The sequence below is a fragment of the Gymnoscopelus braueri genome, assembly GCF_963280865.1.
Source record: "Gymnoscopelus braueri genome assembly, chromosome: 12".
Lineage (NCBI taxonomy): Eukaryota > Metazoa > Chordata > Actinopteri > Myctophiformes > Myctophidae > Gymnoscopelus > Gymnoscopelus braueri.
In genome coordinates this window covers 11,700,920-11,773,008 of record NC_137614.1, presented here as the reverse complement: position 1 = coordinate 11,773,008, position 72,089 = coordinate 11,700,920, and the positions used below count along the sequence as shown (strand labels likewise).

At 40.9% G+C, this 72,089-nt stretch overlaps 4 protein-coding genes across 4 annotated transcripts; 2 read left to right on the top strand and 2 right to left on the bottom strand.

Annotated features, from left to right (window-relative positions):
• Positions 1-6,221: 6,221 nt before the first annotated feature.
• On the top strand, positions 6,222-7,007 carry LOC308096932 (putative tRNA(His) guanylyltransferase; the record flags this gene model as incomplete). Its single annotated transcript, XM_080444456.1, has 1 exon — positions 6,222-7,007. One exon carries the CDS (start codon positions 6,222-6,224, stop codon positions 7,005-7,007), a length of 786 nt encoding a protein of 261 aa, XP_080300582.1.
• A 6,244-nt stretch (positions 7,008-13,251) lies between these two features.
• On the top strand, positions 13,252-37,639 carry LOC308097532 (rho-related GTP-binding protein RhoA-D). Its single transcript, XM_080445354.1, has 5 exons — positions 13,252-13,392; positions 27,604-27,759; positions 31,765-31,885; positions 34,694-34,824; positions 35,181-37,639. Exons 2-5 carry the CDS (start codon positions 27,604-27,606, stop codon positions 35,352-35,354), a joined length of 582 nt encoding a protein of 193 aa, XP_080301480.1. The 5' UTR covers positions 13,252-13,392; the 3' UTR covers positions 35,355-37,639.
• Positions 37,640-37,959: 320 nt separating this feature from the next.
• LOC308096377 (putative helicase mov-10-B.1) lies at positions 37,960-53,910 on the bottom strand. The gene is made up of 23 exons (XM_080443801.1): positions 53,715-53,910; positions 53,271-53,373; positions 51,681-52,177; positions 51,167-51,263; positions 50,815-50,956; positions 49,815-50,067; positions 48,980-49,108; positions 47,204-47,366; positions 46,409-46,569; positions 45,487-45,663; positions 44,986-45,098; positions 44,213-44,409; positions 43,026-43,123; positions 42,572-42,669; positions 42,373-42,471; positions 41,317-41,422; positions 40,976-41,093; positions 40,378-40,569; positions 40,090-40,161; positions 39,875-40,000; positions 39,663-39,751; positions 39,230-39,342; positions 37,960-38,990 (listed from the first exon to the last, which is right to left on the bottom strand). Exons 1-23 carry the CDS (start codon positions 53,849-53,851, stop codon positions 38,929-38,931), a joined length of 3,342 nt encoding a protein of 1,113 aa, XP_080299927.1. The 5' UTR covers positions 53,852-53,910; the 3' UTR covers positions 37,960-38,928.
• Positions 53,911-56,645: 2,735 nt separating this feature from the next.
• On the bottom strand, positions 56,646-70,600 carry LOC308097691 (putative helicase mov-10-B.1). The gene is made up of 23 exons (XM_080445654.1): positions 70,291-70,600; positions 70,079-70,184; positions 68,948-69,120; positions 68,447-68,558; positions 68,028-68,169; positions 67,603-67,855; positions 67,387-67,500; positions 63,630-63,810; positions 63,343-63,485; positions 62,838-63,017; positions 62,192-62,304; positions 61,799-61,995; positions 61,505-61,602; positions 60,107-60,204; positions 59,921-60,019; positions 59,632-59,734; positions 59,055-59,172; positions 58,418-58,609; positions 58,167-58,238; positions 57,854-57,979; positions 57,680-57,768; positions 57,002-57,114; positions 56,646-56,779 (listed from the first exon to the last, which is right to left on the bottom strand). The coding sequence occupies exons 1-23, from the start codon at positions 70,419-70,421 to the stop codon at positions 56,721-56,723; spliced, it is 3,012 nt and encodes a 1,003-aa protein (XP_080301780.1). The 5' UTR covers positions 70,422-70,600; the 3' UTR covers positions 56,646-56,720.
• Positions 70,601-72,089: the final 1,489 nt, after the last annotated feature.

Genomic DNA, 72,089 nt, shown 5'->3' with positions numbered 1-72,089 from the left:
AGTGACAGAACACAATGCAACCAAAAAAAAAAAAAAAAAAAAAAAACAGAAGTCTCGCTAGACGAGATTTCAATCTCGAGATTTCAATCTCGTCTAGCGAGACTTCTGTTTTATTTTTTTTATTTTTTTTTTTGGGGACAGTGTTCTGTCACTATGAACGTCAGATCTAAAAAAAAAAATAAAAAAAAAAGCTATTAAAATATGTGATCTAACCTAAGGCCTATCCGCGCACCTTTTAAGCTGTGGCGGCTCAGGGGTGGAGTTATGAAATTTTTCTACTGTACCATTCATCCTAAGATATCATAACGTCATAGAAAAGGTAAGAAAACTTTAGTCCAAAATTCCCCTTTAAATGAATAGTTCACCCAACAATGAAAATTATGTAATTATCTACTCGCTCTAATGACCTTTGAAACAAAGGGTAGAAATGACCATATCTAATACAGCTCCTGCAGCATAACGAATGTCTTCTGAAGCCAAATGATGGCACTAGGAGTGGAAATAAATAACTATATTTAAACCATTATTTAGTTCACTGCAGACATTGTTTTCTAAAACGCAAACAGACGTGGGGAGATTTAATCGAGCAGAGTGCGGCTGCAGTTATGAAAAAAAAGCACCTCACCCAAAACAAATTGCAACAAAATGTTTTTCAGCTTTTTCTTGCAGTATTAGGTGTCCTTAATAACATACTAAAAGTTTACAAAGTTTGAGCACTGGAAAGGTGTTATTTTCAAGATGGCGTTCAAGATGGCCAAAACATCTTTAAAATGACCTAACTCCTTCATTATTTATCCTAAACAAGTACTTTTTGTGTCTTACCCTATGTTTTGGGAGCCTAGAAATCCACTGGACGTGTCCAAATTGCAGAGATACAATTAGATAATTGTAAAATCCAATATTTTGTTTGTGACTCTATTAAACCCTCTGAAATGGTCACCCGTTCCAAGTTAACTAAACTAATTATGTAATGTTACTGGAACAAGGCTTCAAGATATCCTCAAAATACAAGTCACAATTTTCAGTCATTCAGAAGGTGGCAGAGAAAGAGAATATCGTCAGTTGATATAGTATTGCATGCAATATTGAAAAGTTTTGGATAGCTCTGTGGATCAAATGTGAATCAAAGTGTCATCTTGTAGACACAAGATTTTGAAAAACATTAAAAAGATTTTTGAATAACTTTTTAACATTACGAAGGCAATCAGTGTGAGTGAGTAAAGAGGGATGGGGTGGCTACGGAGGTTAGTGCAGAGCTGTCAAAACCCATGTCTCTTGTGTGAGGAGGTAAAATGGGGTCTGGTGTATTGTTTAGTGGGCCTAGGGTTCCCCTTAGGTGGGTAGAGGGGAGTATGGGGAGTGGGGGTCTCTGGATTGCTCCCTGGGCACTTGGAGCACAGAAGAGCAAAGTTATAGGAGCCAAGGAGACCCTGAGCTTCTCCTCTCCCCCATGTCCGAGGTGCAAAACCTCCAACAGTTGGCTCAGACATGTCCCATTAAAGCTATAGTGGGGCACTTGGGAGCTCAGGACGAGTGCTCATAGGCAGTTAAAGAGAATGAGGCTTGTCGGCCCCTGTGGTGGTAGTTCTAAGACCTCCACGTTGTACATCGCGATGTGTCGCGGAGGGTTGTCATGTGGAGGAGGAGAAATTATACACCTGATACTACAATAAACCATTGAGAAACCTTTTGTTGCAATTTGTTTTGGGTCAAATCATAACTGCAGCCGCCTAGTGTGCTATGCACTATAATGGTGTAAATGGGTATTTTCCACTCACAGTTTCCACATGTTTGGCTTCAGTATGCTGCATGAGTTGTAGCCTGTGGAGTAATGTTATGGTCATCCTTTGTGGAACTCTGTAGTAGCCTCCTTTGTGGCTAATACAATCTCCCTTATTTATTTCAAGTAATTTCCATTTTTGTGTGAACTATTGTTTTATGACTTCACCTTCACGAATAGCTGTTAAATATGCCAGGCGGGCTGGATTTAACAAAACGTGTCCCCATGTGTTGGTTAATAGTTATGCTTCCTTATTTAGGCATACTGTACATGTTAATGTGTTCTTCTGAGACACTTAAAGGGCAAGACCACTTTGGTAGAGGTTTGGGTTGTGTAGTTACCTTGCCATGATGTAACTCCAAAGGTGGACAAGAAATCAAAAATAATTGCTCCATTGATTAGAAATTGATAATTCAAAATATGCTCCTCATTGACTTGCATTGTACTGTGAAACAGCTCTCAAAGTCACTCTTTTAGCACATAAACGAATACAAACAAAGTTGATTCATACAATATAGAACATCACCAAACCCAGTACTGTTTGTTTTTTTAATAAAAATGTTAACTTCCTGTTGATTTTGCCATTTTTATTAAGAAGAAAACCCGGACTGGATCTGCGGATCCGGATCCGGATCTTCAGATAGTAAAATCAACAGGAAGTTGACATTTTTATAAAAAAAAAAAACAGTACTGGGTTTGGTGATGTTCTATATTGTCTGGATCAGCTTTGTTTACGTTTGTTTACGCTCTAAAAGAATGACTTTGAGAGCTGTTTTACTGTACAATGTAAGTCAATGTGGAGCTTATTTTGAATTATCAATTTCTAATCAATGGAGCAATTATTTTAGATTTATTGTCCAGATTTGGAGTTACATCATGGCAAGGTAACTAGACAACTTAAACCTCTACCAAAGTGGTCTTGCCCTTTAACATCCATACTCTTTCCCCCCCCCCCCCCCCTCTCCTCCTGTCTTTCTCTGCAGAAGCCTCTGGGACGGGGGTCTTCAACAGGGGGTCCTCAGAGTTACTACAGGGGGTCCGTCAAATCTTTGTGTGATAGGAACTTTTTTTTGTTTTTACATTAACCACTTGAACCCTAGCATCCCTATTCTGAGGAGAAAGTTAGCCAAAAATAGATGATCTACAAGCACACAGTGCCTCGCGCTGCGAGGCGTTGTGTGCTTGTAGATCTTCAATTATTGGTTGAATTATCGGTTTGGTGTAGAGAGAAAAAAGAGCAGACCAAGTACAGAGTGAAAGGTCAAGTATTGAAGGTTTAAATAGGTGTTAAATAGCTCTATATTCTGATAGTACTCATTGCTATAGAATGGTTGTTCCGTAACAGGAGTCTCCTTGTCTCTCCAGCTTTTTATTAAACAAAACATGCAAAACATGGTATTACACGATACCACCAGATGTCACTGTGTCCTCACTTACAGTACATGCTTGCTGGGGTGAGGCAAGAGGTGAACTAAGGACAGATAGCCCACCCCCTTCTCTCATGAGTAAACGTCCCCTTGGACACATTAAGAGGTGACTCAGAGGCTCACCATGGCCTCCATCCTGTTCGGCCGTTTTGCAGTGATTGTAGGGGGTGCAACAGTTAATCGAAGTTTATATGTACTTATAATGTAATTGATCGTCAAAAACAAAATAATAACAAGCATGTAGTGAGGCCAAAATCGAGCTGAGGTACATTGAACTGTCTGTCAAATAACTGATTTCAAAATACTACTGTTTGATTTGATTTGAACCCATTTAGACCTGGAACACCTATATGCTGTTATACCCTTCAAGCGGGGAACGCCTCTGTGTGTAGTTGTTGCTGTATATACAGTATATAGCAGCATTGACATTTTAAATTTGAGTGTTTCAGAAGCATTCAGTTTACTTTATTCGATAGTACAGTAGAGCGTGACAGTAAACAGGGAGAGAATCTGGGAGTGACATGCAGCAAAGGCTGCCGGGTGATAGCCGGGCTCGGGAATCGAACCCGGGACTTGCTGTCAGGCAAACTTCCTTTTATAATGGGTTTTTATACTTTAACCCATTAAAACCTGGAACGCATCTGTGTCATTTTTAGATTTGAGCTAAAAGAAGCATTATTCTACACTTTGGCTATTCAAAAATAGCAGATCTACAAGCTCGTAGCGCGGCACTCGATCTGCTATTTTTGAAAAAGCAAGAAAATGTGTGCAAATCTTTGAATATATATATTCTTGTTATTTATTCTTAGAATAATATTTTTTGAGATGGGGGTCCGTGGCCAAATACATATACATTTTGGAGTCCTTGGCATGAAAAAGCTTGAGAACCACTGACATAGCAACATTAGTTTTTTCAAAAAACTGTTAGGATTTAGAAGACATTTTGTAGAATCGGAACCTCAGGCCTTAATGGGTTGTTAATTTCCTTGAAAATTTGGGTTGTAATTGTCTGGTTATAGGCTAATAATAAAACTTGTTAAAGGAAAATATCTATATGACTCACATTTACTAAATCAAATGCTTATTTTGTTAGAACCTTTTTGTTTTGAGGGCGCTCAGGTGGTGCAGGGGTAAAGTTCCTGTCCACACTGTATAGACTAGGGTTTGAGTCCTATACGCTGTTCTCTGGCTTGTCTGAACATCCATATGAACACTATCGACCCAGTTCGTAGTCGGGCAGGGAGTAGGGGAGGACAATCTTTGTTGCTGCACCAACGACTCCTATGGGCTCATTGGGCTGGAGTTGTGCCTGTCAGCGGGGATGTTGAACAGAGAGGAGTAGAGTTTTTATCCACACTCACTTCATCTTCCCAGTGGGGTTCCTCACTGGCAGGTGAGCAAGGATCAACAGCAGTAAAAATAAACACAACCTAATACGCCCAGTCGCCCATTATACAGGCAGGAGTCAGGACCACGGCCACGTCACTATGACTCAGATATAACCATAAACAAACCCGATATGGCCATATATAGCCATGTCACTACTATGACTCAGACATAACCATAAACAAACCCGATGCGCCCATATAGGCATGTCACTACAGTATATGACTCAGACATAACCATTAACAAACCTGATACGCCCATATGTAGGCATGTCACTATGACTCAGAGATAACCATAAACAAACCTATTATGCCCATATATAGGCATGTCACTGACAACCATAAACAAACCCGATATGGCTATATATAGCCATGTCACTATGACTCAGACATAAACAAACCCAATGCGCCCATATATAGGCATTTCACTATGACTCAGACAGAACCATAAACTTAACCCTATGAGCCCATAGGCATGTCACCATGAGTCAGACATAACCATAAACAAACCCGATATGCCCATATATAGGCACATATGGAGATCCGGTTGTCCAGAGCCACAGATCCGACCACTATGCCCATATATGGTCATATGCATATATGGGATCGAATTCAAACTCGGCGCGTGCATCGGCAAGGACTGTTGTGTGGTTGTTTGGAACCGCCGATCCGACCGATATGTCCATAGGCATGCACCTACAAAGGGGGATGCCAATATACAGGATATGGGCATTTACTAATGACATCAGATATCTCCATATATGGGCATAAAAGGGACAGGTAGACAGACAGATACAGAGATCTCCATATATGGGCATAAAAGGGACAGGTAGACAGATACAGAGATCTCCATATGGGCATAAAAGGGACACAGACGGGTACAACTGGTACTCTGACAAAGCCCCTAGCACTATGACTCAGATATCAGTCGGATGGTCATGCCCTTTGCCTATGGGCATGGGACAAGGACTGACAGATACAGAGATCTCCATATATGGGCACATCGGTAGGATCGGTGGTGCAGCGTAGGTGTGAGGGCCAAACCTCGAGTCTATTATATTAAAATTGGCATAAGGGAGGACCGGCAGACCACGTCGTCACGCTCATGTCACTATGACTCAGCCATAACCATAATAAGGAGTTTCCAATGCAGTGGAGAGGATCTGACCATGGAACAAGAAGCCGTCCGAGATCCCCATACAAGGAGCAGGCCTGGCTCGACTTAGATCACCCGAGACTGACGTCGTAGAAAGTGATGAAAATGATTTGCTATTGCCACAAGAGCCTGAGGGCTTTGGTGGTCCTGGTCCAGCCAAGCACTACAGTATATAAAGGGTGGCCGTCACACCTTGAGTTCAGATGCAAGTAGTATTTACTCATCGCCTATCTCCAAGACACGACTTCTCAAGGCTATATTCGCATTCAACCTTCAAGTTCCTTGCCCAGCTCTCACCCGGAGACTCCAGCACCTTCCGTACGAGTCAGGATATTTGGCCTTACAACCCAGATTTCTCTGCATTATATACAGGATCTTCAGATCCACTCTTCTTAATCATCAGGGTTGACATCTTGGTTAAGTGCATAATATATGTATTTGTATGTAAGTATCAGGACCAACCGAACTGAACCATGGCCAAGAGCAAGTTTGAGTATGTCCGACACTTTGAAAGAGACGACGCCTGCCTACCAAACTGCTACATAGTCGTGCGACTGGATGGACACAACTTCCACAGGTTTGCAGAGCAGCACAGCTTCGCAAAGCCCAACGACGACAGGGCGCTGGGCCTCATGGCGCGCAGCGCTCGGTCCGTCATGGAGGAACTGGAGGATGTCGTCGCTGCTTACGGCCAAAGCGATGAGTTCAGCTTCGTTTTCAAGAGGAGCACCGTCTGGTTTAAGAGGAGAGCAAGTAAACTGATGACCCTCGTGGCCTCTCATTTCTCCTCAGCGTACGTCTTCTTCTGGAAGGAGTTCTTCGGCGAGCAGCAGCCCCTCCTCTGCCCCCCGCGCTTCGACGGACGTGTGGTCCTCTACCCGACAAACCGTGCCCTGCGAGACTACCTGAGCTGGAGGCAAGCGGACTGTCACGTCAACAACCTGCACAACACGGTGTTCTGGGCGTTGCTGCAGACGGGAGGACTCACCGCGGCAGAGGGACAGGAGCGCTTGAAGGGAACGTCGACCCAGGACAAAAACGAAATCCTGTTCAAGGAGTTCGACATCAACTACAACAACGAGTCTCCGCTGCATAGGAAAGGCACCACTCTCACCTGGGGACAACGAGGCGAGGTCCCGGGGGAAGAGACGAAGGAGGTGCATGCGGCACGCACCAGGAAGCGGGTGCACACATACCACTGTGACATCATAGGAGAGAAGTTCTGGGAGAAGTACCCGGAGATCCTTGAGGAGGATTAGTTACTGGCAACCTCTGGTTCATCTTGAAGGACACGAAGAACAGGTTGAAATGTGAGAAGGAAAACAAGCAGGTCTGCACACTGTAGCTCCCATTAAAAGTATACTCATTAAGACAAAAGGCAGCGTTTCGGGCGACTGCTCTTAATAGGCTACATGCATAGCACAGGCTTCATCTTGAACACAGACACAGAACACATTGCTGGTCATGTGATCAACATCCTAATGCCATCGGCATGTAATGCAATTAAACACAATATCCTGCAGTATATCGCCTGCCGACCAACAGGACAGGGCAGCGTCAGAGCATATAGTCTGAGGCTTATTGTCTCCGCCGGAGGCGGAGAGTATGTTTTCGCTTCGTCCCGCCGTGTGTTAGCTTGGCCCCTAGCCAAGCTAACATTGGTCAAGCTCCACGTGACACGTGTCAATATGTTGACACCAATGCTTTTGATTGGCTAGAGGGACGCATGACGAAATAAAATCCTATAAATAGGTGTGTCACTTCAAAAAGCCATTTATGTTTTTTGAAGTGAGGTAAGACAGAATCAATCAGTCTTGATTGGAACAGTACCTTCCAGTACAAATCACCCGTCCGTGCGTGTGTGTGTCCCTCTGAGAACACCTAACATTGGTCAGTTTCACGTGACATCACAATATGTAATATAAATATATAAATAGCTTAGACAGGAGAGGCTGAGATCACACAATGCAACTTTAACAACAGGACGCATTAAATACATTGCGCTCACGGCTGGGGAAGCTAAAACTGCTAATCATTGACGAAGTTTCAATGGTGGGTGCAGATCTTCTACATCACATTCACAAACGCCTTCAAGACATCACAGGCATACACAGCTCAGAGTCCCGTTTTGGCAATGTCAGTATCCTCGCAGTCGGTGACCTGTACCAACTACCACCAGTCATGGCAAAACAAGTATTCGATACCCCTTCTGATGCCTATGTCAGACTACATGGTTCATTGTGGAAAGAAAACGTCCAACTATTTGAACTAACAGAAACGATGCGCCAGAAAGATGACCAACCCTTTGCAGAACTGCTTGAGAGTTCGTACAAACACATGCTGTGCAGAAGACATTGCACTGCTACACACCAGAATCGTCTCTAAAACAGATCCCTCATACCCAAGTGACGCATTGCATGTCTTCAGAACAAATGCAGCCACAGATTCACACAATGGCGAAAAGCTAATAAAGTTGCCAACAGAAATATCCAACATCACCGCAATTGATTCACAAAAAGATTGTAAGACAGGACTAGTTAATGTTACACTATCAAGCAACCCATCGCATACAGGAGGCTTACGTTAGGTCGTGTCTGTAGAAGTTGGGGCCAGAGTCATGTTGACAACCAACATCAATGTCTCTGACATTGTTCCTCATCTCAGGGGTACATAAATTACTTTAACATTCACCTTTTAACAAAGAACTTTTTGTTTAACTAAAAGATATATCTTTTGCCCTACTGTATCTCATTAGTTATTGTTTGATATAGTAACATGTTCTATTTTAAGTAAGAATTAGAACATTCCTAGAGAACTATGGTTAAAGATAGGGTAAGTGATTTCATTTTATTAAAATAGCACGGGTCTGCCGGCGGAGACTTGTGCTCCGAGGAGCACATTTTCTAGTTTCATTGTCTTACCGCAATGTGCCTTCATGGCATCAGGGGCAAACAAATCAGGCAGATTTGTGACTTCATGTGCACAAAAGGGGGCATGCCCGTATTGGTCATATACTGATGACATCATTGATCTCCATATATGGGCATAAAAGGGACAAAGACTGACATATAGAGATCTCCATATAGGGCATAGCAGTGGCGGCCATTTTGTGGTGCCACAAATCGAATAAAAAAATATTTATATTAACTATTTTAAGCCTGGAACCAAGCCATCCAGGCTCCTAGTGAATCATGACCATTACCCATTTGGTAGCACTTTTTGATTCTGTAAAAAACAATATTTGAAACCCGCAAAACAAAGGGTATTTATTAAATATAGTATATCATATTATTCATTTGTATTATTTTTTTCACAACTGTTTTATGGTCATGATTCACCATGCAGGAGCCTGGATTGCTTGGTTCCAGGCTTAAAATAATGTATCAATATTTTTGGAAATCTCTATGGGGAAAATGAACGGGTTTTCTATCTGTGGCATCACAAAATGGCCGCCATTGCTATGCCTTATAGGCTATGGGCATATCAGTCGGTTCGGCGGTGCGACCGTACTCTAGTTTCATACATTTTCCCAGAAATTCTAAGAAATTCCAGAATTATTTTTACTTAAGAAGTAATGAAAATAGCTGATCTACAAGCTTGTAGATCGGCTATTTTCATTAGTATAGGTCCTGGGTCTTTGGGTCTCGTCTCAAGCTAAAAGGTTTGGAGACCACTGCTTTAGTGCCAGGCCAATAATTTGTAGAACAATAAAAGTGCATTGAAGCTGATCTTTCACCTTTTAGATTTTCAGTTGATAAAACAGTGCGCAGCGATGGAAGAAGTACTACTTAAAGGGATATTTCACTTTCCAAGAAAATGTGGGTCATTTTATCGTCTACTCAGGCTTTTGGGAGCACCCCGGACAGTTTTTAAGTTAAAAAAGTAATAAAAAAACACGGTCTCCTCACGTATTAGAAGGACAATATCAGTCACCAGAACCAAGGACGGGTGCTTCTGATGAATCTAACATGATTAAAATGGAGTTTGAATCAGTAGGTGGAGATCTCTGATCGTCCGGCTATGCGAGATTACATACCAAATTTACTCACATCAACTGAATCTAATTCTGTCTTATTCAACCCTACTTTTGCGTAACTATTTGTTATTGCACCCGTGTATAAAACTGCAATCCAATTATTTTAATTAATGAAACATTATATTAACTAACTTAGTATGTTAACTAAGGGATAATAAACAGTGAGCCAGGGAAAAACCCAACGTAAAGCAAATCTTGAACCACACTGATGAGTACTGTAAAGTGATACTAAAAGTAGCCTACTGTATATCCACATTAATGCAGTGCAATATTTGTCATTTCAGCAGTTATACCGTATATTTCCAAAGTTTTTATATAACCATGTTTTGACAATGGATGATGAATTACATTGTTGGAATGTTAATCTGGGGGAAAAAAACACTGCACAATTTTGTGTGTGTTAAGGCCCATGGGTCAGGGTGGATTTCCTGTGTTAAATGGCAGTATAGAGTGTCAGGATAGATTTGTGTGGTACACACACCCCCATGTCTGAGTACTGTATGTGAGCTATGGCAGATGGCAAATACAGTAGCACATATATAAATAGCGTGAGAGAGAGAGAGACATACAGAAACAGAGAGCAGGGTCAACAGTAAAAATCCATGAGACATGTGTTCTCTGTGAATTGCTGTACTTGAGAACATATCTCTCCCTAGCATACAGAAATAGCATCCGTACTCTACGGGTCTTTGCTTCCTTTTATCTGAAACTATGTGGGTATTACCATGGAAACGGCAGAGAACTGCCCAAAGTACTGTCAAGGAGCCAGTACACCAAAAAAATCATACTATTCAAATTTGATGTGGCAGCACTGTGGTTATATGCTACTTAAAGCTAAGCCTTGTTGTGACCGACCTTTTCCCCTGAGAAGCATGACTTTAGATATGCTGTCAAGACATTTTCAACAAGACTTTATTCTAGGGGATTGCTAAAAATAATGATTGATATCGAGGGGTGCACATTTTGGTCTGCTATGAGTGCATCCTATAGAGTTGGTTAAATCCTACATGGTACTATTCTGTTAGCCACTTAAAACCTATATTCTTAGTTGACTGGAATCCCCCCCCCCCCTCCCAGGAATCTATACAGCTTTTTTCCCCTCTACACCAATAATCTATCTACAAGCTCATACCGCGTCACGCTGCAATGCGTTGTGAGCTTATAGATCTGCTATTTCTGCTGCATGTTCGCCTGCCCCAGAATAGGAAAGCTCTGAGGTTCATTTGGTTAACCTTAGAGCTGATATGCACTTGCTATTGCTCTGGTGGGTGAACTGATGACCTTGTTGAGAGATTGGAATTTTAAAAAGCACAAATCCTGGCTGTGTGATTTCCTGTGTTACATTATGAGTGTAGGAGTAAAAGTCCCCTTACTTACACAAGGAGGAATAATAATAAGCCTTAAGCACCCAACCTCTGAACTTACATAACTATGAATAACATACAAAACACTGCATTTCATAAGCAGTCTCTGATACTTGGAATAGTGGTCTGCGGTGTGTTTGATTAAAGGTGGTGTAAGTGATATTGTTTGTTAAAATAAGTGTTAAATAGCTATATATATATTTTACTTCAGTAAAAGTATCAATACTGCAATGTAGACACTGTTACAACTGGTATCAAAATGTACTTAAAGTACCAAAAGTGGAAAGTACTAATTATGCAGAATGGCCCATTTCACAAGTTTTCAAATGTATAAATTGGATACATATCTTTTGAAAATAGCAGATCTACAAGCTCACAATGCTGTTTTAAAATGGCTGAAATGTATATAGGGTTGAAGTGGTTAATGTATGTTTTGTAATAATAATCAAAATCTACAAAGTAACTAGTAACTAAAGTTTTCAAATAATTGTAATGTACTTAGTTACTTTACACCACTGTCCAATAGTAATCATTGCTATTATTGAGTGTTCAATAATAGGGGTTACCTGTCTCTCTTATAAACAGAACATACAATCATGGTGTTTGTTCATAACAGGGGTCTCCCGTCTCAGGTCGGGATACCAATTGTATCCAATCTGGAGAGAAAACTCGTACAGGATGCAGGATAAACAAGGGAGATGATAAAATCTCGGTTACCGTTCTCTCTCCTGATTGGATAAAATTGGTATCCCAACCTGAGACAGGAGACCCCTGTTATGAACAAACACTATGATTCATGATATAGATATTATAGAGCTTGAATGTAAATAATAATAGTAATAATAATAATATCACTTGTAACTTAATTGGGTTGATTGCAGCCCACAAATGAGTTTAAAGTTGCTTCTCATAAATGCAGGACATGTCATGGATAACTATGTCCTATATATATTCTCCATCCTGCATTTATAAGTAGCATTCTCATACTGTCCAGTAGGCCAGTGGTTCTCAACCTTTTCAGGCCGTGACCCCCCAAAATAATTATTGTATTTGAACTGGGGACCCCCAACCCTGATAAGCACATGGAATGTAGGAGTTGAGGCATTACATTTTGTTTGACTTGGTTACACAGAAAAATATTGTGAAAATAGCAGATCTACAAGCTCACAACGTCTCGCAACACGAGGCGTTGTGAGCTTGTAGATTGGCTATTTACCTCTTTCTTATATCATTTCACAATTTGGCCAACGTTTGACCCCCCAAAATCATGTGGTGACCCCCTGGGGTCCCGACCCACAGGTTGAGAACCAATGCAATAGCCCTATGCCTGCATGGGAAAACTTTGACCACACACACACACACACACACACACACACACACACACACACACACACACACACACACACACACACACACACACACACACACACACACACACACACACACACACACACACACACACACACACACACACACACACCAGTGAGCCCCCTCCCCTCCTTATATAATGATGTCATTATTTTCTAACCGCCGTAAAGGGGCGGGGACCTCCGTCCTTTGTAACGGTTGAAAAACGTCCCCGCAGCCAATAGCGTGCGGCCGCTCCGACGTTGTATGGGAGGTTCTTTTTTAGGAACGGAACAGAACCAGCGTTGCCAGGTTTTGCGAGAGAAACAAGCAACCAGGTCCGGTCTATGAAAACAAGCACAAAAGTCTACATGGGCTCTTTAAATCGGATATTTGAAAATAGCCAATCTACAACCTCGCGATGCGACGCGTTGAAGGGCTTGTAGATCTTTATTCAATTTAACAATTTGTACATTTTAACAACACAAATCTGGTATGGGGGTCCCTCCCTGGCACAAAAAATCAGATGGGGGTCCGTGGACAAATACATTACAATATACAATTACAATTTGGGGGTCCCTGACATGGAAATATTTGAGAGCCACTGGAGGAGCCATTATGAAACGACCCCAAATAAGCAACTACACTTAAACAAGCCCAAAAAACTACCAATAGTTACAATCAACTTTACAGAAAAACAAGCCCAAAGTCGCTTATAATAAGCGGACATGGCAACACTGAACAGAACGCCGCTGACACACACTAGACTAGAGTCCCCAAGTAAAGCCAATACATCCTGATCACTGATCAGAGCTGCAATAAGGGAAGGGCGACAGATCAGGACTGGAGAAAAGACGGGAGTTCTTTTGGATTTTGTGAAAGCACAGGCTGGGAGAGGTGAGAAAGTTAATTAATCGCTGTTGATGTTGTTTTTCTTTAAATCGTCATTCGTAATGTAAACGCGAACCTTGATCGACTTCAGGAGTTTTGTTTGAGCTCTGAAGGAAAAGTAGGTGGTGTCAGTTTGAAGGCGATTCTTTTCTGAAGACGAAGAAGAAGGCATGTCGCTTTAGCCTGGAATATTATCAACACGCTCGGCGAGTTGAGACTTGCTACTTTGTAACTAACAAGTCTGCTCATTATTAACAATGTTACATTGTGTTCTGGCTAAGTAACACGTCTGCTCGTTATGAACAATGCTTACATTGTGTTCTGGCTACATTGTGTCGAAAAATCGGTGGACACACCTGTTTCCTTCCTCCAACCTCGACGTGTTGGTTCGTTGCACAAATCTTTTCGGCTCATGTTTGATTTTATTTTTTATACTTTTTATTGAGTCAAAACATGTTAAGACAATACCTCATTTGAACAATAGTTAATTTTTTTCTAAATCTTTTCACATGTTTTATGTTCCTATTAACAGACATTTCGACATTTTTTCCCCCGGGGTCATTCATGGTTTAGTGCTTAACGAATCTAATCTACAAACTCAACGGTTGGTGGGTTTTTACAGCAAATAACTTTGATTGTATGGTGTCATGGTTTGGACTTAACACCTAACGGGGACAACGTCGTCACCATCAGCCCTACCTTGTTGTGAAAAGTTTCTCCTCATTCTTGCTTCGAGAGGGAGAGAGAGAGAGAGAGAGAGAGGAAACCTGTTTGGCCAGAGAGAGAGAATCGATCGGTATTCGAAGCATTTTTTCGGGGAAACCAAAGACTTAGGAATGCGAAGAAAAGAATCACGCAAACCAATCACTACTTGATGATAAACACTTTCCCTGTCTTTTTTTAAATTACCCTTTTTTGTAACATAATACCTTTTATTCTTTGCTCGCTTGTTGCTAAACTGCTGCTTTAAACATTATTTTTTCTGTCCCGAGGACATTCCTTTCTCCGAGAAGCAGTGTTGCCATATCTTGTGAGAGAAATAAGCAAGCAGGTCTAGGAAAACAAGCCCAAAAGAAGAAACTTAGGCCACATGAGCACTTAAACCTATTATGCATCGGATATTTTAAAATAGTCGACCACGCGTTGTGAGCTTGTAGATCTGCTATTTAAAAAAAAAAACTCTTAGAATAACATTTGGGATATTTTTTGAAACTTTCTAACACCACAAATGCTCCCTGGCACAAAAAAATCATGAATACTTGACAACCACTGGTTTAAATAATAACTTTAAAAAAAATTGGAAGCAAGCCTAATAAGCAACTACGCTTTAGGAACCAGCCCCAAAAAACGCAACCCGCAACTACCAATATTTACAAGCAACTTTACAGAAAAACAAGCCCAAAGTCGCTTACAATAAGCCGACATGGCAACACTGCCGAGGAGTCACCACACCCTTTTGAATCCGCTGTAGCAACAAGACCATCATGTTCCATAAACTAACTCCTTTCCTTGCCACATGCTGCTCTCGCACAAATAAAAGCCAACTAATTGGAAGAAAACGTTCGGACTTGTGGAATAAAACAAGGGTTACTCCCCATTTCAGTTACTACGTAGTAATACACTGGTTATTAATACAATACATGGTGGTAGCAGCCTCTCTTGTCTACTGGCGAGGAGGAATGCACATTGCACACAAAGATTCTCCCACACCATCCTCTTGGCGTGTGTGTGTGCGCGCGCGCGCGTGCGTGCCCACTACAGTGTGTGTGTGTGTGTGTGTGTGTGTGTGTGGACTGTGTATGATGTCATTGTGGAGGAACAGCTGACTGCTGACCAAGCAATTCACACAGGTAGTGGACTTGGACAGACTGGGCATGGTCATTATCTCGCATGACAACACAGTCCACACACACACACACACACACACACACACACACACACACACACACACACACACACACACACACACACACACACACACACACACACATTTAAGTAGAGTTGTTCCGATACCAGTGTCGGAGAAGCTGCCGATACCGCCTAAAATGCTGGTATCGGTATCAGCGAGAATGCCAATCCGATACAAGCAACTATTAATGGAATTATTATTTATTCCTAGATCAGTGGTTCTCAAACCCTTTTAATTTCAAGGACCCCCATAACTCAGAGTGTACAAACATTTGTTCACTCTCAGAGTTACAGGCCTGTAAGGGTCCATTTGGAACCCCCTGAACGAACCCAGAGGGTACCTGGCTGGACCCCTCTTTGAGAACCACTGTCTTAGAGATTTTTAAATGACACACTGGTATTGGACCGGTATTCGGTACTTGGTATCTATATCGGGACGGAAAAAATGGTATCGGTACATCTCTAGATTTAAGTCTGACAGCAGAAGAAAAGTCTAAATAGTTTCAATTGGCTGTGAGTGTCAAATTAGTCCAATTTAGTCTAATTCTAAAACCGCCCTTTAACCACTTAAACCCTATATGTACTTGACCTGACCGGAATCCCTCAGGGCTCTATACTAGGCCCTCTCCTTTTTTTTTTCTACACTAAAATAACTTAACAAAAATAGCAGATCTACAAGCTCACAATGCGTTAACTTGTGTTTTGAGCTTGTAGATCTACTATTTTCACTTGAATGTTCACCCCAGAAATGTGATGCTAGGGTTCATGCAGTTCATTCTAAACCACTGTTCTCCATTGAAGTCACTTTAGATTAGAACTAAGATGACTGAGTTGCTCAGTAGGTCAGTGTGAAAGGCCCCATACTGTAGATATAGTCATTGTGGACCAGTATGCTCCAGGATAGCCAGAGGGCATTTCACCCTGCTCCTGCTGCCCCCTATGCCTCTTCTAAACCGTCTCGGCCCGTTTTGTCACTGACTGACCTGCTATGGATGCTGTGCTTTTGTTTCTGTGCTGCTGCTGGGACTATACAGTAACGTGTCCTCAGCAGTTGTTTGGAAGGTAAGACCCGGCAGCTGGATAATCTTTGGAGGAATCTTTTCTCTTTTGGCTGTTGCTGGGGATGTGTATTCAGCATTGCCATGGTTTTCAAGACCACCTTCTCTCACCAGTGGTCTACTAGGTGATCAATGTCATGGTCACATGGCAACTAATGAGACTGCAATCTCACGAGTCAAAGCTGTGTGAGAAATGCCTGGCTTGTGTTTGTGTTGTTGTTTTTGATGACAAACATAAATTGTATCGCTAATGGAGTGTAGCACATGCATACTGTAGGCATACTGGCTTTTGAAATGGCTTTTTAAAACACAAGCGTCTTTGTGCTAGAGGGAGGGATGGATGGGTGGTTTTCCTTTTTGAGTATCTTAATGGTGTGTCAGGCTCACTCAAAGACACTGCATCATTCAGAAAGCTTAGCCTTTGTCCAAGCTCCTATTAGTAGGAACTTCCTACTCGTCCCTTGTTTCTGATCGATGGACTGCTCAAATGAGAGTGTTGTCATGAATCCAACCATCTAGCCTGTTTGTTATGTTTGTGTGTGTTTTTAGCTAGGGCTGGGGCATATGTACGAAATCTCTTATTGACCAAATACCTCCATCGACATTTTGGCCATAATATAATCACTTCACTATATTTGAAAAAGTTTGAAAATATAAAATAGGGCACCAGGAAAAGAAAACACTTAGGAGTTACTGCCATATCACGATAGTTCCAGACGATATCTAGTCTTCATAGCACACTATCGACACTTTATCAATATATTGCCCAGATTTTAAGTTGTTATTTGTGCTGGTGTGTGTCAGCAGGAAAGGAGGAGTGTTGCATCCTAAGGATACAGAACATTAGCTCCCTGATGGTGACATCACACTGCAACACACTCAGAGAGAGAGGGAGAGGATGGGATTAGACAGAGACAGACGGAGAACAGTACTAGCCTGGAGGAGAGGAGGCAGAACAGAAGGAGAGAGGGAGGGTGACAATGAAGGGAACACAGAGGAAGGATGATGGAGGTGGGGGTACAATCAGGTCAGCTTTTTCAGCGAACTAGCGAGGGGGGTGATGTGTGTTTTTTTAGCAGTCTTTGTAGAAGACTTGGGAAGAGAAATGCAGTCATAATTTCTTCCCCAAACCCTGATTAGCTAACTCCGCAAGTTCCTCCTATGACTACTTCATCCACTTATTTAGGCCTATTTCTTCATATTCTTCTGAATATTAATCAGACTTTCAGTTATGTGCTTGATTTTTCCCCCCCCTCCACATCTGCTGCAATTCTTCTCTTTCATTCTGTTTCTACCTCTGTCCCTCCGTCTCTTCCTCTCTTACATCCTGCTTCGCTCCATCTCTGTCTGTCTGTTTGAACTGCAGTGAAAGCTTGGGGGTGGATGAATGGATAAATCTCTGTGATATGTTTTCTCTCTCTGCTCTGAGCCAAGCTGAGCTCTGTGATAAATTGGGCCGGGGGAGTCTCAATGGCTCTGTCCTATTTCAAACGTCTGCTCGGGTCCGTGGCTCAGCCTGCTGCACCCATTTCATCTCCCTCCCTACACCCCTAGCATGCGCATCCTACTACCAGCCAGCCCCAGGCTAACTGGAGAGCCTAAGCCAGAAAATCTAAGCCCAACCTGCTAAACATGTTTGAAAAACCAGAGTAATTAAAAACAGTAATAGTAATAGTTTCGTTTTTGGGAGCCCAAATATGTCTGCAGACTGAAAAATGGCTATTATCTAATGTAAAATGTGTGCAGCATGTGCAACATGTGCAACATGTGCATGTCTCAACAGTACCTTTGACCCCAAATAAATGGTCCGGGTGAAAGCTCTAGTTTAAAGAGTAGGGGTTCTCGTGGGCCTGTTTTCTACATGGTTGCGCTAGACCTGTTTCGCGTGCAATGCAAGTCAATGGGGAGAATATATTGGGTCATAAATTTCTATGGAGCAAAAGTGAAGATATCTTGCCTATATCTGGAGTTGCACCTAAACACACAAAAACAGAGATTCTGGTAATGGAAAAAATTGCCCTGATTTGCTACTTTGCAAACAAAGCAGTAAAATGCTAAAAGTGGGATTTTCTATTTTGAGACCTGTCGCCATGAATGACGGTGAATGGAATCGCTACTTTGTTTTTTTGTGCTTATGGAGCATAGAAGCAACAGGTAGAAATGATTTGACAATGTTTGACTTGTATCACGCCCAACACGAGCACAACCCAAAGTTCCAACAGAGTCCAACATTGCTTTGGCAGCCTTTCCTCAGTCTGTCCCTTTTTTATATATAGCCTGAATGATGTTTGCAATAAAATATGAGAAAAAGAAACTTGGAGAGCGAGAGAGCTTGCTGGTTTGCTGCACTGTAATCTATGATCGGGTCAGGTCGACCAGAGTTTAGCACTCACCTCAGGCTGCGTATAATATGCAAATGAGTTGAGATATATTAAACCCTGTGTGGTCTGAAATCAAGCGTTTTATTATAAACTTGTATTCACCCGCATACACACGGCACACTCATTTGCATGCAAATCTTTATGGTGTGTGTGGGCTGATTTAACCCTTTAAGACCTGGAACGCATCTGTGTCACATTTTGATTTGAGCTAAAAAGCATTATTTTACACTTTGGCTTTTCAAAAATAGCAGATATACAAGCTCATAGTGCGGCACCGAGTGCCGCGCTACGAGCTTGTAGATCTAGATGCTATTTTTGAAAAATCGTGAAAATGTGTGCAAATCTTTGAATATGTATTGTTTTTTAAAGCGAACATTTTAACTATTATTTTCTTCTGGGGGTCCCGGGAACAACATATTTTGAGATGGGGGTCGGCGGCCAAATACATATAATTTTGGGGGTCCTTGAGATGAAAAAGTTTGAGCACCACTGATATAGAAACATGTTTTTTCAGAAAACTGTTGGGATTTAGAAGACATTTGTAGAATCGGCTTCAGGTCTTAATGGGATAATCTGACCACAACACACTACTAAACCCTGTATACTACTTACTTTACCAGGTGGGTACCTTCCTTTTTTCCCCCTTTGCCCCAAATCTCCGATCTACAAGCTCGCATCACAACGTGTTGTGAGCTTGAAGATCGGCTGTTTTCGCTTAGGAACGGTAGGGTTCATGTGGTTAACAAGCCTGTGAGTGGAAAATGTGAACGGAAGCGAGAGGACCTGGGAGAGAGAAGTGGAGATAAAGGCTGATTGGGACCAGGGGTGTTGTGTATTTAGGGGATAAGGGTGTTGGAACTTAAGTGGGTGAGACATTCCACACCGCTTACGTCCTTCCATGGTTCCACACACACACACACACACACAGAGTTAATGTTGCATGTGAACTTTCAGTGACCTTTTGTTGGTCATCATCATCATAGTCTTTGCCAGGCAGACAATGAGGGCAAATACTTCTGTTTTCGCCCCTGTTTGTGTTTGTGAGCCTGTGTCTACACAGCTAATCTCAGACACCGCTGGACCTATCGGTGTCAAACTTTGCAATGCACAATCCCAGTAGACACTGACTGACCTCACATCTGCTATTTTCAAAATCTTTGCATGACACCATTGTATGGTGAAGTATAATATCAGGTTTAAGTGGTTTATCAGACTGATTTAGTCAATTACAAAAAGGTGTGTGTGTGTGTGTGTGTGTGTATCAAGAAAATACGTTTTGAGATTATTCAGTTAATTGAAAGTATATTGTGTTAGCATCATGTCCCATCAACATTCCGCTGCTTGTTAGTGACAAATAAGACCGTATTGATTCTTGAATCTTGAATTATTCAATAGAATAATCGCTAATAAACAAATCTATATTTGCAGTCCTCCTCACTTTCACTTACTTACTGTGTACATGCAACAGGATATCTGAGTTGCTAATAATCAATTAGTTTTCCTCTTCGACAAATTTGCTGTTTGTCAGAGAGGTGGGTGGGGGGGGGAGTTAAGTAGATTATTGGTTCTTTCCTCACCACAATCACAACAGTGTATATGTACTGTAATCCTTTCTGCTAACCAGCAGACATGCCTCAAGTGAAGTAATGTAATTTATAACTTCATATGGTTGGTCAGCTGAAAAAACTCTAGTGTCCTTATTCTGGGGTTAACACTTGGATCGGCTATTTCCGCTGAAGATATTTAGTGTAAATCGAAAAGAGGAGGGAGCCTACGGGTATAGAACGCTGCCGCTGGGGGACTACGGTCCACTAAGTATAGGTTTAAGTGATTATTGTCAGCTGAGTAAGCACTGTGTGGTTTCCTGTTGGTTTGACGTTGTTGAAATTTTCCTGGTGTTTGACATTTATTTACATTTAGCACTCTGTCTACTAGACCTAAATAATGCAAGGTAATGAGATATCTCATCTGATGTTCTGAAGTACTGTCAATAAGGGCTTTTGCTCTGTTAGACCTTTTTGTGACTTTCTTACAGTACTCATTTTTGCATGACCTAGGTCCCAGACCAGTGTAAGCGATCGTACAATAAAAGCGTAATATCCTGTGCTTAACATAAATCAAACGGGTCCCCAAACACATGATTTGCATGGAGACATTGTGGTCACTGATGCATTTGAATAGAAGTGGGTTGAGACTTTGAGAAACGGGTAGAGCTCCTTCTTTTCTTCACTAGTCTTCCTGAAACTCAATAAAGCTTTTGTGTGTTAATGTAACCACCATCTCCCTTGTCCAGTGAACAAGAATGGCCCCCTGGCTAATGTGTTACTAGTACTCCAGCACGGGAGACGCCAGACCTGCCTGGGAGAAAAGAGCACTAGTTGCTGAGAGAGGAATGAGAACTTTGCCCTTTTTGCAACCTCAGTCGGGGACTAACATTATGCAAGCCAGGCCCATTTATCCCAAGACACACACACATACGTTTGTATTACTATACTTGTGAGGACATCAACATTTTAGGAAGCTGATTTCATGATTGATTTATGATATTTTGGGGGCATTTTTAACTAATTAGTCCAAACTAACCCCAACCCCCTAAACCTAACCTCTAAAGGTCTAATCCTGAACCTAACCCCAACCTGAATCTTTTTCTAATTGTAATCGTATCTTAAAAAAACTGAAAATGGTCCTCACAACATCTATTTCTCATATTCTACTATACTTGTAGGGACGTTTGGTCCTCACAAGTATAGTAACACACACACACACACACACACACTCTGGCGTAGTCACATGGGAAGGTCAGAGAGTGTGTGGATAAGGGAGAGAGAATCTGATGGCTCACCATTCAGCCTGCAGTCTCCATTGCTTTGTGACTGTGATGTGAGTCATAACCCTTGGGTTTGACACAGCTCAGTTGTCATGCGATGCAGCTGGTTCGTTTACAGCGTTTCTGTCTCATACATTGTTGGAGATGTGAGCAATTTCATACCAAGCCAGCACATGTTTTTCAATCGTCGTCATATCCATTTTGTCTCTTATCTATGGTATATTGTATGTCTGTGACAGTGTCTCTTATCTATGGTATATTGTAGACAGTGCATATATAACCATTCTTTGAGCCATTCTTTGAGGCTGATGCACCCCCATGGCAAAAGAAACTCGAGGCACAGGGATAATTAAGTATTATTGCTTGAAAATGTCACTTAAGTTTTTAGTATACAATTGATTTGAAAGTAACCCAATATTAAAACACGTCTGGCTATGAGGTTAATTGCATTGGGGAGTGGTATGGGGGTTTTCAACTTTTTGATCACTTAATGAGGTTAATGTAACATATACATGTTTCATACGAATTTGCTCAAAATTTTAGCAAAAATCTTGAGACAGGCCTGAGCACAATCCGTGGCATTGTATTACTGGTAGCACTGACCTTGGTTTCATCAAGTGTTGTGCTTTCGGTTACGCTGGTTTCTGCTCAACGTTAACGTTCACGCATCAGTGTTACTATCCTTTAGCAAACACTTGTTGGAATGAGGAGGTGAAATCTTAGACCTGTCCCTGGCCAGAAGTGTCTGACTCTGACTTCAGGAAAAGGACATGGGGGAGGAATGGAGAAAACCTAAGACAGGTCGGATTGGACTCCTCCTTGTGCCAGTAAAGTTTGAATTGACTGCAGGGGCAGAAACCAAAGGAGGAAGCCGTAAAAGACGAGGGAAAAATTTGAAAAGGAGGAAAGGTTCACAATCCATATGCCACCTTTATCCCATTAAGACCGGGAAAGCATCTGTCATTTTAGATTTTAACCATTATTTTATACTTTGGCTATTATTTAAAAATCATGAACATTTGTTTAACATCTTTGAATATATATATTTTTTGTAACTTAAATCTTTACTTCTGGCGGTCCCTGGAACTAAATATTTAGAGATGGGGATCCGTGACGAAATACATATAATTTTGGGGGTCTTTGGTCAGAACCACTGATTATAGCAACATAAGTGTTTCAAAAAACTATTAGGATTTAGAAGACATTTGTAGAATCAGCCTCAGGTCTTAATGGGTTAATGTCCTGTAACGGAACACACACAGGCCAGAATGGGCTCTCATCACTCCTACAAAGTACATCTATTCCTGCAGTTTTATTAGGCAGCACTGTGAGCAGCCATCAGCAACCAACCGCATTACTGTATCGTGTCAGGAGAAATAAAACACAAGCTCCATTTTGTGAAGCTATCTCTAACTGCGAATGGAAAGGGTTGTATTGTAGCTAGCAGTCACGTACGCGCGCGCGTGTGCGTGTGTGTGTGTGTGTGTGTGTGTCCTAAGGCAGTGACAGTATGATGTATGGAGTTAAGCAGCAGCCTGCTATCACAGAGAACAGGTGGCTTTCTCCAGAGACAACCCAACAACACTGGCCTGATTTGTGTGTGGGTTGGTGTGTGTCTGTGTGTGTGTGCGTGTGTGACTGAGCAAGAACTCCAGCTAAAGAAATACGTGGAGGATAAGGAATAACACAGTTGGTAACTGTTATTACAGTGCACCAAGGCAAATGCCTATGGCTAATACAAGCTGTGAGCAGCATTTGGCCCACAGGATAAGATACAATATAAAACATTAATTTAGCTCTTGCACAACGCATATTTCACTTTGTAAACCTCAGTGCTAAACTGGCCTTCTGCATGTGCTGTATTCTGTGTAGTGTAGTATGGAGTGGGTAGGAAAAATTTACAAAACGTACATCCGTTGTATCTGGCAGTGTTCCTTATCCTACAGAGTAGAACCAGACACGCTGTGCAGAATGTACTAACCCTTCCAGGAGGTGTATTTTTCTTTCCTAATGCAGTTGTACCAAAACCACACCCACATGTAATGACCTTTGCTCCAAACCTCCCGGAATCGATTTCCTTTTCTTAACATTTTACTCGGTTAAAATGTCTCTATTGAGCTGTTTTCTGTAAGTTCAAATGAAGTGGGGAAAAAAAGGAAATGCATTATTAAATAGTTATAATAACAATTATTATTAATGGCTCATATTCTTATCAAAGCCTGAGAGAGTTCTTAACATATGCTACTACCTATATTTACCTAACACGGGCTGGACTGCAATGTTAAGAGACATACACAACGCATACAGTATATATTGCTTCAGATTGAATGTTCAATAATGAAGCTGTACGCAAAAAACGTTGTATACTTCTTAATCACTTGAACCCAAGTGTCGCTATCCTGGGCATGACATAATAGGTGGACATTTGGCAAAAATTGATAATAAATGTAGATGGGGCTATGCAGTGAAGAGATTTTGTGTAGAGGGACAAAAAGAGTAGGCCAAGGATGGTTAAGTAAATCGTAGCAGAAGGAAAAGGGTTTGAAAGTTGGGAGTAGTTCCAATACTTTGACAGTCCTCCTACCACTGTTCTGCTACAAAAGTGTTTGAATTGAAACATTATCAGTTCCACATTTTTCTTAGTGTTGTATAGCACTAAAACATTTCATTCTCTTGTGATTGATGTTAGATACCTTAACGAGAAACTGCGTCTTGGCACAATTCAGGGGGAAAAAGCCATTTAGCCTAGTAATACTTATCCAAGACTTCCACATTGGTCCAATTTCATGATCAATCTCCTTCATAAAGAAAACAAATGACACATTAATAAGCACATTGTAATAGCTGCCTTCTTTTTTCATGTTCATCAGTCTGCACAGTAATCATGTGAAAACACAAACAGTATTCACGAAGGAAATTAATGCCTATAATACTAAAAGTAATCTCGACAGGTACTACATTTCATTTATTATATTTATGATTTTTATAATTTGCACTTTTCATACTGTCATTTGAACTGAAAGAAAACCACTTATTAGAGCAGCCAAGCTGCATTGCACGAACACATGACCTCAACAACAAACGTCATACCTAATGGGCGTGGTTTTGGCACAACTGCATTAGCCTATTAAAACCGGGAATGCATCTGTGTGACCACTTTAACCATTATTTTATACTTTGGCTATTCAAAAAAAGCAGATATACAAGATAGCACAGCTATGAGCTTGTAGATTTGCTTTTTTTTTTTTTATTGTGAAAATGTGTGTGTGTGCGCGTGTGTATGTATAAATAAATACGAAGATATTATAGCAACATTATAGTTTGGATTTAGAAGACATTTGTAGAATCCCTAGAAGCAAAGATTTGGGTTACAATTGTTCGCTTTAAAAATATATATATTAAAAATGTTGCACAAATTATCATGATTTAAAAAGAATGCACATCTACAAGCTCATAGATCTACAAGCATTCGGTGGCGCGCTATGAGCTTGTATAGCTGCTATTTTTTAATAGCCAAAGTATGAGATAATTGTTAAAGTGGTTAAAATCAAAAATTCCTGGTCTTAATGGATTAGGAAAGGAAGACACGCTTGCAGGAGATGTCATCCTGTCTGTAAGAAATTCATTTGTTTCAGTTTCAGTGGACAAATTCATTTGTTTCAGAGGACAAGCTTATGCTTAGTGTCAAAGGGCCTCCGTGCCATTTCGGAGCACTTTCCAACTCGCCAAGAAGAAACCATTCACTGCTGCTAAGTGTGTGGAGCCTGTAACAACTACTATATTTATCTGTTCCTAATCAGGGAAGGTTTGGACACTTTGGTCAACAAATGGCAGGGAACTGAAAATTCATTTTAAGTTGAAATTGGTCTCCTTTAAATGACTGACATATTTAATAATTGTATACTTTCAAATGAGAAAAATAACAGCTTGTAGATCATCTATTTCTGCTATTTTTGGAGAATGTTTGTTGGATGGATGAAAATTTTCCTACATGGAAACGATTATGACGATTTATGCAAAAATAATTGCGACTATCTCAAATAATTGCGATTAGACGATTTAGGTAATAATTGTGACAGGCCTAGCTGTGGAGGCTGAGGCTGCTGGCAGCCAGCCGAGCAGTTGTCTCATCACCTACTGCCTCCTCTCCATTATTGTCAGCTTGCGGTAGATGGCTATTGATCTGTGTGTGCGTGCGTGTGTGTGTGTGTGTGTGTGTCACTTGCAAGCCAGGTTGCACTCAGACACACCTTTCAGGGATGCAAGTAAAAAGAATCGGGGAGAGAATTGTGTGCAATACAGGCCTGTCACCAACCAAAGCTGTAGGTGCTATAAATTATTAGGCCAAGGTGATGCAGCAGCAGCATTTTTTATTATTTTTTTTAAGAGGTGCTGCTACGTGCTGGTGTATGAGAGACCATGCGTGGGCTAGCTGTATGTAGAGCATTGCATCCTGTGCCTGTGTGGGGTTGCAGTGTTCCCAGGACTGGCGCGCCGCCTGCTATCCCCCCCAACCCCCCCTCTTTTTCTTTCTTTCTTTTTTTCTTCTTCTTTCCAGGCCAACACTGACTGAACCCTCAGCCTTGCCATGCTCTGTTTTCCACCTAGGCCCACAGGACAGGACACACACACAGCCCATAGGAAAGGGAAGAGGAAGAGGAAGAGGGTGCGGCTCTCCGACAGACTTGGATCACCTCTTCTCTCCTTCCTTTCTCCCCTCTTTTAATACCAGTCTCACTCTGTCTCGGTTTCGCTCTGACTCCCTTATTGCCCCCTCCCCTCCCACCCGTTCATGGATTTGCCATGCTACAACCGTGCTTTTCCGAGAATTGACTCGGAGCGCTTGTGTGGGAGTTTGTTCCTATTTTGCCCATTCTGCATTCTCTTTTTTTTTAGAGATAAGACTCTGAAAAGACTAATTGAGGCCAACAATTGAGTTGCTATGCACTACCATGAGCGGATCAAATAAAGAATGAATGAATGACTAGGGCCGTGGTTCAGGAGGTAGTGCGGCCACTTACGGGAAATGGCAATGGAAGGTTCCCAGTTCGTTCTCCTTGGCTTAATGACAAAGTGAGTAAGGCACTGACCCTCTGACTCCTCCTGGTGATAATGTTGGGTTTCCTCCACTGTCGGTGTGGGACTGTGTGTGAATTGGTGAATGTTACGAAGTGCTTTGGAATGAAGGCGCTATTTGCTGCTGCTGCCCCCACGCTCTGGAACAGCCAATCCCTTCCCATTAGAAGTGCTCAGAATATAGTTTTTTGTTTGTTTTTTTATAACTTTATTTATAGGATTTTCAAGTATAAAGACATACAACCCCACATATAACCCACCCTCCCCGGTTCCCTCACAAAAAACTAAACAAAACAATAATTATAGGGGGGGGGGGGGGGAAGAAAAAAGGGTAATAAATCATTTAACATGAAGTCGGGATTTGAAATTAAATACACATAAAAATAAAATGTTAAAATGAACCTTAGTAAGATTACGGCGGTTTAGTGTATTCAAACCAGATGTTAATCAGACAATAGTACAATTGATTTGTTAAAAATACGTTTAGGTTACCACACATATCCAAGTATCTCTGAAAACATGATGAATTGATCAAGAGTGCCCATCTTTTCTAGAAACCACAGTAAACAGGAACAAAATAAGACATTGAGACATGTCATGATAGGAAAAACTTATTTCAGCTAAAATACAGTATCACTTCCTGTAGTTGTAGAAAGAGAAAGGGTAAATTCAATAAAAGGGGACCAGGCCATTAAAAATTTTGACTATTGGGGTTTTTTAATCTCTCCTAATTTGTTTTTCATGTTTTTATTATTTGCATATCCTATCAGACAGTGTGACTATGTTGTTGCACAGGCCTGTTCTGTTGATGCTTTCTATGTACAGCACTTTGGTCAATTTCGATTGTTGTAAATGGTCAATTTCAATTGTTGTAAATGTGCTATATGAATAAAGTTTTGATTTGATAAACCATTTTTATCATTTGAATAAAAGACACCTCGTTAAAGTGTTCCATTCTGTTTGGCAGATGGCAGCCATCAGGAAGAAGTTGGTGATCGTCGGTGACGGAGCATGTGGAAAGACCTGCCTGCTCATCGTCTTCAGCAAGGACCAGTTCCCTGAGGTCTACGTCCCCACCGTGTTCGAGAACTACATCGCTGACATTGAGGTGGACAGCAAGCAGGTACAGTTTTGAAGGACACACACAGTCAGTGACACACATGTGATCTGCACTCGCGGGATTTTAAACACATGAACCGTAGCGTCCTTATTCTGGGGCAAAGAGATTTGGGGCAGGAATAAAAGTAGCATACCTATTGTAGAGCCCTGGGGCACCCCTGACAACTATGTGTTGTTTGTTTCCCCTACCATTGTATTGTAGAGGGCGCCCCGCCCTCCCAACAGGAGCCCCCACCCACCTGAAAATTAAGTCAATTTTACTATATTATATTATATAGCACCAAATCTCAATAGAATGTCTCTAAAGGCGCTTCATATATTATAGAGCACGTCTAGACTATACTCTTTGATTAAAGCAACAAAGTAGTGTATGTTTATTCATGTTGTTTATATAATTTACTGTATGTGCACCTGTTTCAATTAGGAGTCTCTATTCGGTCGGTCGTACAATTTTTCTGTCCTCTTCTCTACTCTCTGGTTCACAAGAGGGCGGGGCCCAGCCCCCGACACACACAAAGCAGAAGAGACAGGCGACAAAAGTAAATAAAAGTCAAAAAGAGTTGAACGTGTGTGACAGACACCGGGCTAATAAGCGTAGTGCGTGCATTAGCGCACTGTGTGGAGCTAAGACTGGGAAACGCGTCTGTGTCATTTTTAGATTTCTTTGGCTATTCAAAAATAGCAGATATACAAGCTCATAGGGCGGCACCGCTATGAGTTTGTGGACCTGCTCTTTCTTTTTTTATCGTGAAAATGTCGTGAAAATGCAAATCTTTGAATAGCGCTATGAGCTTGTATATCTGCTATTTTTTAATAGCCAAAGTATAAAATAATGGTTATAGCTATAAAATCTAAAATGACACAGATGCGTTCCCGGATCGAGTGGGCTAAAGTGGTATTTCACTTTAAAAACCCTTCAGGGGTCATTTTAATGTGTACTTTCTGGCATTTGTGTGCACCTATTAGACACCTCCATTTTATTAGATACACCCCCCCCCCCCTCAGTTTGAAGCCCATTGAACTTCAAACTTGAACCATGTTAGACTCATTCAAAACACGTCCCTGGTTCTGGTGACTGATATGGTCCTTATAATGCACAAGGGAGGCCGTGTTTTTCAATTACCTTTTTCAACTACTGCAAGCACTATACATTTTAATTAAAACCGTCAGCTTTTTCACAAATATTTGCACAAATATAATGAACCAGAAGCCTGATGAGTATAATGTAAAATGAAATGGAAGGGATGGAGGACCTCAGATGTTAAATGTTTTTCCAAATCATCCAGCCCAGACCAATTTTTTTTTTTTATTGTTAGTTTGTAGATCTATTATTTTTGTGACGGCTAAGCTTGTAGATCTGTTCTTTTAGGCAAGCGACACATTTTAATCAAATCTTTGATTCTGGGGGTTTCCCTGGAACAAAATATTTTTTAGATGGGGTCAGCGGTCAAATATATATATATACTTTTGGTGGTCCTTGATATGAAAAGTTTTGAGCACCACTGATAAGGCAACATACGTTTTTCAGAAAACTGTTAGGATTTAGAAGACATTTTGTAGAATCGGCCTCGGATCTTAATGGGTTAAAGATAGGAGGATGGTTTGGATGCTCCAGTGAGACACATGTACTCGCCTAAAGTATTTTGGCTCGTGTGGAAAGTAATCGCTTCAGTACTCGCGTGTTCTGACCCTGTCAACCTTCAGAGTTGAGGGAACAGGAAGTCTTTTTTAGTTCAAACAATGATAGAAGAGAGGACGAAATGGATGGTGGTGGTTGAGGGAGATGAGTGGGCAGGACAGACAGGAAGTCCTTATGTCTATTGAGGCTGGCAAGGAAGTGTAGACCCAACAGTCAACAACAGGAAATGGAACGTCACAGACTTCCTGCGCAGGCCTGGCTGGCGCTCCCTACCCACCTTTGTACAATACATTATGACTAATGCCCCGTTTCCTGGCCCTATTTCCTGTGCTGTGAAACCTTGGATCAGCTCACTTCCTCAAATCTGAGTTTAGGTTTTTTTTGCAATATGGTGCAAGGCTCTACCACTGCTTTAACCATTTAAACCCTATAGTTGACTGGTGTCCGCCGCAGGGGTGTATAATACGCTACCCCCAACCACCACCTATGTTCCCTCTACTCTGAAAGTGAAAATGCAAGCTCACAACACGACTCAAGTCCAGAATTGGGTTAATGTGGTTAATTTGTATACAGTCTGCTGTGGCACATGCAAGATACGGTTGTATTAACCACCGTGCTGCCACACTTCTGAGCATTCAATTTCACCAATTTCACGAATGTGGAATAGACTTGAATGTGAAGTTATGTAAATATACTTCAGTGCTGGCAGTCGTGGACATTGAGCAGATAAGCAGAGGGTTGCAGATGGGTTTGATGCTTCCTGAAGAGATCCTCTGTGGATGAGCTGAGAAGCACAGTAAGCACAAGTAAATTATGGCTGAATTGGCTGACTCCTAAGAGACACCCAGTGGTGACCAAATGCCAGGACAGAGTTGGGAGAGTGTCACCAGGCTACCAGTGGATTTGCCTTGCCATGCCATGCCGTGGCTACCCTCATGTTCCCAGACAGGAAATGTGGCACAGCTCAATCCGCTGCAACACGTTCCCACAGGAAACGCCCCCCCCCCCCCCCAGGCTTGGCTGTGCTGAGCTGAGTGAAGTTCGGATTTAGGTGATAGTCCAACTAAACAACGAATACGTCACCTTTTTGTATTTTAAACCTAATAAAAAGGTGACACTAGACAGTAGGTATGCACTGCAGGGTTGCTCTCTGGGGAACTTTAATTCACTGACATTATGCAAGTTTAATCAGGAAGTTCTACCTTAAACAGGATCAACCCGTAAGTGAGCAAATACAGCGCAAGTAAACCTCAAACATCATTCACAGGCAATAATGTCAAGCATGTCTATGACTTACTCAACCCCAGTCAGCCAGCCCCACCTACCAGCATCTGTTTTTATGTACCATTGGGGGATTATCCTGACCAAAGTCTTTGCACACCCATGCAGCAGCGAGCCATAAAAGCTGATCTAGTCTGCCAAAACCCAACCGATTGACATTTTTTTGTCTTGACTGAAATGCTTACCACTTTTTGAAGTGGTATGGGTTAGATTACTGCCTTTGTGTGTGTGTGTGTGTGGGGAGGGCAAAACTGTGCCATACAGCAGCCAAGAGACAGCATTCAGTTGGCAGACTTTTACCATCAGCCTGAGCAGCTTACAGGCCACATGATTTAAAAAAAGTGACATATCTAGGCTACTGTACATCAAGACATTCCTGCAGAGCACATTCCCAGACTTTAATGTGTGCTGCAGTCTCTTGCAGTGCAGGTTTTGTTTTGGCAAACTATCTGTTCCATTCAGATCAGGTCAGATGGAGTCCTCTCAGGAGCTGCTGACTGTTTGATTAACAACTGGAGGAGAGCCTGGGGAGCCATGTCCTGCTCAGGGGAATTCGTTTTAACCCATTAAGACCTGAGGCCGATTCTACAAGCGTCTTCTGAATCCTAACAGTTTTCTGAAAAACCTATGTTGCTGTATCAGTGGTTCTCAAACTTTTTCATGTCAAGGATCCCCCAAGTTCTATTTGGCTGCCGACCCCCATCTCAAAAATATTTTGTTCCAGGGACCCCCAGACGCAAAGCTTTGACTTAAAATTGTTCGCTTAAAAGAAATGTGCAAAAATGTTCACAATTCTTCAGATAGCAGATCTACAAGCTCGCAGCGCGGCACGAAGTGACTCACTGTGAGCTTGTATTATCTGCTATTTTTGAATAGCCAACACCCGTCTTAATGGGTTAAATGACCAGGAATTAAATTCAAGTTAATTTCCCCAATATATTATCTAGCCTTTCTCTTTTAATTCTAAATTAGCGAGGCACCCTGTCCTGACTGTCTCCCCCAATTTATCTTAAGACTCAATCATTTTGACTCCGATGACCCTCCCTTCTCTGTTTTAAGTTAAATGTGTTGTCCTTTTTATCTTCTCAGGTGGAGCTGGCACTTTGGGACACAGCAGGTCAGGAGGACTATGACAGACTGAGGCCTCTCTCCTATCCCGACACAGATGTGATCCTCATGTGTTTCTCCATAGACAGCCCTGATAGTTTAGGTAAGGCTGGACATAACTCGGCTGCTAACAATGTCGTGGAATAAAATAAGACTTAAAGGTTATCGTAATAAAATGATTGCAAGAAGATTATAACAGACAGAAAAAGGATATAACAGACAGAAAAAGGATAAGGATTTGTTGTACTAACTGATTAAGTGTGTGGCCCATAGAGGTGCTTTAAAAAAATAGTTACAACCAAGTCACAAGTGACTTGGCCAGCCTGACCACCCCTTGGCAAGGTGGTTTTTTTTTAAAAGCCTTTGAGTCTTTTTTTTTCTACAAGAAGTCTAAAAGGGCCCTCCCAGAGCAAGAAGAAAGTTGATCATTCCACAACTTGACTGGAAAGGTACATGTCAAGACCTGTACAGGTTGTGTGTACATGCAACATTTACTGGAAAGAGTTTGCTTCTCCTGCATGTTTTTCAGCTCTTTTCAACACTGGATAGTTTAATGTAGATGCCAAACTAATCATGGCATGTGCTACCGAAGAAAAACTACAGCAGACTACATCTGCATTATAGTCTTGTCCTTTTGTCTTTGTCTTTTTGGTAGGAGGTCTGCAGGGAAATCTAGATTGAACAGGGTAGAACACTGGCATGAACCCATTATGTATTTTGGATGGGGCGGGGACATTCGGGTTGTTTGTGCTTCATGGAGAAACAACGACAACCACAGTTGTCCAGGGCAGTGTTGAGCACAAGGTGTGGTGACCGCGCTCCATCCACGATGTGGTGGAAGTGGAATGTCATTGTGAAAGAGCCACAGATGAGACGCCTTGCATAGCACTGCATTAAACACTTAAGCCCTATATACTTTGTCATTTGACAAATAGCGAAACTAGCTGATCTACAGCTAGTTTCGCTTGAGTTGTTTCTTTTCTTTTTTATGCTTACAATCACATGCCCAATCGGGACGCCAGGGTGAAAGTTGTTAAAACATGAGGTGCGGGCAAGACTGCACTGGTTAAATTGCCACAGACACTGTAGCTATCCAAAAAATGACAAGTATGTAGCTTGCTAGCATTCACAGGGTGGCAGGTTACAGTACATTGTAATTGTTAAAGAGGGTTGATGAAAGAGGTTAGCACAGAGAAGGAAGGTGAGGATTTATGACATGTCGGCGTCACAGATTTTCAGCCTAAGAGTCAACATCCGGTGAGTAAGAATAGTTTGGTGCAAAACTGCAAATAGGGCATCCCTAGGGAAATAATTACCGCAAGGGACACGTATCTCTACAGATCTCTACAGCAAAATAAATGGAAGTTAAGAAATGGGGTTATAAGATAAAAAAAAATCTGTCTGAATGATTGGAAAACCAGTCGGATTGAAAAAGGAGTGCTCGTTTTCTTCGAGTTCACCGAGTTCGCAACCCGTATGTATGTATTGTATATGGCTCAATACACAGTATGAGTGTTTACATTTGGGTGTGTGCACACATGTACAGTACAGTATAGGGGCCAATTGAATATGCATGTGCCGTGGTACTAGCCTGGGATCCAGCCTGCTTGCTGCGTTTTCTTTTTTCTCACTTAAGTTCACAGTCTGGGAAGCCTCCTATCTCCATGCCCAAACAAGAGAAAACAGCCCGCGGCCTCTGATTGGTCTGTAGGGCGGGGGGGCGGGACCAGTGTTGTCCAATGTAAAACTCTAGTGACTTCCTGACTTGGCTACGTATTTGAGTCAAATAGGACCCTGGCCAGACTGAGTAACGGAGGTGAGAAAAAGACGAACGTAGCGAATCGAGGTTGGATTCCAGGCTACCGTGGTACGATGCATTACTGCAGTGGTTCTCAACCTTTTCAGGCCTTGACCCCCCAAAATAATCATACTTTAACTGGGGACCCCCCACCCTGACAAGCACTTGGAATGGAGTTGTGGCTTTTTGTTTGACTCCGTTCCAGAGATAAATATTGTGAAAATAGCAGATCTACAAGCTCACAACACCTTGCAACACGAGGCGTTGTGAGCTTGTAGATCGTCTATTTTCACAATGTTTGCCTCTTTCTTATATTATTTTATATTATTCTTTCTTATACAATTTGGCCAATGTTTGACCAGTTTTTATAGTTTAGTTTGTTGTTTACCCCCAAATCATGTGGGGACCCCCTGGGGGTCCCGACCCACAGGTTGAGAACCACTGCATTACTGCATAACTTGTGTAGAATGATTAGTTTGCTGTTCTGTGTTATGTCATGCATGAATTGGCACTGTGCAGTGCCGATTCATTTTGTAGTTTGGTGTTCTACATTATTTTTATAAAAGAAGCTGACATTGTTTGTTTGAGTGCGAACGTTTTCTTTTCATGCAGTTGCTTCCAATCTGCATGACGATACAGACAATGTCAGTGAAACTTAGAGGCTCTGACATTTCCTGTAAGCAAACGGGAGCATAATCTATCACGTATTTCTGGCTAGGCTCTCAGTATCCTCCCAAGTCTTTAAATAAGTTGTCCCTGTTGGCTGACATGATGTATAGAGCCCCCTCTGTAAAACCACCGCCATGGGGCTTTCTCCCATACCGTTTTGATTTGGCTGTGCCACAGCTAACATTCCATACTGTACTATCTCAGTATGGCATCTCCTTCCAGGGAAAACAAGAACACTGGTCTTCACCACTGGCCTAGACCGAGAATCAGCCCGGGGTCAATGGCCTCTGAGACTGAGTGTTTATGTCTCCACTGTGACAAGGGGAAGGACTCTCCCAATTCTCCTTGTAGGGCAGAATGGTGGAATGTGAGTGTGTGAGTGAAGTGGATAACAACAGCAGGATTGGACTTCAATGGAACCATGTGTCTCTCTGTTTCTTGTAGAGAACATTCCAGAGAAATGGACGCCTGAAGTGAAGCATTTCTGTCCCAATGTCCCCATCATCCTGGTGGGGAATAAGAAGGACCTGAGGAATGACGAACACACACGCAGAGAGCTGGCCAAGATGAAACAGGTGTGTGTTTATCTTGGTAGTACTACTTTATCAGTAGAACCCAGCAAGACATTTGTCTCCTGTATAACCAGTGCCTTATGAACTATGTATGTATGTATGTATGTATGCAGGCCAGGCTAGGCCAGGGGTTTCAAACTTTTTCATGTCATGGACCTTCAAATAGATTTTCCTTGACCACAGATTCCAATTTAAAATGATTCTGTATTAGGAACCCTGTTATGAAAAGACTATTTTGTCCACATGTCATGTAATGGTATGTACTGTATGTATCGTAAGGTCATGACTTGTTGGTGAAATTAAACTACTCGTTTGGCTGACCCCACTTTGAAAACCACTGATGTGCATTCATTTTGTAGGAGCCGGTGAAGCCAGAGGAAGGCAGAGACATGGCCAACCGCATTAGTGCCTTCGGCTACCTGGAGTGCTCGGCCAAGACGAAGGATGGTGTGCGGGAGGTATTTGAAATGGCCACCAGGGCGGCGCTGCAGGTTCGCAAGCGCAAGAAGAGGGGCGGCTGCCTGCTGCTGTGAAGGGGGAACGGGCCAAACCACCAATCGGCCAAAACTGAGGGAAGACCTCCCCGCAGCGCGACCTTAGGAGAAAAACCTTTAAACCAACCAATGGCTTTCTTGGACTATATTTACATCACAAACACAGATCTGCCACAGGCAAATACGAAAGACTGACACACCTGTTTAAAAGCAAAACAAATCAGCCTTTTTTTGTACTTTTCTGTTTTCTTCTACTACTCACACGTTGTTCCTGCTTTGTTCTTCCATTTGCTGCTGGTTTTTGTTTGTCTGTTTCTTTGTTTCTTTGTTTCTTCACCAGCATACCAGCCTGTTTGTGTGAGGAGCCTGTCTCCCTCAGTTCCCCATCCTGTATGTATGAATGTATGTATGTATGTATGTATGTATGTATGTTTGTATTTATATGTGCATATATATATATACTTTACATATATATCAGTCATCCTGCCACTGCCTCTGTGATTGTTTACAGAGAAGGACCAAGAAGCTCACACACCCTTAAAAAAAAAAGGTCTATCTCCCAGCCTATAGCCACCCTTAAAAGGCACACCGTTTCTCATGAAGTGTTCTTTTAGATTTGGCTTGTTGGGACTCAAAACGAATGTCATAATGGAACCCCACCTGTCCACGTTATCTCCACACTATGCATTATCTTCAGTCCTCATGCTCCGGTCATTTGCCGCATGCATTTGATTTTACGCCCCGAAATGTCCAGTGTGCTGACTCGGCAGAGCTCCCAGTGTCTTTTTTTTTTCCTCCACCGACATCAAAGACTGTACATCTAGGTTCTAATCAAATTAGATTCATTCATTCACTGAAACCTACATGAGCTCAGACAGTATAAGGGCTGTTTACGGAATGCACCTTGCTCTGTCTCTGTCTATGGCGAAAGGATAGGCTGGCACCGCACACAGTGGCCTATTGTCAGAAACAATACTCGCAGTCACACACACACACACACACTGGGCTCAGACAGACATGCCACGAACCAGGCCACACCAGCGCCTCTCCATAACATGCCCACTCTGAATTCTGTACGGCTCGTTCAGACCGATTATGCAGTTATGCGATATTACTTCTGAGTTTTTTCATTCATTGAAAGGGAGTGCATATCATGTGGTTTGCTGGACTTAACCCATTAAGACCTGCGGACGATTCTACAAAATGTCTTCTAAATCCTAAGTGTTTTTTGAAAAAACTTATGTCAGTGGTTCTCAATGTTTTTCATGTCAAGGACCCCTATATGTATTTGGCCGCAGACCCCCATCTCAAAATATTTTGTTCCAGGGACCCAAAGATTTGAGTTACAAATGTTTGCTTTAAAAAATATATTTTCACGATTTCTCAAAAATAGCAGATCTACAAGCTCTACGAGCTTGTAGATCTGCTATTTTTGAATAGCCAAAGTGTAAAATACTGCCTTTTAGCTCAAATCAAAAAATGACATACGATTCCAGGTCTTAATGGGTTAATCGTCACTGCGTTCACCAACATTGCCACTCAGGCAGACAGTTTGAGGCGGCGGCTTATACATTATCCAGCTGTGTGTGTGTGTGTATATATATATATATACTGTACAAGATCTACACAGCTTGATTGACAAACACACACGCTATCAATGTGCCAACTCTAAACCATGGATCACCATGATCAGTAGTAGATACCTTGGCTGTTTGAACTGCCATGTTGGTTTTTACACACCAGCCAACCAGCTGTATTCTAAACATGAGACGTGAAACTTGTAGACAGTGAAATGTAATGGGAGGGGGATAATGCCTACCAAGACCAAGTTTCTTATTGAGAAGTCCTCTAAAACTTTGAGATGGATCCCACTACCAACACTAAAAGCTCCCCTTTTAAGTTTCACAATCAGTTCGCCAATAGTCTTAGCGGCTACTTCCTCACGTCAGGGTTGATGTAAAGAGATGGCGAGCATGTTGGGAGTGCACATCAACCCTGGTTCAGTATCCTCCCTACTAACACTCTACACTTCAGAGCTCATGGCAAGTGTGTGTAGATAGTCTCAATGTTAAGCTCCAAGGATGGCAATCTTGCATCCACTTGTCCAGCTCCATCAGACACCTTGAGATCAGAGGGGCAAAGGCAAATTCCAAGCCAACCCCCCCCCCCCCCATATCTCCTTTTTACAGTAATGTCCCAGAACGTGAAGTCAGGAGAAAAAGTTGATTGTGATGATGCTTTACAAACAGGACAGGGGTGTGGTGTTTAATGTCTGTCTGGATAAGACGAAAATGTTAATAAAATATTTTTGAAATGCTACATAACATGTATTTGCTCGTTTATTTACAGTTTAGGCATTAAGATTAAGCAGACGTTCTAACGGTAAGCAAGGAAAACATGAGGTAATACATCAAATGCATAGAAATAGTCATCTAGGCTCAATAGGTAAACCAAGAAATCAGTCTAAACGGTATTAAAAAAAAATCTGTATTAAGACAAGATGCCAGGTCTACAAATGACCTGGCATCTATCTACATAACATATCTAAATGACATTTTAGCCTTTGCATAAGCCTGCAAGGTCATTTATCCACTGCCCTAGTGAAAATGAGTTTGTGAGAATGCACAGAAAATGAGTCCCAAAGAATGCTGTATCGTTTATTTAAATGCATTTTTACTGTAGTCAGTTGACAAAGCCCAGAGCTGTCATTACCTATGCTAAGGCACAGATGAGAGGAGCTGCCTGAACGGAACAGCGAGTACTGCACTGTGTGCTTTTAACAAACCTATAAAAAGATGAGTACGAACACCATTTCCTGAGTACAAGGACAGAATCCTTCACTCATACGTACATAAAGCATACCGTACAATAGACGGGAAGCGAGCCTTGGTTTCACACAACCTTATGACATAAGTGAACAATAACACTACATACATAGTATACATGGTCGGTTAAAAATAAAATCAAAGTCACGCTCATTGTTTTCCATAAGGCAGTTGAGGACAATTTCTATTAGACAGGGATGGTCTTATATGTCGATTGAAACGTGCAGGAATGTTTAGCGAAAGTATTTCCTATTCAAGGGGTATTCAGGGTCTTAAGAGATGCCTTTAGTTGTGCAGTAGTGTGATTTCCCAGGTCACATTATTTACTGGTATAATAGTTATGATTCGTCATGGTTGGAGGAGGTCAGCCTCTGGCCTGAGGCACATTAATAAATTACATCTTTAAATATAATATTTAGTGTTTATAAATATTTTTCATTTCATCCTAGAATCCTTTTAATTAATTAATAAGTTATGTTGCAATTTCTAAATCTATTAAGTCTATAAATATCAATGCATTCAATGACACACACATGATGTAATAAAAACTATGCAATTGGCCCTTACATCAAAATAATTCCTTATAGAAAAATCTGCCGTTTCATATTCATAAGAAAATACATAGGCCTAGTTTATGCTTCAAGGAACCTTTTACAAGGAGTCTCATTTAAACAAGACATGCATGGAAAATGTCTCGTTTCTAAATATGGATCAATCCAGCCTAGCAACTGTGTAGAAGAGCAGGAGAAGATCTTTTATATTGGAACAGGTCCTAAGTGTAGTCTCTTTCAATGTTCATTCCTCCACTCTGGGTCCTGCTGCAGCTTAACAACACTCTCCTCAGTCGCCACTGGGGGGCACCAGTCACAATAAGAGGACATGGGGAAGGAAGGTAGGCATTAACAATGGATCAAAAATAAACAGATATTAGTGACCAAATTTGACTGGGAGACAGTCATCTAGCATTTTTTCATTTTCATTTTCTCATGTCATATGAAAGCAGGGAATCATTGCAAAATAATTATATATTGGTTAATAAAATTGAGTGACTAGATTAAGTAAAATTGCCGTTGTGTGTCTGTCTCTCACCTTTAGGCTGCATCTGGAGGTAAAGGTCAGCCAATCTGGTCACCACCTCCTCCTCGTCCTCTGTGTGTGGGAAACCAGCATAGCCTCCCTCATCACTGCAATACTGAATAAACCTAGAACAGAGAAAATAGTGTGACAGAACGAAAAAGAACCAAGACAGAAAGAAAGGAAACAGAATTAACGAACCCTAACATCCCTAGACTCTGAGGGCAAACATTTGGCGAAAATAGCAGATCTACAAGCTCACGAGTCACGATGCGTTGTGAGCTTGTAAACCGGCTATCTTTGAGAGATTTAGAAGAGGGAAAAAAAGGAGTGGACCAATTATAGTGCTCTGGGGGACTCAATGAATGGTCTACGAATTACATAGGGTTTAAGTGGTTAATGAACATTTGTCAAATTACACAATTCTATAGTTACAGGCAATACCCACCTGGCCCAGGTAGGATCCGTTTTAAGCACTCTGGGGTTTCCCACCACAATCAGAAGGGCTTTGGCTCGAGTGACCGTCACGTTGAACCTCTGTTAAGTACAAGAAAAAGGCATCGCAGGGGCTCATAAACATAAGACATATAACTCAACCATAAGAGTTGAGATATATATATATATGTATATAATATATATATATTATGTTTTATGCCATACCTTTACATTCTTCACAAAGCCCAGGGTGAACTGTTGATCAAGCTCAACATACTTGGGGCTGCTGCGAACTGTGGACACCAGAATCACCTTTCTCTCCTGGCCTTGGAACTCCTCTACTGAACCAACCTAACACACATACAAGTCAAAAGGAGTAATTTCTGAAACGTCAACAATGTTTTTAATAATACAGCTTCATACAGCGGATGCCTCCATACCTTCAGGTCCTTCATGTTCATTATTTTCAGGGAGTTCTCCACTGACTTGAGGGCCTTGCGAATTTTCTCCACCTTTATAAATATACAACATTGTGTTTTTTTTATTTACTAATAACTTCTCTACCGGCAGTACAATGTAAAGGGATATTCCGTCCTACACATTCAAATCCTTAGGGTTAAACTCCCAAGAGTGTACAAATGGAACCTTCTGGGTACATTTGTACACTCTTTGGTGTCAAATCAACACTGAGGATTGTACTGTGTACTCGGATATAGTGTGCCTCAAACCTGTTTTCTGTAAGGGGCAACTATGCCAATGTCCCTTGGTTCAATTTTAGACAGGCCATTCTTGCCCTGCGTCTCAAAGATTTTCTTCAGGTAGTCCATCAACATCTGCACCTCTGCTACGTTGAAGAACGAGGGACTGTTGGCCTCGCGCTCATCGATACCCGTCACTCCATGGAAGATCATGGGAAAGTCCTGAAACAGAGGGAGGGAAGAAGTAATACATTAAGACAGTGGTTCCCAAACTTTTCAGCTCGGGTCCCTGGGACCCAAACTAGTGAATAATGTTTTCCTCTAATTAATGGATTTATTATTTTATGAAAAATTTAGAATTTAAAAAAATATATGAATTAAAAACAAAATGTAGGTAACAAAAAATAAGGGGGTATTTACCCATAAAATTGGTCCATAAAATTGGTCCATGACCCACTGTTTGGGAAACGGTGCATTAAGAAACATCTCATCGATCTATCAATTTAGGCATTTAGCAGATGCTCTTAATCCAGAGCGATTTACAATAAGCAAGGACAACACAAGGTAATAAATAAAATGTCTGTCTGTCTGTCTGTCTGTGTGTGTAGGGAGGACAGAAAGAAATAACCATCTTGGGCAGGTGTTCCCATCTACAGTAGGAGTTGCGGATCATCTCATTTGCAAAAACCTGGAGCTCTCCATCGTAGAAGAGTTCATTGGGAATGTTCAGAATGGCAGGGTGGGACCTGGAAGACAGTGTACATACAGAGACTAAAGACTGAGAATATACAGAAGAGGACAGAGAAATAGAAGTGGGCATGCGGTGGGCCTAACAGGCTACAAGACCAAAACGGGGCCTACTACGCAAGGTTGGAATCAGCCATGACTTTTAGAGCTGCAGGCCTACCATGATTTGAAAATCTCTTCGTAAGTTAATAAAAAAAATTAAAAGAAGGGAAATGAACATGCCTGTAGTTTCTTAGCAGTTTGGTGACAAATTGTTTGGCGAACTCTCCTCTCTCGTTCTTGAGGTACAGATCCACATGCTTCATCAGACGTTCCAACAGGGACAGGGCTGCAAGGATACCATAACATTAGGTCTGCAAATGGTCCCGAATGTTCTATATCCACCTGTCCACTGTATGCATTCAAATCCATTACGACACGCTACATGACTGCATACATTTATCATTTAGTTTCAAAGGTAATGCAGCTACAGTATCAGGCTGCATTGCTATTATATCAACCAAAGCTTGACCTGAAACTGCACTGTCGGCTAATGATTCCTGCACTCTTACATGGACTTTGTTCATGTCATTACTGCTGCTCATACATGCTGTCAATTACTGAGTGCTACTGCTATGATGTGCATAGCCAAACATTGGCATATTATGCTTGTTGAGGGTAGCTGTACATTCATTGTTGATACTGTGCAATACATAATTACTTTAGATACTCAGTGTTAACAGACTATAGTGCATTTCATATATTAAGATAAATTACATATATTGTGTATTACAGTCATACATATTCATAATTGATAGGCTATGCATAAATTGCTATGCAGCAATATAAATGAATTTATATTGCTGAATAACCATACATATATTCATTCACAGTCAATATTGATAAGACTGTACAAATATAAATTCAGATACCAATTGTGGATAGATCTTAAGCGCTGCACCCTTAATTGTATATCTGCTATTTTTCTAACATTTTTGAAAAATCGTGAAAGTGTGAGAACTACTGATTTAGAAGGCATTTGTAGAATCGACCTAAGGTCTTAATGGGTTTTATCCGGTTCAGTTTTTTACTTGTACGCTTACCTGTGCCTCTCCTGTGTTTCAGCCTGGCTACTACGAATGACTTAGGACGACTTGAATTTCTCTTTGGGGATCAATAAAGGTTTATCTTCTCTTATTTATACCATTGTACCCCGACAACATGAGACGTGTGTGTGTGAGTGTGTGAGCGTGTGTGTGTGTGTGTGTGTGTGTGTGTGTGTGTGTGTGTGTTATTTACTCATGCCATGCTTCATTGCCAGGGGGGATCTGACAATAGGCCCCAGCTGGTTTGGGTCTCCAGCCAGTACCAACTGAGTAGATGTTGTCTGGAGCAGACCTACACGCATGGAAAAACACTCCATCACTGTGAATACACCGACAACATGTGACTGTGTACAACGTGCGTGCGTGTGTGCATGCGTGCGTGTGTTCCTAACCTGCCAGAGGGAGGATGCACTCCGTCTCCATAGCTTGACCTGCCTCATCCACAAATATGTGAGTGAAATGTCCTGGGGGAACGCCTCCCGTCACCAGTCTAGAGAGACAGCATTAGCATTAAAGGACAGTGAATATTACACTTCTCAAATCATTGCCAACTACAAAAAGTGCTCCTCAGAGCACAGGTCTCCGCCAGGTCAGGTAGGTTATTGTGGGCCACCAATGTTCACCAATCTGGATGGAATGTGAAAAATCGGACGGATCCGTCTTGATCACTTGACTATAGAGATAATGTGTACCGATTTACGTGATGTTTGGACAAAATGAGTTTTTAACACAGTGATAGCTCAGTATAGTAGTAACAGAAATGTCTTGTGTTTTCCACAAACTGAATTTGGTGAGATTGATGGTTCTGGTTTCATTGCACTGTAAATAGAATTTAGCATAATTTACCGTCCAGCAGTCAGCAATGTGGTCACCACGATCTTATACTGCATCAGATCATCTGTATTGGGAAACACAAAGCTGTCCCCCTCTAGGTTACAGCATCCCTGTACAAATGTAAAAAGTATATAATTAACCACTTAAACCCTATACACTTCATTGACCGGTGTCCCCCAGGGGTCTATGCTTTTTCCCTTTACACCAAATATAGCTGATCTACAAGCTCACAACGCGTCATGTTGTGAACTTTTTTGTTTTGATGAATGTTTGCCTACCAACCGCCCGTTTCTCCCAAGCACTTGGCCCCCTCCATGCCAATTCTAACAGCTTAGTAAAACACGTAGGTTTCTTCTTTGACACAGCCCTTAATTTTAACAAAGAAATTAGTAGTGATGTAAATGGCAGTTTTTATCAGCTTAGAACTATAGCAAAGCTGAAACACAGACCTAGTCACAGTAACCCACAGTAACGTTATATGCCTTTATTTTTCTTTGTGAATAGACTAAGGTCTATTTTTTGCTCTCGTTTTGGAAAGCACTTTGGGTCAACTGCTGTCGTTTTTAAATGTGCTATATAAATACATTTTACTTGACTTGACTGTTATGACGTGGCCAGAATAGGGATGCTAGGGTTTAGTGTGGTTATTGAACATCTACTGACTATACTGTATTGTCCAATGGTTGAGTTAAAATGTCAAGAACAGGGGCACAGAATATGTTTACAGTTCCTATGTGGAGTGACATTGCCCTCTACTGGCAACACTTATTAATTCTGCTACAATGTCTTAGGAGCTGAACAAAAAATGTAAAATGATTCTTATTTACTTGTTCACAAGATGTAACGATATTCCAATCTGCTAGTTTTGCAAGATCTTGATTTATATTTTTTACTTTTGCAAAACTAGTGAAATGGAACATTCTGCATAATGAGTTATTTTACTTTTGGTACTTTTAAGTATACTTTGATTCCATTAGTTTTGTTCTTTCACTCAAGCAAAAATAAACAAAATTGTGTCACAATAATGTGGTATTGCTACTTTTACCCCACCACTGGTTAATTCCTACTACAGCAGCTGAAGTAGAGAGTCAAGATGCTTGTACTGACCAGGAGTTGTGTAGGTACTGACCAAGAGTTGTGTAGGTACTGACCAAGAGTTGTGTATAGGTACTGACCGGGAGTTGTGTATAGGTACTGACCAGTAGTTGTGTAGGTACGTCTCTGGGGTCCCGGCTGCTGGCGTACATGCGGAACACCTTATGCTTGTCCACATGCTCCACGATCTTCTTACAGAGGAGGTCGGTGGCACTGTTGGACGGAGCACAGGCCAGGATGTGGCAGGAACCCTGTCCCTTCTCTATCTGCTTGATGGCCTCAACGACAGTCACCGTTTTGCCTGACAAACACACAGATATATTCTGTAGATTCATGCACAGATCAACACAGGTTAATTATAGTGAACTCAAACCAAAACAAAAAAGGGACACAATTATTTGTTAACTGAAACAAAAACCAAAGGAAAAATACAGAAACTAAATAAAGACAAAAATGAACAACGCAAAACTAACTACAACTAACTAAAAGAATTGCATGTAAAATCATCTTCGTTTGTTTTCCCTCAATCATAAGTCCTGTCTTCCTACCTTTTTTTCAGATTCTATAAATCAAGGTGTTCCTGATTATACCGGAAATAAAAATAAGACTATGAAATGAAATTTGTCCCTGAGCAAGACTCTTAACCCCTAATTGCTCACAGGCCCTCATTGGAAACAAGCCCGCAAGGACTTTCATGAACGTCCTGTTAAAAGGAATTATCCTTATCCTATATGAAGCTAAAACTAGTCAATTGCTAAAACTAAACTACTTATTCACTTGTAAAAACGAACAAAAATCAAACTGAAATGTAAATGAATTAATATTTCAAAACTATAATAACTTACACACTCACTCACACACACTAAACATGAAGTACCTGTGCCAGGTGGTCCAAACACCAGGTAGGGAGCAGGTTTAGAAGACCCTGCTACAATGTGTTGTACAGCTGCATACTGCTCTGGGTTGTCTTCCAGCTGTCTGTCAAACAGACTACAGAGGCAATGGGAAGTCAATTCCTTTCAACCAGAATGCAAAAGAGAATCTTTTATCAATGTTCTTATGCTAAAGTGTTACATTTTCTTTTTAAGTTATTGTTTTAATTTCCTTCTTTTTACTGAGTTATATCTGTGAGTATATTTAATGTGTTTACATTGCAGTTTATTTTATTCATCCACACACAATCAATCATACATAACTCACACTCTGCACACACACATACATACATCTCATTTTAATTTTAAAGGACCACAATGGGAAAAAGCTTATAGCTTTCTTGCGTTTTATCCTTTTGACTGTGGCGTGCAACCATGTTTGTTTCCCCATACATGTATGAAAATCTGTCAGTAAAGAACATCTAAAATCAAAAGGTGCAGCAGACCTGAGTGTGGACAGTTGTAGTTGCTGGTCAGAGGGAGTGTCTGCAGTAGGAAACAGCACCTCCAGCAGGCTGTGTTGAGACACCAGGTCCACGGCTCTGTGCTGGAGGCGCATGGTCATACGGTTGACCGTAAACTCAACACTGAACATCATGCCGTCCACGAGGGTGGCGAGCAGCCTGGGGGGGGGGAATGACAAGAAGCCAGACATGCATGTGAATTAGGGTTGCAACTATCGATTATTTTCTTGATGATTATTCTATCGATTATTTTTTTCAATTAATTGAATAATAATGAAAAGCACGTTTTTTTATATATGATTTTCTTAATATAATGAATTGGCACAAACCATCTCTAATAGATTTTGTCTGCTTAACCGCTAAAGCTCTACCTTATACTTTTTCAACTTGAATGAAATCGATTAGTTTGATTAACTGTTGCACCCCCAACGTAAATATAAAAAAACAAACCCATACACAAAAATAACAATTGCTCCACCTGGCGTTCTGAATAACTGGGAAATTCAGCCATAACCTGAACATTTTAAATCAAATTGACCGTCAGTTAGAATGCATTGATTAGGAATTGAACTGACATCAAAAAGGTTCACGTTTGACTGTCAGTTAGAAGGCATTTCATATTAGGAATTGAACTGATTCAAAAGGTTCAAGTTTGACCGTCAGTTAGAAGGCATTTCATATTAGGAGTTGAACTGACATCAAAAGGTTCAAGTTTGACCCTCAGTTAGAAGGCATTTCATATTAGGAGTTGAACTGATTCAAAAGGTTCAAGTTTGATCGTCAGTTAGAAGGCATCTCAAATTAGGAGTTGAACTGATTCAAAAGGTTCAAGTTTGACCCTCAGTTAGAAGGCATTTCATATTAGGAGTTGAACTGACATCAAAATGTTCCTCTTGGTTCTTACTTGGCGCTGAAGCCCAGTTTCACCTGTTCCTGCTCCACACGGTGGATGTAGCCTCGGTACTTCAACACTTCCCCAACAGCTCCTCCTGCATAACAGGAAGGCCTCACCAGCAGATGGTCCCCACGCAGCAGAGAGGGCCGGTTCTCAGACACCCCTGGAACCTGAAGGGACACAGTGGTGTAAAGCAGTGGTTCTAAAACGGTTTCAAGTCAAGGACCACCAAAATCATATGCATTTTGGCAGCGCAGTGGACCGCCATCTCAAAAATACTTTGTGCCAGGGACCTCCAGAAGCAAAGATTTGAGTTAAAAATGTTTGCTTTAAAAAATAATATATTCAAAGATTTGGAAACATTTTCACGATTTTTCAAAAATAACAGATCTACAAGCTCATGTGCGCAGTGATGCGCTATGAGCTTGTATATCTGCTATTCTTTAATAGCCAAAGTATAAAATATGGTTAAAAGGATTGTGACGCTATATTAACTACTTTTGCTGGGGACCCCTTGGTATTTTCACTATTTTGAAAGGTTTAGTCATAAGACAGGGCTATTAATAATACATTTAAAATACATTACATGAAATAAGCTGATCTACAAGCTCACAGATGCAACGCATTGTGAGCTTGCATATTGTGGAAGTAGAAGAGCAGTGTGTAGAAGTATAAAATAGGGGAGTCCAAATTCTGAGTTCTACTGTACTTCCTCCACTTCTACACAATGGATAAACTACAGTGCATATGTATGGCTTTAAACTAAATTGCACTCAGTACATAATATTATGCATGAATACACACAGCAAGAGCGATGAGTTTCTTGTCGCGCTCGTCTCTGATCATGGGAGTTGCCACCATGTTGAATTTCTTCATGTCCACTGTCATTTGAAGCTCTTCCAGGTATAGAAGCAACTGTAACCTCTCGGTGTAGTTCTGTCTGCTCAGGGGACTCTCCAGCATGGCCCTAAGGAGGGACAGAAAAGGATTTCTAAACTTTTAACAAGCACAGTGGCTCACATTCCACCAGGGGGCCAAAGCATATTGAACATGAATGAGATGCTCCTTTTTATTAAACAGTACACAGAACGTTGTGACAAAGACCTGCTGTAGCCTGCATACATTTCTTTTTTGTTGTGCTCATACAGACAGATTTGTTTTAGGCATGGTTTAATATCCGATTGGATGGGGGAAAGGTGCAGTGATGTGGCAATCGTTTCAATAAGAAAATGACAATTCCCAAGCAAGCAACAACAAATAGCCCAGAAATGTATGTTGTAAACTAAACAGCTTTAATGAAATGAAATACTTTTTCTTCACATTTCTTTGGTCTGGGTAGGTTAGGTTGATTCAGCTGGGAAATAATGTCATAGCAGAAAAAAACAAGATCCTCGGTTTTAGAGTTGATAGTAACAAGAAACTTATAGGCCTACTGAATATAGAGATTACTTAATTACTTACCCTAAAAAGAACCCTAAAAGACCCTAAAAGAAATTCCAGGTGCATTAGACATGGCAAAGCTGACTGCTAAGGTCCAATGTACCCTCAGTCTCAGGTGCACATTTACATACTGGTAGTGTGTGTCACTATCTAAATATTGAGCAGTGCGTTATTGAAATGCTGTCTAGATCAGTCTACTGTCTGAATGAATGTTCCACATCATACAGGATGCAGTGGTGGAAGACATACTAAGATTCATTTTTTGCCTTGGTAAATGTAGCAATTCCACAATATACAAATACTCTGTTACAAGTATAAGTCCTGTATGTTTTGTAATAATATTCTAAATCTGCATAGTAACAATAACCAAAGCTGTCAAATAATGTTAGTGCTATAGAAGTATGGTATTGAAAAATGGACATAGTCAAGGAAAGTAAAAGTACCTCAAAATAGTACTTAAGGGATATTTCACTTTCAAACATGTTTTGGGTCATTTAACGTCTACTCAGGCTTTTGTGAGCGCTCCAGACAGTTTTTAAGTTGCTTGATTCAGTATTTAGATATTTGAAATTCATTTTATCAGACACGCCCCCTTCCTATACAAACGCATTATACTGTAACTTCAAACTCCATTTTAACCATGATAGATTCATGCTTGGTTCTGGTGACTCGTGCTGCCCTTCTAATACATGAGGGGCCGTGTTTTTTCAATACATTTTTGGGGAAAATGAAAAACATAAAATTAAATTAATTGAAAAAGTAATTGAAAAAACATGGTCCCCTCACGTATTAGGAGGGCAGTATGAGACACCAGAACCAAGGACAGGTGTTTTCGATTAATCCATCATGGGTTTGTATAGGAAGCAGGCGTGTCTGATAAAATGAATATCAAATATGTAAATACTGAATCAAGCAACTTAAAAACTGTCCGAGGTGCTCACAAAAGCCTGAGTAGACGTTCAAATTACCGTATTATAAAAGTGAAATGTCCCTTTAAATACAGTACTCGATATGTTCTTTCCAGCACTGCATTGACGCATGTTCTAGTGTGTAGTGTACAAGCTAAAGCACTGTCCTTGTACAGTATGTACAGTACGCCACTCAGCAAAAAAAAGTTTCCGATTCCGGTTTTAAACTTACCGAGCATCCAGAACTTGTTGCCTGTGAGAGGTGAAGCTGGGGTGTTTGTCCATGAGTGTCAGATCTCTCACATATTGTGGCATCCTGTAGTTAGTCAGAGCAATCACCTGTTCAGGATTCCCTGAAGGACTGGGAAACAGAAGGAAAAGACAGCAGAGAAACAAGAAAACCTTTAAAGGAGAAAAAGGCAGGTTCTGTGCAATCATCAAGACTAGGGCCATTATTTGTCTTTTTAGGACGACATCGGCAACTGTGCAGCCGATGTATCCCGATTTTTTATCACTGTCAACCTGGCATAACTAATTTGGGGATGTTATTATAGGTCATTACTACATCTACAGGGCTCACACATCGTGTCGTGAGCCTGTAGATCTGCAGTTTTTGAAAAAGAAATTATACACTTATTTCTATAAGTGTATAAAGTAAATATAATGTCAGTTTATTATGTTTATCTTTTATCTTTCCAAGTTATTTGTATGTTTTATGTTACATTTTCTCAATAGAAGCTTTAATCAAGATTTTGCACTTTTTGACAAAATAGTCAAAATATTGGTCAAAACATGGGTAATCGGTGGGCTAGGATTCTCCAAACATCGGGATCGGACCCAACAATCTGGCATCGGCCAGGTTCTATTCAAGACAGTGTTCATTTTGTTGACTAAGACTAAAAGACTAAGATTTTGATATTTAGTCGACTAAGACTAGACTAAACAATTTCAGATGACTAAAATAGGACTAAAATTAAATGGTGTGTTATTCAACAGACTAAATCATAATTTGCTGTCAACATTAAGTAACACAGATTCAAGATCAATTATGACAGAAGTCCCTTTACCATTCAGGACGCTGGCCATCCTCAATGGGACAGCGAGGCTCTGCAGTCAGGCCAGCCATGGAGCGTGGCTTATAGGGGGCTGTTGGTGCCAGCTCTCTGGCTAGAGAGGTCAAGTGCTGGGCCTCTATGAAGCGCACAATGTGGAAGGACGTGGAGGAGGGCAGCAGGTCCAGTTTGAACTCAAAGGCCAGGGTGGCTGGATAGAAGCCCACCTGGCTGGAGTGGAAAAGGACCTGGATCTCATAGCTAGCACCTGAGGGCAACACGGAAGAGGAAGGCAGGTGAGTTGTAGAGCTGATGAAAATACACGTCATCTCATCAATAGGGGCACTAATGCAGTTATGCAAGACAAAAGAAAACGCATTCTGATCTGGACACGTTTATCTCAAATTTGGCAAATATAAAAAAACTAAATCCTGTTTCATGATGATGTATATCAGTCTAACAGTCAATGTTCTAAGTGATATATACATACACACACACACACACACACACACATTAATTGACCAAATCTCTGTGTTCCGGGCGTAAATCTGAAAGCATCCCACAGAACGGTCTGATCAAAGATGCTTCATTTAGGAAGATAGCCCAACCGTCGCTTTGCCACAAGAGGCGAAATGGTACACAATGCTCTCCTACAGTAAGTGGGCGGCAGATGTCGCGGACGTCCTATGTTTACTGGTGCTAGATCTCTAGAGTGTGTGTTGCTGGGACAGAGAAAGGTCGATAACAAAGTTGATCTTCTCCTGATTTGTCTCTCTGAAAAAAGCTACTATAGTATCAGAATGTTGGGAAGATTGTGTATCTTGTGACGTTTGGGTCCAATACTTAGTTCAGTGAACATCGGGCTAAAGAATCGGTGTGTGTGTGTGTGTGTGTGTGTGTGTGTGTGTGTGTGTGTGTGTGTGTGTGTGTGTGTGTGTGTGTGTGTGTGTGTGTGTGTGTGTGTGTGTGTGTGTGTGTGTGTGTGTGTGTGTGTGTGTGTGTGTGTGTCTCTTGCCTGGTCCAAGCTCAAGTGGATTGCTTCGGGATACATTCTGTTCATCTTTGAGAATAAAGTAGCTGATGCGATGCAGTGCAGAATAGTAGGTGAAGTACACAGGGCTGGAGCCCGAGTTCTCGATGTAGAGTCTGGCCACATACTGTTAAGAGATGTAGAAGTCATCATTTTTAAATCACCCCAACAATGTATCTGTATTGATAAATCGTTGATTATAACTTCTTGCTGGTAAAAATCTGAATATTCCAAGGGAAGACAAAATGTTAAGTAATGGGGACTAAAAGTCACAACTTTTCAGTGTACTGTATGATACAAGTCACTTCAAATTCTTAGTACTTTTGCCAGACTTTACCTCATGCACGCCCTCAACATGGAAGCGAAGTGTTCCATCCTTTAGCTCATGATCTGATGTGATGCTGACACCGCAACGATCAGAGATGAACTGAGCCCTGCAAGGGTTGAAAGATCAGAGATAGGGGCAGGGCTGAGCAATATATCATACAGTAGATATCTGGGATTTTGGATATTATAATATCGTCATATGGTTCCATTTGTACACTCAAGAGTTACAGACCTGTAAGGGTCCATTTGGAACCCCCTCAGGTAACCCAGAGGGTCCCTGGACATCACTCTGAGAACCACCACTATAAATGCAATACTGTATGTATGATCGAATTTGTGTTTATCAAAAATCATAATTAAGGCCAAAATTATATAGATTTTTCAAAATATAGGAATCATTAAAGGGAACCATTAAGGAATCTGACCGTATAAGAGGGAATCGTTGAGGTACCGGAACCGTTAAAATCCTAAAAGGGTCTCAACCGTATTCACACTGTGCCGTACAGTTTGTATAATGGTCTCACTTGTCAGTGGCGAGTCTGTCCATGAGGAGTCTGGCCAGCTTCCTGCGGGCTAGAACGCCCGTCTCTGCATCACCAGGGGAGGCTGAGGTTTCCAGCGGCTCAGCAGGGGCCACCTGAGCAGGACTGCAGTTCACTGGTGCTGGACTCAGGGTGGACACCTGGGCAGCAGGGCTGCAGTTCACTGGTGCTGGACTCAGGGTGGACACCTGGGCAGCAGGGCTGCAGTTCACTGGTCCTGGACTCAGAGTGGACACCTGGGCAGCAGGGCTGCAGTTCACTGGTGCTGGACTCAGGGTGGACACCTGGGCAGGGTTGCAGTTCACTGGTCCTGGACTCAGGGTGGACACCGGAGTACTAGGGCTGTTGTGCACTGGTCCTGGACTCAGGGTGGACACCTGGGCAGGGCTGCAGTTCACCGGTCCTCCTGTACTCATTGCGGACGTGACCATGTGTGCTAATCCCGGCATGTGCCATTGATCCTGATGCAACATTCTCCCCTGAAGCAAAAACACATCACATCTTTATTATTATTAGAACCAAGCATGATGCATGCCTGATGGGGTACAGTACATCATGGGAACTCCATACTTATGGAGTATCTTCTCATATGCAATGTATTTGTTAACCTGTATAGATAATAGCCCATAGCTCCAGTACACATCTTATTATTTTCAGAGTTATTCAGCTCAGAAACCTAAGAGTTGGTCTACAAGTCTGTAGGACAATTTTGGCCATATATAATATAATATTATAATATAATAACACAACACTGAACACTGAGCCAAAATCCACAAAAACAACGTTTGAAGAATGTAGATTGCTTGATTTTCTTATTTACACAAATACTCTTGACAAAAGCTAATGATACCTGTATGTCCCTTAGTAGCTCAACAAATTCCAATTCTAGGTGGAACTGCAGAGCAGGGTCAAAGATGAATCTGGTGTTGGGCCTACACAATACTTACTTACCTTGACAAAAAAGGATTCCTACCTATTAACATTGATTAAGAATCATCAGACTGGTTGAAAAGGTGCTGAATTGAAAGCCATGAAAGAATGAAACGTCTTATGTGATTACAACTGCTAGGATGTGCTTTGACTGCTTTGTACTAAAAATTTAAATATTTTGTCAACAAATGCATTAAAGATCAAGAAGAGACAGCCTCTCACCCGGCTTAAAGATTCAAGTAAGCTGCTGGACAATAAATCTTTTAACACAGGGAGAGGATATCCACACGCTTTCACCAGGTGCTATGCCCCCACTTTATTTTCAGTCCTTCATCTGAGCACTCAAAACAGACAGGTAGGATAAATAACTTCCCATCCCCTTCCCCTCATCAGCTGTATGCAGCACACCTGTGCACACCCCTTTGTGGAGCACTTCCTCCTGGGAATTGTAGTTTAACAAATAGAAAACACTTCATCCCGATACAATAGACTAAACAAGGGGAAAGTGTGAACATACAAAGACATGCAGTCATGAAGCATCATTTTCATAGAGACAATCATATATGGTGTTACGAGAAGGGAATCAGGAAGAGGCTATCATGCGTTTTATGATTGTATGTTTGTGTGCGCATGTGTGTGTACCTTGGGATTTAATATTACACTCGGCCCGCATAGCAAGGCTTGCTTGGACCTTGATAGAGCAAAGAGGATTCCGCCGAGGTTAGGGTCCTTGGCCCCACAGTCCCTTCAAGGGGAGAGAGAGAGACATAGTATACAATGATATCCAATCCAATAAAATCACTTTAAATTATATAAATTATATTATAGTTGAGTACATTTAACCAGTGTTGAACCAAAGTGCTGTACACTCAGTACAAAAAAAATATAAAACTGAGTAATACAAAATTAAAACAAAAACACAAGGAAAATAAATAAATAAAATAAGTTATATAAAAGACAGCAATTGATAATTCACCAGAAAATTCCCTTTCATAATACTAATACAATTGTATATCCCGGTCGTCATATCAAAAACATACTATGTAACATTATATACTGTAGGTGAAAAAAGTGTGTTACATTTACCTGCTTCTAAATTCTTTGTTGTAGATGTCAGTCAGCTGCTTTCTGTCAGCAATGTGTCCACGTCTAGTTTCCTCCAAGTGCTCGATGAAGTCGTTCCCAACATTCTGCCGCTGCTTCACTGTCATTCTTCTTGCCATCTTTTGATGAAAGTTAGTATTGTGATAAAAAATAAAATAAAATAAAGGATAAATATTGAATAAGGAGCCCTGTCATACACCTTTAAGTAGTATTGGACTAAAGAGGGGCAAAGCTGTCTTTTATCTACAGTAGACTGGCTGTGACCCAAGTAACGCCTAACTGTGTCTGATAGTGAATGATTCAATGCTTCCTGTACTGTAGGTTATTGTCTGGAAAATGAAACTGACAAGACCAAAGAATCTTTGGTCAGTTTCATTTTCCAGACAATAATAATTCTTTGAAAGAAACTGGTTCTACCTGGTCCCTTACCCAGTGATGGAAGAAGTACTCACATGTTTTACTTAAGTAAAAGTATCAATACTACATTGCAGAAATACTCTGTACAAGTCTGGTATTCAGAATTTACTTGAGTAAAAGTACAAAAGTATTGGCTTCAAAATGTACTTACCAAAAGTAGAACAGAAGTATACTCATTATGCAGAAATCTTCCATTTCGTGTTTTAAAAATGTATACAATCATTTGAAAAGATCTATAAGCTCACAACGCGTCGCATCGCGATTTTCCAATTTTCAATACTTTTAACTACTCCACTACATCTCAGAGGCAAATATTGTATTTTTACTCCACTATAATTATTTGACAACTTTAGTTACTTGGAAGATTTTGAATATTATTACAAAATACATCAACCACTTCATCCCTATATAATACTGTACTTTGGCTATTTGAAAATAGCCGATCAACGAGTCGCAAGGAGACACATTGTGAGCTTGTAGATCTGCTATTTTCAAAATATTTTTTATACATATTGAACTTGTGAAATGGGACAGTCGGTGCCATGTTCTGTCTCAGTTATTTTCCACTAGTTGCCAAGAATTCTTTCTGCAGCTGTTAGCCTATAAAATAAGCCTGTAATCATGTCTGTATTTGACTATGGGGATATACTGTATACTGTATGCATGCTTCACTCTCCACACTGAAGCCTCTGGAAGCAGTCTACCACAGTGCTTTGCGTTTTATTACTGGCGATGATTATCTCACCCATCACTGTTTTCTATATGATTAAGTGGGATGGCCATCGCTCGCAGTTCGTAGAGAGCAACATTGTATTTTATTTATTTATAAGGCCTTGTGTGGTAAACCTCCTATCCTCTCTTTTGGAACCAAAGGTTAGGCCTACTGGACATTCAACACGTTCACAAACACACATTAGATATACCAGTCCACGTAAGGGCAGTGAACAAGGAAAGATTGCTTTCATGTATTATGCTCCACACAAATGGAACAAACTTCAGGACTCTCTGAAACGGGTGCGATGAGACATTCAGGGTGCTTCCTGAGGACACACTACATAGTGACTGCACCTGTTTCATGTAACACTATGTTTATTTGCATCTGTGACATTGTAATGTGATTCAAATGTTTGTTATTGTTTCTCATTATGTATGTATTTTATATGTTGTTATCAGGGCGTCCTTGAAAAAGAGAGCTTGCTCTCAATGGGCTTCCCTGAATATATAAAGGAAAAAGAAAAGAAAAGAAAGATAACAGACTATCTGATGAAATAAACAAAACACTGATCAAAAACTTTCGTTCTGACTTTGATGGTTTACATCTACATTGCCTGTCCAGTGTCCACACATCTGACGAGGTGCCAGAGTGACGTTCTTTACCTTGTTCACTTTCGTTTCTGGTGTAACTGCCATAACTTGTTGGACCTGTGACCTACTGTAATAAATACCATTGACTTCCTATGAACTTGCATGTATGTGATGACGAGCAGTATACCTGTCAGAGATGTTCAAGTCATTAAAATAAACAATGCCACAACCTAACTTTAATTTTAACACATAATAAGTCAGGACTCTGAAGAACAAAGTCAACAACGAGTTAATTGGTAACTCAACTTCCATTTATTCATCACTTTCAGAGAACCACTGAACTCCAGAAAGCCAGTGGATAAAATATATCAGGAATAAAAATACATTTTAAATGTATAAAGATTGTATAAATAGTTTCCTAGGGACACATGATACCCCTAGGAATATGGTGTTTTTAGCTGATGAAAATTTGAATGAATTACTTATTGCATTTGATGCTCCAATTTGAGGACAGTGGCAGTCAAATAATCTGGTCTACACTGAACCTGAATCTGTTCCCATAAGTCTGTGCAATTAATGTTTTACTATTCTGTAATTGTAAACTTGTCAATGAATTCGAACACCTTATTGGGTCAGCTGTTGCCCTCTTCTCCTTACCATTAAACAGGATATAATAACCAGAACATTGTACAACCCATCTCCCCATCCATCAGGCTCACAGAGGCATTACATACCATTTGGTCAAAGATATGGCACTCATAAACACTATGAGCAACAAAGACATTAAGAAAAAAAGAGGACATTTGGAAAACAAATATATAGGTATTCTCCACCAAAACGTATCATTATCAATAATCAGGATTATGATATTAAAGGGCTATTTCACTTTTGGGTTCATTTTTGTGTCTACTCAGACTTCTGCGTGTACCTCAGACAGTTTTTAAGTTGCTTGATTCGATATTTTGATATTTGATACTGATTTGATTAGACATGCCAACCTCTTTTAGTATAAGCCCATTCAACATCAAACTCCACGTTAATTTTAGCCATAATTTGAAGCCATATGTTCCACTATGGTTCAACGTCTTTGGTTCTGCTGAAACATTTCAAATGTGTCCATTCAGACATAAAAAAGTGTACAATTCTTTTGCTCACCAGGTACCTCAATGAGGACTTGTAAACTATTAAAAAAAACCCTGAAGGACTGTCTTTTTTGTGTCTTAAGAGAAGCAACCAAATGGAATTCAGAATCCAGCCTCTGCCAGCTCACAGGTCATTCCTCCACTCTGGTTCCAGCTGCTGCTGAACTACACTCTCTGCAGTCTCTAGGAGGCGACAACAGAAGGGAAGGGAGGGGAAGATAATGGTAACATTATTAAAAAAAAAGACCAATATATTGATTCACATGAAGATTATCGTGTGTGTGTGTGTGTGTGTGTGTGTGTGTGTGTGTGTGTGTGTGTGTGTGTGTGTGTGTGTGTGTGTGTGCGTGTGTGCGTGTGTGCGTGTGTGTGTGTGTGTGTGGTTGTGTTGTGTGTGTTTCTCACCTGTAATTTCCAACTGGGCGAAGAATTGGACCAATCTGGACCCTACCTGCTCATCGTCCTCTGTGTCAGAGACACCAGTGTAGCCTCCTTCATCCCTACAGTACTGGAGAAACCTGAGGTGTGTGTGTGTGTGTGTGTGTGTGTGTGTGTGTGTGTGTGTGTGTGTGTGTGTGTGTGTGTGTGTGTGTGTGTGTGTGTGTGTGTGTGTGTGTGTGTGTGTGTGTGTGTGTGTGTGTGTGTGTGTGTGTGTGTGTGTGTTAATTGGGGAGGGGTGAGGGTGGGGGGAGACAAAGAGGTTAGTTGGTAGTAAATTAATGTTAGACATGTGAGACCATTTAGTATGATATTTATACATGATATGTATTGGGTCTCCTTTTTCCCCAAATGTTACATTAGTATTTCTGCTTTATTATGACAGGACAGTGAAGATAAACAGGAAAGCAAGGACAATGGGAGCTTGTAGATCTGCTATTTTCAAAAACTCTTGAAGAAATAGCAACATTTTGGAATATTTTTGAAACAATTTAACAACACCAATCTTATATGGGAGTGGGAGTTAAGAATCTTCACAGATGGGGGTTCGCGGCCAAATACATTAATTGGGGGGGGGGGGGGTCCATGACATTAAAAAGTTTGAGAATCAGTGAAATATAGAACTGGTGACATTGTGGTACCCACCTCTCCCATGTAGGGTCTGATCTGAGCACTATTGGGTTTCCCACCACTATCAGCAGGGCCTTGGCTCGAGTTATCGCCACATTGAACCTCTGACCAAGGAAGAGAACTGTGTATCAAGATACAGGACCAGTCTGCATGCACAGCACACGTGCACTTGTGTTTGATATACCTTACCTTCTTATTCTTCACAAAGCCCAGGGAGAACTTTTGATCAAACTCAGCATATTTGCGGCTGCTGCGAACTGCAGACACCAGAATCACCTTTCTCTCCTGACCTTGGAACTCCTCTACTGAACCAACCTGACACACACACACACACACACACACACACACACACACACACACACACACACACACACACACACACACACACACACACACACACACACACACACACACACACACACACACAGAGTAATTTATGCAACGCCACATCACTGATACTGTATATTTCTCATTACCTGTAAATAGTGAACAGGCTGTGTACCTTTAGGTGATCCATGTTCCTCACTTTAAGGTCCTTCTCCACCTTCTGGAGGCCCTTTCGGATTTTCTGCACCTACAGTACAGTATTCCCAGAAATCAATACATCACCTCATTTCATTCTAGATTTGAATACATTTCCATTATATCCACATATAATATAAAGAACCAAGTAGAACAAACTGAATTGTGGTATTCTGCCTGTGTATACAATACAGTACACACAGCTGCATGGCAACGGAAGTGTATTCCCACCTGTTTCCTGTAGGGGGCAATGATACCTATCTCGTGGGGTGAGATGATAGATAGGCCCTTCTTGCCCTGTGTCTGAAGGAGTTTCTTCAGGTAGTCCATCAGCACCTCCACCTCTGCTACGTTGAAGAATGAAGGACTGCTCTTCTCGCGCTCATCAATACCCGTCACCCCGTGGAAGATCACTGGGAAGTTCTGAGAGACAATGAAGCCTACTTTATAGTTTGTTGTAGGACTGTCACTCACTGATGCATTGCGTTTTATATACATTTCTGCAAGTGACAAAGTCATAAGTATGAATGACACTTAAGTGTGTGGGGGGGGGGTGTTGCTGCACACTTCCTCTGAGAGGCTACTTTGAGGGGTTGCTAGAGACAGTATGGACTTTAAACTGCTCTAAAAGAGCACTTACAGGTGGCTGCAATTCGGAACTGGCCCCTGTAAAAAGTCCAAGCCTGGGATTAACGTTAACTCTTCTCTCTCACTCTCTTCTCTTTCTCTCTCTTTACTGATAACATTTTTACACCGTGGCTCTGCAGGATGCTAGCCGTCTATAAGAGGGTCAGTCTGTGTGTCTGTCTGGAGCTAATCTCACAAACCCCTGGACTGATCAGCGCCATATTTCTTGTGCATAAATTACCATTTTGGGCAGGTGTTCCCACCGGCAGTAGGAGCTGCGTAGAATCTCATCAGCACACGCTTGGAGCTCTCCATCATAGAACAGCTCATTGGGAATCTCCAGGATGGCAGGATGGGACCTGCCACAGCAAACCATAAAACATATCGTTGCTGTCGGATGGAAACCTAATACATTACGTTTCAGGCTTCAAATAAAAAAATAGCACAAATAGCATCGGCTGTTTTTGCAACTTTTGTGTGACACTGTAGCAAGGGCGCCGATACTGTGGGTGGTGATTTTTGGTACAAAATTAACCGAATTAACCGCATTAAAGTAACAAAAATTTTTTTTACCTGCATTGCGCACCCAATAGCGCGGACATAAATCGGCGCCCCTGCACTGTAGAACGACAAAGTAGGGCATTCATTCACAAAAAAAAACAACAACAAAATAAAACATAAAAAGTAAAATATATGAGGTTTCTACCCCACAGCAACGATATGCCAAGCTAAGAGGAAGTAGAAAAATATATTTAAAAAAATACTTACTTTCTGTGATTTCATGATTGTGTTAACATAACCCAATAAACCCAATATACCTGTAGTTTTTCAGCAGTTTGGTGACAAAATGATTGTTGAACCTCTCTTGATCCTTCTGGTACAGAGGGAAATCCCTCATCAGACGCTCCAACAAGGACACATCTGCAAATGAAAAGACCTTTTATCTCCCAGGTCAAACATCAGCACTTTGAGCAGTGTGTGTGCGTGCGTGCGTGCGTGCGTGCGTGCGTGCGTGCGTGCGTGCGTGCGTGCGTGCGTGCGTGCGTGCGTGCGTGCATGCATGCATGTTGACGTGAGTGTGTGTGTGTGAGAAGGGGCAGCACCTACCCATGCCATATTTGATTGCCAGTGGAGATCTGAGGATGGGTCCAAGTTGCTTGTGGTCTCCAGCCAGCACTACCTGACCAGACTCAGCTTGGAGTAGCCCTGAGTTCCATGGATAATATAAATGAGTGGATACAGCATAAACACAACTTAAACACATTTGTCATGATAATTATATTTATCTTTTACCTGCCAACGGGATTAAGCATTCAGTCTCCACTGCGTGCCCTGCCTCATCCACAAACACATGTGTGTAGTGGCCTTGGGGGATCCCTCCTGTAACCAGCCTATACACATGAGAGAGAGACAGAATGTCATACAAATACATTAGAAAGTAACATACCTGCTTAATAATGCAGCGGTTAGAGTGTCCGCCCTGAGATTGGGAGGTTGGGGTTCGATTCCCCAGCCAGGTCATATCAAAGACTATAAAAATGGGACCCAATGCCTCCCTGCTTGGCACTCGGTATCAAGGGTTGTATTGGGGGTAAGTCCCTGTGACATACTAGGGGGTGTACTTGTACATCAAACCGCTTCATGATACAGAAACAGGAGATAGGCTCATGTTGGCACTTGGGATAATATAACATGTAGGTAATGAATTTTTTTGGTGTTGTGTATGTACAGTATATGAGATGGCACGGGGAAATGGGGGGAAGGGATATAATAAAGGACTGTGACTACATCATTATGGTTCAACCAGGGCAGACAGTCATCATCACTAGGATAAAACTAAAGTGACAATGTTCTATCCTAATGCATTGCAATATGTGTGTGTGAGACCCTACCAGCTCCAATGTCAGTAAGATCCTGCCGTAACTCAACTTTCTGTGTAATCTGCAAATTGTGATTGTTAATTCCTTGTGACAATCATAATTTGTATCTCCAGTAAATCAAAGGTTGCATTTATAAATATAAGTGTCTGGGTTTTGCTTCCCTACAGCCGCTTTGCGAGTTCTTTGTTACAGCTGCTCAAGCTGGCAGTCAATTGTACATGACACTGTAAAGTAATGGCATGTAGGATGAGACAGCTGTATCTGAACAAGTGGTAAAGCAGGGAGATAGGGCAGGGCATGAATCCTGGTGTAAATTTGCCTTCAACTGAGCAAACATTTCTAGTTTGCTTTTAGCATAGTGGTGGGTTATATGTGTGGGGTTAAAGGGGTAGTTCACCCCCAAAATAACTTTTTTTCTATTGATTACTGACCATCTGGAGCCTTGAATTCATAGATATTTTTTTGTTTTTGTCACATTCCTAAGCCAATAATTTGATTATAATAAATGTGTCCCCATTGATTCCGGTAGGAGACACAAATGCATTTGTGTCTCCTACCGGAATCAATGGGGCTAAATTTATTATAATCAAATAATAAAGGAAGGAATGCGACAAAAACAAAAAAATATCCATGAATTCAAGGCTCCATGGGGTGAGTAATCAATAGAAAAAAAGTTATTTGGGGGGTGAACTACCCCTTTAAGGATGAAAACAGGGTGTCAATAGCAGCAAATAGAGGTTTGCTACCCTCTTAACTGTCTCCAGGGGAAATAGTTAATACACTGTAAACGTTAGCATCTAGCATTAGCTACCTTCCAGCAGTGATCAGAGTGGTGACTATGATCTTGTACTTCATCAGCTCTTCTTTTAGGGGAAACACATATGTTTCTCCTTCCAGGTTACAGCAATCCTATGAAAACACATGTCATGCACAGGAAAGCACATGCACACATAATACAAGCGTGAGGAATGGCTCACAAGGTTACAAACGTAACGTGGTTAAGTGCTGTGTTTAGTGCTTCACTGAACAGAAAGAGAAGGACAATGAAACATGAACTTACATTGAGAAACTAAGAAGAAAACAGGTGTTAGTGTTAGGTACTGACCCGTAGATCATCAGGAACAAGTCTAGGTTCCCGGCTGCTGGCGTACATGCGGTACACCTTGTGCTTGTCCACATGCTCCACTATCTTCTTACAGAGGAGGTCGGTGGCACTGTTGGACGGAGCACAGGCCAGGATGTGGCAGGAACCCTGCTCCTTCTCTATCTGCTTGATGGCCTCAACCACAGTCACTGTTTTGCCTGACAAACACAAACAGCAGCTATAGGTATTAGGTAAGAAGGCGATTTGATGGGGGAAGACGGGGGATGCCACCCCCCTTCCCCCTTAATAGCAAAATTACTCAAATGCACCCCCCCCCCTGTTAACTTACCAACCCCTTCTCTATTCCCGTAGCAGAGGGGATTTATGTGTTAAATAAAAATAAATCAAATATACCTGTGCCAGGTGGTCCAAACAGCAGATAAGGGGCAGGTTTAGAAGACCCAGCTACAATGTGTTGTACGGCTGCGTACTGCTCAGGATTATTTTCCAGCTGTCTGTCAAAGAGTCTAGAGAGAGAATGATCAGAACCAATAGTTTATCTGGTACGGCTTCAGCACTGGTGGTCACAATACGTACAAATGATCTTTTATAAATCTGTATTGTGATCTAGTGAACCCACAAATGCACAAAGTTCTAGAGTAGTACCCATGGAAAGCTACTGCACCACCATGAGTACAAGTTGAGTATAAAGTGCCAGCTTTCCACAGTGTTGTGGCTCGTGATCGGCTATTTTCGCCAAATGTTTGACCCAGAATAGAGACAATAGGGCTCATGTGGTTATCAATCTGGGAAAAATATCGATAAAAAAGTTTTTTTTCCCCTTTGTTTTTGCCTCCTTTTTTGTTTAGAAACAGGAACTCGGTTTGCCTCCTCCCCTTTCTTAGTCCACTTCCTGCCGGGTGCTTCTGTGTTTATTCCTACTAACAACAACACTACATGTTTAGGGCAGTGGTGCTGACAGCTGTTAGCGGAATCTGTCTTGAGAGATTATGTGGTTAATGACTCATCTCAATGTGGATAGAATGACTGGAGGACAAACCTAAGTGAGGGTAGCTGTAGTTGTTGCTGGTCCAGGGAGGCAGCAGAGTTGGGAAACAGCACCTTTCCCAGTCTGTGTTCAGCCACAAATTCCAATGCTCTGTGCTGGAGGCGCATCATCAGACGGTTGACTGTGAACTCCACACTGAACTTCATGTCATCTATGAAGCGATCCAGCAACCTGCAATCACATTCACAACAAACTGTATGAGCTGCTGATAGACGGACCTTTATTGATCCTGTGGGGGAAATTCAGTTACCGTCATGCCATTACAGCAGTTATGAAACACAGGACACATACAGAAAAATACATAAAGCTACGAGTAACAAATTATACTAGTAATAGAAAGTGAAAAAAACAGTCAGCACATAGTAACACATGGGTATCAAGAAAAGACCAGGTATACCAAAACCAGGTATACTGATGCTAATGGAGTATAAAATATATTGCATTATACTCCGTATTGTTACATTTGTTATACATTGCTACACTGTCTTGGGCTTACTTTGTGCTGAAGCCCAGTTTGACTTGGTCCAGCTCCACATTGTGGACATAGCCTTTGTATTTCACTCCTTCTTCCCCTTTTGGTTTGACAAGCAGCTGGTCCCCACGAAGCACAGATGGACGGTTTTCAGACACACCTTCAACCTAACAGGAGAGGATGAACGAGAGTGTGTGTGTGACTGTGTGTGTGTGTGTGTGTGTGTGTGTGTGTGTGTGTGTGTGTGTGTGTGTGTGTGTGTGTGTGTGTGTGTGTGTGCGTGCGTGCGTGCGTGTGAGACTCAAACTAACCTCCAAAACGAGAAGTCTCTTGTTGACTCTGTCTCTGACCATGGAGGCGTGTTCTCTGTCATTATTGGGGATGTTGTATCTCCTGATGTCCAGTGTCATCTGAATATCCTCCAGAAACAGCATCAACTCGAACCTCTTACAATAGTTCTCCTCGCTCAATGGACTCTCAAGCAAGGACTTTCTACAAAGATTAAAGAATGCATCGTAACAAGTGTGTTATTGCAGTGTGAAACAATCGCATCGTAACAAACACAGTGTGTTATGTAATCCAGAATACAAGCCATGTTATTTCATATTCAGATAATAAAGGAACATCCGCACTCTCTTCAGTTATATTCTTGGTTTATTCTTTAAATGTGAACAGCCGCAGCAGACATGACAATCTAGAGAAACGGACGCGTTTCGGCACGTCGGCCTTCCTCAGCGTTTCAAACTAGAATACATCAAACAGGAAGTGACATATATAGCTATGCGATAGTGTACAGCTGATTCTCATTGGTGAATACAATTCACTTACAATTCATATAGTCATATATTGTGGAAATAAATAGACAATTGAGCAACACTGAGTATTATAGTGTGTTATCCTGTGATCCCACTATTCGTTTCTCTAAAGAAATTAAGAGTACACTAGACAAAGCTTTGTCTGACCAAATCATTTCCAAGGATGAATACAAATTTATGTTCAGAGAACACCCAGTACGCCCTATTCTATATACTTTGCCTAAAATACATAAGAGCTGTGAACCTCCGGTCCCTGGGCGCCCTATAGTGGCAGGTATAGGCTCTTTGACCGAACCTATTTCACAGTACATTGATTATCACATCAAAGATTTTGTGTTTAATTTGCCTTCCTATCTAAAAGACACAACTGACTTTTTAAACAAGTTAAAGTCCTTAGGAGATATCTCAGATTCAGAGTTTATATGCACCATGGACGTAACCAGCCTTTATACAAATGTACCTCACCAAGAAGGTTTAGAAGCCCTCAAATATTATATGGAGTCAAGAGTGACTCAGTCACCTCCTACAGACCTTATCATGAACTTTGCCAATGTGGTCCTTACAAAAAATTATTTCAATTTCGACAATGAGTTCTATCTCCAAAAACAAGGTGTTTCAATGGGTAGCCCATTCGCCCCAAATTATGCGAATTTGTTTATGGGTAAATTTGAAGAAGACTGTGTGTATAAAGATAACCCCTTTAGTACTCAGTTAAAAGGCTGGTTTAGGTACATCGATGATATATTCTTTATTTTTGTGGTATTTCTGAAATGTTGAAAGAGTTTACAGATTACATGAACTCAAGGTTACCCTCCATTAAGTTCACTTTGGAAGCCAGTCAAGAAACTGTTAATTTCCTAGATGTATGTGTTAAAAAAACAACCAGAGGGATTCAGACAACAGTGTACCGTAAAGAGACGGATCGAAACAACTATCTTCATTTTTCTAGCTATCACCCTTCTAGTCTAAAAAGAGGGTTACCGTATAGCTAAATGTTAAGACTTAAAATAATCTGTAACAGTGAATCTGATTTTGATAGTCAGTCTACAGAAATGTGCAGTAGGTTTAGGGAAAGAGGTTATACCGAAAATATTTTAACTAATAGTGAGTCTAAAATCAAGCCCCTTGATAGAACCAGTCTCCTTGCTCCTAAATCTTCTTTTGCTTTAAACAGACAACCTATAGTTATGACAACCACATTTTCCCCTATCTCCCAACCCATTAAACAGGTGGTCAAAAAACACTGGCATATACTGTCCAGTGATCCAGTGGTAGGAAAAGCCTTTTACCACCCCCCAATTTTTGCAAACAAGAGAGCAAACAATATAAGTGACAAACTAATAAAAAATTATGTTTATATTCAACCACAACACTTTTTATCTACTATACCCTCAGGGAATTTCCCGTGTAAAGGTTGTATTAATTGTAATGCCATGATAACAGGAGACTCTTTTTCTCACCCTCATAATGGTAAAAAAAAGAATTAAGTCAAAGGGAGAATTACATGTAAGACAAAATATGTAGTTTATCTTTTAAAGTGCCCTTGTGGTTTTTGCTAAGTGGGAAAGACCAAAAGAGAATTGAAAACCAGAATTACGGAGCACAAGAGTAATATTAGAAATAAAGATGAGAAGTCTCCAGTTGCCAGGCACTATAATATGGTCAAACATGACATATGTACACTGAGTTTTCAAGGTTTAGAAGTAGTCAACCCACTGAGAAGAGGTGGGGACAGAGACCGGGTTCTATTACAAAGGGAGGCTTACTGGATCCATACATTAAATACAGAGTTCCCTAAGGGATTGAATGAAGAATTATTATTGAATTGTTTTCTATTAAATGTTTTCTATGAATTGTTTGTTCTGGTTGTGGAGTTTGTGAAAACTTTAAGAATATTTTTACTAAACAAATACTATGTGTAATGCTTAATGTAAACATTAATAGTACAATGAATTGTAAGTGAATTGTATTCACCAATGAGAATCAGCTGTACACTATCGCATAGCTATATATGTCACATCCTGTTTGATGTATTATAGTTTGAAACGCTGAGGAAGGCCGACGTGCCGAAATGCGTCAGTTTCTCTAGATAGTCATGTCTGCTGCGGCTGTTCACCTTTAAAGAATAAACCAAGAATATAACTGAAGAGAGTGCGGATGTTCCTTTATTATAAGTATTCTCAAGAATCTGCACCCAGTTAATCCCATGAGACTACTCCTCAAGACTCCCCTTGAGTAGAGCACGCCTTCTCCTGACGGTATTATCCGGTAGGAGAGCTGTCTTCATTTCATATTCAGAGACAGTTCAACCACACTTCTGGGAATAGAACCTAAAGGGCTGTATCTACTGTAGTATGGCAATTAGTGTCTTGCACATAATATTCACACCTGGGGAATACAGTAAATATACAGTACAGTACTCCATACATAAACAGCTCAGATAAACCAAGCCTGTCACAAAAACGTTAAGATTCTCTACATAACGTGTGAAAGGAGATCACATTTCTTTTGTGTCATAAGTGTTGTGTATTACACTTAGGAAATGTATTATTGTTATTTTTATAATAACTATGTTGATGAATTGAATACATAGGAGTCCCCAGGACCTTTTTGTCTGACTAATGTCTGACTGTACCACGTGCTGTTTACATTTTTGACTAATTAAGTATTCAATCAATAAAAAAGAAATCTAATCTTCTTGAGGGGCAGTAATTTCATCATTATCCTCAACACACTGAAAAGCTTTTTTTTGGCGGTGTCCTCTGGACAGCTTGAATAGAAAATAGTTCAACATTCGCAGAGAAGTGCCACTCATCAATTTCAAATTTTTTAAACAACCAATCGCAATCGAGGAAGAGGCGGGCAAGATCAGCAAACATGGCAGAAGAGAGGCTGATTGCAACTACGCACCCACTCCTGATGGAGGGATCTTTATCAAGATCCGCCACCAGCTATTTTGGTTAGGCTATTTGTACTAAGATAATGCAAATGACGTGATGATTGCACCTAGCAACAGTAAACAAATGCTTTCTATGGACATAGCCCTTTGTAGATCCTCTGAATGCTCTTACACAGCACACATGAGCTTTTATGGCGAATGTTACTGGCCAATGGTTTACTACCAAGAAGTGGCAGGGCAAAAAGCTAACTTCAGTGCTGTGATAGCACTGTCTATGGTCAATAAAGAGCATAAGATGTTGATGTTGCAATTATTCTTTATCTGTGCTTTTAATCCAAATTATGTTACATTTACCTTGCATCACGGACAGAATTCGGGTCCTTCAGTGACATCACCAGGTGTGTCATGTATGCTGGAACCACATACTTTTTCAAACCAACTTCCATTTTGAGGCGCAACACTGACAAACTGTACAGGAGACAATTTAAAAGAAAACGGATGCATCACTATTAGTGAAGATTTACATTCCACTTCTAGTCATCAACATGTGGAGTGTACTGTATGGCGTACTTCTCAGGTGGCAGGCCATCCACAATAATGCTCGTCAGATCTTCAGTTGTCACAGGAGCAATGATGCAGGGTTTGTAAGGGGCTTCGGGGCCCAGCTCCTTTCCAAAAGATGTAACACATTTGGCCTCAATTTGGCGCACAATGTGGAAGGCAGTGGAGGATGGCAGGTCTGGTTTGAACTCAAAGGCCAAAGTGGCTGGATAGTAACCTACTAAACTGGTACGAAAGAGCACTTTGATTTCATAGCTATCACCTGGGGACAGAAATACATAAAACATAATGAAATTATGAAAATATTTCAAGCGGTCATCTAACCCACATTAAGGTAAAAATGTGTATTTACAATACAATCTATTATGTTGATTAAGATTTTTAACAGTCATCTTTTCAGTGGAGCTATGTATTGTAACGTTCAATAAATTCACCTGGTTCCAGTTTAAGTGGGTTGGTTGGGGTCACTCTATGTTCATCCACCAGAGCAAAATACTTTAGCCAGTGTAGAGGACTGTAGTAGGTGAAATTGACTGGTTCTATTCCAGTGTTCTTCACATACAGATGTACCACACGCTGTTACAGTGAGTAAAACAGTCACTCAATGGAACTCTATACTATATGTACTGTATATCACAATCTAAAATAACAAATGCACTGTTAGTGGTTAATCCAACTAATCGGTTTAGTAGATTCAAGAATGTCCCAAAAGATATTTCTCCATTATTCAATTAATCAAAAAAGTAATCGATCGAATAATCGCTCAGAAAATAATCAATAGTTGCAACCCTACTTGCCTATGTATTCTAATATCTATTCTACTGTCCAGAAAGTGTTTGTTATTGACACACACCTCGTACACGCCTTCAACACCTACAATACCTTCAACACCTAGAACCTTGCCGTTCTCAAACTCATGGTCTGAGGTGATGCAGATACCATGTTTGTCCGAGATGAACTCAGCCCTGTTGATACAACATGACAAGATTATTGTACTGGCATGTCACTAAAGCCAAGCAATAGCACATTGCGTCCATGTAAAAATACATTCATGATTATGTGTAACAAAAAAAAATTATGAGCGTCCCTTTGAAGCATGAATTTAATCTAGCCAGTGTTCTTGTGATTCCAAAAATAGCAGAACTTTGATTTGACTTTGAAACATGGTTGACATGAAAGAGTTCTGTGATTAAAAATAACTAAAAGTCACATGAGCAAAATGTTATACAAGATTTCAAAAAACAGAAACACTAATTTCAGGAACACAAAATGACGCAAAAACATAAATAACATAGTCATAGAGCAGCTTACTGCATATATATGACTAATAGGCAATTTGCCTTTGTCCTCTTACATGTTTGCATTGAGTTTGTTCATAAGATGACTGGCAAATTTCCTTCGAGCTAGAACCCCAGTCTGCTGTTCACCAACGTAAGTACTCTGAGTTTGCCCAGATGATCCATTCTGGCCAGCCAAACGCTGCTGGCTCCTGGGTGAATGCCACTGGTCCTCATATATGGCTTTCACCTGTAGGAGGATCAATTAACAGCGGTGTCAACATCAATGATATAATGTTGAATCCCATTGCAAATTCCAAACATTTCCATGTCCAGCTGTTCCTTAAAGCTCTTGCCCTATGCCTGACACAGTGATGACTCACTTATTTAATATCTTGAGATCAGATGTATCAGTCATTTTACAAAACACATTTTTCAGTGCTGTAAGTGCAGTGCATACAGCTACATAGCATGCCACGAAAAAAATAAAAAAAACACCTGTAAACCTGTGATGTGATGCAAAAGATTCTGATCCTACAATACCTACATCGACCTACAGGTGTGTTCAAGGCCATTTGCAGCAGTGTTAATTTTGACTAAGACTAAAAGACTATGAGTAGGCTAAAACATATTTTGATATTTAGTCGACTAAGACTAGACTAAGACTAATTAATTTCAGATGACTAAAATAGGACTAAAACTAAATGATGTGTTATTCAAAAGACTAAGACTAATTCAGAATTTGCTGTAAAATTAACACTGATTTGCAATTTGAAAAAGCCATGTTAATGTATCTAAACTTGACACTTTAGTGCACATATACATATGTACTGGACTGGATCATGCAACTAAGGACCAGGCTACCTGGTCTTCTGGAGGGGCTCAGGGCTCGAGTCAGGACCGAGATGGTCCGGACTCTCCGGAGGACGAGGAGGACGACACTCCACCACCTCGGTCCTGATCCTCCAGGTCAGGGAATGAACCAGGCTCTCTCATCTAATATGATGCAATTGCACGTCCCCGCCACACGAAGGGGGGTCGCATTTCGGCACAACACCTGTTTAGCTGTTATCAAGCCAACGGAATCACATGAGAGTCTCATGATGAGACTGTGAGACATCCTCTAGTAGTCTATTGTCTTTTTTTCTTTTTATAAACACATGTATATTTTTCTACAATGAAAAGTTGCCCTGAGAAAAGATGCTCACCTTGGTGGAGAAAATAACTTTGCCTGATCTGATCTTGACTCTGTAGCACACTTTCAGAGCATAAAGAATTGCACAAAAGTTTGGGTCTTTGCGTCCTTGGCCATTTCTGAAATATATTATAGTACATAGTTAACTGCGACAGTTGACATAACTGCCATACATAAGCACGACATATTTTTAGGCTTCACAGCTTATCTGAAACAAAAACTCACCTGTTCCTGAACTCAAGATCATAGACTTCTTTTAGTTGACTCTTATCGTCGAATGCTGCTCGATCAGTCTCTTTCAAAAACTCAAAGAAATCTAATCCAACTTGGCTGATCTCGGATGTTTTCCTTTTCATTTTCTGGATCGTAGTTTGCTAATTTGTAATGTAAGTTTGTTTGAGCTATGCTTCAGGAAAAACTGCTCAGCTCGATCGTCAAGTTGCATAAATGTCAATGTGACAGACAGACAATAAGCTCATACACTCGTTTTGTATCCTTGGCGTATTTAATTCCAGTTGTTGTCGGTCGGTGTTGATCGCAAGTACACTGGGATAGTGAGTTCAGTGGTTGCAATTTTACAGTCTAGGGTTGCAGCACAGAGATGTCACCGCCCACGGCCACACACAGTAGTGTGAAACCATGGTACTCAAAGGAAACGAAACCTAAAAGAAAACAAGACTTGAAGATAGCTTAAGTGATATTTTTTGGTTAAAACAAAAGTTTTTTCTGTTAAAAGGTTAAAGCACTATATTTTGATAGTTATCATTGCCATAGAGTGTTTGTTCAGTAACAGGAGTCTCACTGTCTCTCCAGTTCTTTAAAGGATCTACACCGTGAATTTAAAAATAAATAAATAATAATAATATCATATTCTTTATGTCCCTCAAACGTTTTTCAAAAGGTTTGAGCCTAAATCAAGCCTCAGATATACTCATTCCAACTAACTTCTCTCTGGCTTATAAAGCACTTTCACCTGCAATTGGCACGGGCGCTATTGAGCCAGTTTGTATGCATGTTATCACACTGGTTCTGTGTGGAAAAAGTAAAAATAAAAAACTTAAAAAACTAAATACAAATCAAAAAATAAAAATAACGTTTTGTTTTTTTTTGGAACTGAAAAACGGGAGGGATTGCACCCTGACGTGACGTCACGTCAGGGTGCAAATCAGTTTGGCCTGTTTTGAGACCAATTTACAGAAAACCCCAGATTTGCTGTGAAAGCCTGAGTGTTCAAACTGGGGTATTTTTTGGGATAGAAGAGAGGTATGGGAGACCAAAAACACACAAAAAAGGAGAAAAAAAATTCAACCCTTTAATAAAGAGAAAATACATTTTCAGGTAGGTGACTAAATCTCAGCCAATCAGGAGAGACTACCCATTTATCAGCTTAATTTTTTATAGTGCTCCGGTTCCAATTTTGTCTGCTCATTTCTTAGTGTCATCACTTCAAATTGCACTTACTGGATCCTGACTGAGTTCTCTATCTTGATTGGATAAAATTGGTATCCTGACCTGAAAATGCATTTTCTGTTTAATAAAGAGGTGGAGAGACATGGAGACTCCTGTTACTGAACTAACACTCTATAGCAACAATGAGTAGCCTACTATCAGAATATAGAGCTATTTAACACTTATTTTAACCAAATAAAATCACTCACCCTACCTTTGAGCTAGGCTATTACAGCTCTGCTATTTTTAAAAAATGCTGAAAATGTTTGAGAACATTTTAACCCATTAAGGCCTGAGGTTCTTACAAATGTATTCTAAATCCTAACCCTAACAGTTTTCTGAAAAACTTGTTTCTATATCAGTGTGGTGCTCAAACTTTTTCATGTCAGGACCTCCAAAGTTATATGTATTTGACCGCCAACCCCATCTGACAATATTGAGTTCCAGGCCTGGAACTAAATATTGTAGGCCGGGACCCCCAGAAGCAGAAGATTTCAGTTAAAAATGCAAAAATTCTTAAAAAATATGTATATTCAAAGATTTGCAATCAAAAATAGCAGATCTACAAGCACCCT

Bases quoted from the DNA above. Each gene is read 5' to 3' on its own strand.
- LOC308097532 (XM_080445354.1), top strand. From the start codon at position 27,604: ATGGCAGCCATCAGGAAGAAGTTGGTGATCGTCGGTGACGGAGCATGT. The intron at 31,886-34,693 runs GTAAGGCTGGAC...TGTTTCTTGTAG, and splicing joins AGACAGCCCTGATAGTTTAG to AGAACATTCCAGAGAAATGG. The intron at 34,825-35,180 runs GTGTGTGTTTAT...TTCATTTTGTAG, and splicing joins AGCTGGCCAAGATGAAACAG to GAGCCGGTGAAGCCAGAGGA.
- LOC308096377 (XM_080443801.1), bottom strand. From the start codon at position 53,851: ATGGCAAGAAGAATGACAGTGAAGCAGCGGCAGAATGTTGGGAACGAC. The intron at 50,068-50,814 runs GCAAGAGACACA...TGTTGCCCTCAG, and splicing joins TCCACTTGAGCTTGGACCAG to GTGCTAGCTATGAGATCCAG. The intron at 39,343-39,662 runs GTGGGTATTGCC...TCTCTGTTCTAG, and splicing joins ACGGATCCTACCTGGGCCAG to GTTTATTCAGTATTGCAGTG.
- LOC308097691 (XM_080445654.1), bottom strand. From the start codon at position 70,421: ATGAAAAGGAAAACATCCGAGATCAGCCAAGTTGGATTAGATTTCTTT. The intron at 63,811-67,386 runs GTAAATGTAACA...TAATCTTTGTAG, and splicing joins AATTCTGTCCGTGATGCAAG to AAAGTCCTTGCTTGAGAGTC. The intron at 59,735-59,920 runs GTAGGTGCTGCC...TTTCATTTGCAG, and splicing joins GGCAATCAAATATGGCATGG to ATGTGTCCTTGTTGGAGCGT.